Source organism: Gallinula chloropus, assembly GCF_964237585.1.
Source record: "Gallinula chloropus genome assembly, chromosome: 16".
Classification (NCBI taxonomy): domain Eukaryota; kingdom Metazoa; phylum Chordata; class Aves; order Gruiformes; family Rallidae; genus Gallinula; species Gallinula chloropus.
In genome coordinates, this window is record NC_140101.1 from 15782080 (window position 1) to 15851381 (window position 69302).

Here is a 69302-nt window from a genome sequence, read left to right on the forward strand (position 1 = left end):
ACAAAAGCAAGTGGAGAGTCTGGCACCTGGGGAGGAACAACCAATTGTATCAGTACAGGCTGGGGGATGACCTGCTGGAGAAGAGCTCTGTGGAGAAGGACCTGGGGGTCCTGGTGGGTGACAGGGTGGCCATGAGCCAGCAGTGTGCCCTGGGGGCTGAGAGAGCCAATGGGATCCTGGGGGGCATCAGGAGGAGTGTGGCCAGCAGGTCACAGGAGGTGATCCTCCCCCTCTGCTCTGCCCTGGTCAGGCCCCACCTGGAGTGTTGTGTCCAGTTCTGGGCTCCTTGGTTTAAAAAGGACAGGGATCTCCTGGAGAGAGTCCAGAGAAGGGCCACGAAGATGATTAGGGACCTGGAGCATCTTCCCTGTGAGGAAAGGCTGAGTAAGCTGTGACTCTTCAGCCTTGAGAAGAGAAGACTAAGGGGAGACCTAATTAAAGTCTATAATTATCTGAAGCAGGGGATGCAGGGGGAAATGGGCAGCCCCTTTTCAGTGGTCTGTGGGGACAGGACAAGGGGCAATGGCTGCAAGTTGGAGCACAGGGAGTTCCACATCAACATGGGGAAGAACTTTTCCCCAGTGAGGGTGAGGGAGCCCTGGGACAGGCTGCCCAGGGGATGTTGAGTCTCCTTCTCTGGAGAGATTCCAGCCCCGTCTGGATGCCTATCTGAGTGATACGTCCTAGGGAGCTGCTTTGGCAGGGGGGTTGGACCCGATGATCTCTCGAGGTCCCTTCCAACCCCTACAATTCTATGATCCTATGATTCTATGAATTCTCTGAAACACTTAAATCCTAACAGGCTTTGGGGGAGGCATGCTGTGCCTGAGATCTCCTTGGATGTAAAATAGTTGGAAAATGCTAAATTTCCCCACATAAAAATGTGCTGTGGCTTTCCTCCTGCTTTGCTGGACAAAGAAGCACCTATTGCACCCCAGTCCCTACAGCTAAATTTGGTGGGCACTCCCCTCTCTCTGATTAAAGTCTTGCTGTGAGTTGTAGAGTTTCCTGGCAGGAACAATAGGGACATGAATGCAACTGATATCTTTTTTTTCTTCCCCATCTGCCTTCCTTTCTACCTGACTGTCATTCAGGTCAACTGGAATATTCCTCAAGTCACGTGCAGCAGGGTTCTGTCAGGAAACCACTTCTGTTTGTTCCAGCAGACGAGCAGCTTGGACACTGCCATGGCCACTGCTTCCAGGGACACACAGTCTGTCTCACAGAACCTAGTGCTGGGTCAGCCGGTAGGTCATCCTGGCAATCACCTTATGTGCCATTGAAAACAGCTCTTAATGTCTTCACACACTTATTGTAACTCTTCTTTTCCTTTCCCAGCATCATCCTAACGCCTGACAGGCTCCCATTGTTGGAAACAATGGTTTTGGATGGTCTACCTAACTTAAAAGATACATATGCCTCCTTGTACTCCTCAACTATGGAAGACTTAGAGGTGGATTTCGATTCAGGACTGGAGGAAGATGAACTGCAGCAGGAGGCTGCTCCTGAGGATTCCACGATCTTTGTGGCTTTTAAAGGAAATATAGGTGACAGAGACTTGAAGCAGAAACTAGATATCATATTGGAGAATGTGCCTGGCCTTTTACACATGGGTAATGTACCTTGCTGTTGTTACCTGCCCTAAAAATAGTTATTTGTGTAGTCAGGGTGCTTGCACAAAGAAATAGATTATATCATGTTTGAGTTACTTAGTTTGTAGTAGGATTTGGTGGTGTTACTCATGGTGGATTTGGGAGCTGTTTTTCTCAGAGACAAGTTTCTGCAGTTCTGTTGCTTAAAACTGATTTCATTAGTGAGTTCATTTGTTCCTGTTCAGTTCCCATGTTTTACTTAGGTTTTTTCCTCTTTCATTTCCCTCTGTTACACGTTGCTCTGTTATATGAAAGTGAAACTGGTCTTGTCCACACAGGAGATGGTTTTTACTACCAAACCCATCCAAAGTATGTGCCTGCAGTTCATCTGAGAATAGGTTTGCTCTCACATAACTGTCAGTCCAAGATGTTGCTGCCCCTTGGCTGCTACACTGACTTGCATTGCCTGATGTGTTTTTTTCTGATGGGGGGTGTGGAGTGCTCTCATGTACCCTGGTGTGTCCACACAGGGGCAACATTCCCTTATTACTTAAGTCAGGTTAATTGCTTTGTGCCTTGCCATTGGTGCTGCAGAAACAGATCAAAAAGGCAGTGCAGCAACAGGAGAGCCTTGGAGAGCGGGACCACAGCGCTGCTGGCCTCACTTGGCATGATGTCATACAGCTGCAGTCTCAGAGCCATGTAATTGCCTGTGTGCTGCTCTTCTCCCTCCTACTGCTGGTGGTGAACCAGACTTTCCCTCAGAACTCTGGCTCTCTGTCCCAGCATGCTGCTCCTCTGCCCCCTGGCCTTCTGAAGTCACACTGTGCAGTGGAGAATCCACTGCTCCTCTTCAGGCAGGCAGCCTTTGTGTTCAAACAGAGCTCATTTTCTACCTTGGGTTTTGAATGTTCACTGCACCACTTGTTTTGTCAATAACATAAAACAGCTTTTCAGAAAAGTAACCTGTGACTTCTGGATAACCCAACTGATGTCTTTGTCCCTTTGTTCTTTTCTGCCCATCTTGTCCAGTTGCAGGCAGGTGGGTCTGGTTCTTGGGGTCCTTGCTGTTATCTCAGGGAGATAAAAGAGCTGGGATAAGACAAAACTGCTCTGAAGAGATACCACTGTTTTCAGCTGTGGTTTTAGACCATTGGAAATAGACATAAGCTCACAGATAACTTCTGGTGTAAAAGGATGTGTGTTCATTCCACAGAGGAGCTGTGTAGTGTTTCAAACAGAAGCGAATTCAGTCTGTATCTGTCTGGAGTTGCCTTTGTTGTACAGCAGCATCTGCCTGCTGGGTTTGTTAAGTATCAATGGCAGGATGAGTAAACATCATCCCAACCTCAGCTGAGAGAGCAGAAAGCAAATTTCTGGAGTCAGTGTCAAATTAATTTGAAAATCATCAATGGGACAAGAGAGAGAAACAGGCTGTTGGGAACGTGGAGCCAGTAACCAACCTTGGTTTAGACTCTGCAGGTCCAGTGTTTGAAAAATGAGACACTGGAGCTCTGGTATCTGGAAATACTGGGACTGGTAATGTGATTTGTATGTGTGAAATACTGGGACATGAGTAGCAGCCAATACAGGGCTGTTCAGGCCTCCACAGAGGGGGTTTTACAGCTACTGTCATGTCTCCAACCAAAAATGTTCAGGTAGAAGGAGGATGAATTGCATAGCACTGGTACTGCAGCAGGAGAAGAGACTCAGGGAGTTAGTTAAGGACAAGAGGTTCCTAAATAGGAAGGAGTTATTTGCACTCTGAAATGACATGTTCTTCAGAATCAGTCAGCAGACTTCCAGTAAATCTGACATTAGGTGGAAGAACTGAAACTTGGGCTGATGTTCACTGTTTCCAGAGGGACCTCCTTTACAGAGAGCTAGAAGCTGGAAGCTTATCAACCTGTGTTAGGAATATGTTTTTAATAACCCTCCAGTGCATTTTGGAGCAGTAGCCTAGTTGGGTACTGTTTCAGATGAAGATTTCCAACTTTACTTTTAAACCCACTGATTTGCATAGAAATACTTGTATGTAGAGCAGGTTTTCAGAATTTTGCATGACTTTAATAGGCTTTTTTTTGCAGTGGATTGAACACACCTCTTCAGAAAAACTAAATAATGTGGAGAAATTAATGAAATACTGCTAGGGCTCTGAAACTAACAAACAAGAGAGATGGTTTCACAAGCCTCTGTGGAGCAAATGTTTCCAGAATGAGGGTTTCATTCATTCCTGTAGTCATTTTTCTCACACATCCATCTGGTTCACTAACAGATTCACCTCATTTGCTTTACTGGAGGTTTTCATATCTTTCCAAAGTAGTTTATCCACAGAGTCCTCAATTTTTGTGACTGTTACCAAGTGGTTGGGTTGGCAGTCGCATGGGTTATCACATGGGTAGGGTTTATATTGCTATTTTGGTTTAAAACACCTGAAGTGGTCTGGCAGTGTTGGTCACTCCCTGCCCCAGGGAGGTTTGCTGTACCTGGGAGACACGCTGATCATTTCCAAAGCCAACTCATCATTTCATTGCTCCCAGTTTGGCTTTTTTACCAAGTTCCTCTCTGATACCTGTTTAAAAAACACCTTTGCACTTAACTCTGACCGTTTTCCTTCTAAGAATCCAACAAGTTAAAGCTGCAGAAGATAGAGCCCTGGAACAGCGTCCGTGTGACCTTCAACATACCCCGGGAGGCTGCGGAGCGGCTGCGGATCCTGGCTCAGAACAATAACCAGCAGCTTCGAGACCTGGGCATTCTCTCAGTTCAGATTGAAGGTACTGCACACCTCACTTGCTTCTGGAAGCATTACTTAAGGATTTAAGTATATTCAGTAAGTGCCTTTGAGTAAAAAACTGCTGGTTTAGTGATGTGGAGAATGATTTCAGTGGAAAGTTAGCTCAGGACTTTGATTCTTTTCACATTTTTTTTGATAAAAAGCGATAGCTGGAAATCCTCTGAGCATCAGGAAACCCACTGAGAAATGGTTTTTTGAGCATTACTCACCCTGATTTGTTTCCCCCAAATTGTTCCACACAAACAAGTTTTTAGTAGGTTTCACAATGCAAATGTGAAAATACCCATTTTCACATTTCACACCAATGAAAATGCCCATTCTGGACAGTTGTCAGGGTGGAACCAAGGGGCACTTAATGCTTGTCATGGTGTTTGTTTTTCTTCAAGTTGAAATCCAGAAGGTGAGGGTAGTACAACGTGTAACAGTGCTTGTAGCTGCACACTGTGGGTTAAAGCTGGTTCTTCCTCCACAGCTTTTCCATGTCCTTTTGGAAATGTCTGCATTCTGCTTTTCTGTGCCTCCATCAGTTCACCCCCTTGTGTGTTGCTTCCAGGGGAAGGTGCTATCAATTTAGCTTTAGCCCAGAACAGAAGCCAGGATGTGCGAATCAACGGGCCCCTGGGAGCCGGCAACTCCGTGCGGATGGACACCGGGTTTCCCATGCAGGGGGGACAAGGTGAGTTCCTCTGGGGCTGCTTTGGTTACCTCTGGACTCACAGAAACCTGCTGCCAAGCTAATGGTAACGTTTGGCTGATTACAGCCCCTCTTGTGTGCAGCATTCTAATTGCCATTTAACGAACGTGAGCCGTGTTCCCCATGACATAAACCAAACAGCTTGCGGAGTTTTGTGCCACAGGCACTGGGGTGATCTGGCTGGGGCAGATTGTTTGTTTTTTGGGGATCTCTGAAGGCTTTGGTGGTTTGGGCTTTTATTTGGCTGGTTTGGGTTTGCTTTATTTTCATAGAAGCACCTTCTGTCCTGAGTTGGAAGAGACCTGAAAGGCTCATCGAGTCCAACTCTGGGGGGTTTTAACATAAAGACTTAAAGCAGATGAGTCTGGCTTAGGGCATTCTCCTCAGTGTGCACAAAGTATCACAGCTTTCTCTTCAGCTGCCTTTATGGGAATGAGCACAAGACTTTATTCAGTGTACAATAATAAACCATTTTAGATTAAATCCATTAGAACTGTGGGAAGCACAGGGCATTGTTATTGTTACTCTGTTTTCTGAGAAACTTTTGAGATCTGATCATAGAGAAGTAATTTTCCTGGAGAGGTGTAGTTTTATTACACCACATTGTAGAGCATCATACCTGCACCATAAGTGATTTTTAATGACAAAAATCATCAGGTTTTATGGAGAATTAAAGCTACTGTGTAATTTATTGTAATAGTTGAATCACAAAGCAAAAACATTTGAGTAAATAGGATTTAAAGCAAGATGCATGTGTCTCTGGGGAGGAGGAGTGGGAATAACAGCATTTTCACTGCTGTGGAAACCTGATTAAGCTTTGTGCTTAACAGGGGATGTAAAACCATTGAAAAAGGGTTTACTTTCAAAGTGGCTGCTCTGATCTTCACTCAGGTTAAGAATATAAATGTAAAGAGTATAAACAGTGCAACAATATACCCCGGGGTCAACAATGTATAAACCATTTCACCAGTCAGAGCAGTGGACATGAAGCATGGACATCTTCCCCTCTGGCTAGAAAGTAGCTGAGCTGGTGTGTCAGATGTTGCAGAAACCTTTGTGCATGTGTAACTTGGATAAAATCTCCTCACTTGGGGATTTCAGGGGCAGGTCAGGCTCCACTAATTCTCTATAGTCAGTAGTGTTTGCTGCTGTAGCCTTTGGTGCTGGAAAGGCTTCCCCATGACCTTACCATGTTTGCTCTGTACCAAAGGGCTGAGCTTCCAGGCAGAGCCATGTGTCCTCAGGGTGTTTCAGACAAACAATTCTTAAAGTCTAAAGAAATGTTTTATTAAAAATACAATTTTGTTTTAAAAAAAATACTTAAAATTCTTCTCTCTGTAAAAACTGCAGGACTTGATAATTCTTCACTTCTCTTTTTTAAGGTTTAATAAGAGTGAGTAATGCTGCAGCTGTCATGATGTCCCAGAGTGGAAACGTCCCCTCCTCGATGGTGGCAAGTGGTGCTAGTGCTGAGCTGCAGCCAAGGACGCCTCGGCCTTCCTCACAGCCAGGTGGTAAAACCCAGTTACCTGTGCCAGATCTCCTTGAATTTTTATTCCTCAGCACACAGGCTTGAGCATGTGCACATCAGAGTACTTGAGAGTGGTATTTGCTTTGCCCTTCATGGGAGTTTCTGGTTTTGTGGAACCCTCCCTGCCCCCATTAACGTGCTATAAACCTTTTCAAATGACTTGGGGGCCTGGTAGGTCCCAGCTTGCTTGGTATTTTGTTCACATGCAGCAGTGTTTTGCAGTAGAGTTGATGTGACTGAGCTTTGTTCATAGACAGAGGTAAGAGAAGGGTTGGTTGGATGAGGCAGATGTCTCTGGGAGGAAGGTGATGCACTGTAGTGCAGAGGTGCTTTGCAGGAGGGGCAGGTGAACTGGAAGTTTAAGGGATTGGGGGTCTGGGAGGTGTGAATGTTCATGGGTTACTCTGCACAGTTCTGCCAGTACAAATTACTTGGATTTTGGGACTGCAGCAAAAGAGGGGGAGTTATTGCTTGTCCCTCCATAAAATGGTGTCAGAACTTGCCAACTTCTGTCTCTGCAGTGTCTGTTCTTACAGACAGCATTTTTCATAAGTGGTTTAAATATTCTGTAAGTATTAGTTTATGATGCTACCTTAATTCCTCATTATGCCACTTTTTTTTAACTGGCAGGGATGAGACCTCCAGCAGGTGGGTTACACATCCAAACTGGGGATTGAGAGGCTGGAGGGCTGTGCAGAGAGCTCTGGGTGCTCGGTGTGATGGTGATGGGAAGGGGAACAGGAGTGAGCAGTGTGCCCTGGGGACACCCAGCACAGCAAGACGGGCTGGGGGGTGCTTGTCCCACTCTCCACCACCCTGGTGTGGCCCCACCTTGAGTCCTGAGGGAGGTTTGGGCCCCTCAGGACATGAAGGACGTTGGGCTATTGGAGTGCATCCAGAGGAGGGGCACTGAGGTGGGGGGGTCCTTGAGGACAAGACTTCCAAGGGCGGCTGGGGTCACTGCTGCTTCAGCTCAGAGGAGAGAGGGTGAGGGTGCTCAGGAGGGGAGGCAGAGGAGAGGTGCTGAGCTCCCCTCACTGGTCACCAGTGACAGGACACGAGGAAACAAGTGAGGCTGTGCCAGGGGGGAAGTTCAGGAGGGACATTAGGGAAAGGTTCTTTGCTGAGAAGGGTGGTCTTCCCTGGAACAGGCTCCCAGGGACGTGGTGACAGCAAGGAGCAGGGACCTGGACTCGATGAGCCTCATGGGTCCCTTCCAACTTGAGATACTCTATGATTCTATGATTTGGAGTGTATAGAAGGCTGACATTAGTGTGTAGCAGCAAGCACTGTGAAACCATCTTGCTTTATTGTAGAGGTTGCAAGTTGCTAAGACCTGGCTCCTCAGGATTCCCAGACATTTTGAAAACATGTAGAGCATTACCTGTGCTGTCTGTTGGAGAAGTTGGAACACTAGAGCATTAATTTTTATGCTGAGTAAGCAAATGCAAGCAAGTGATGTACCCTCTCTTTTTGGGGGTGAGGTTTATCTACAGTAGGTTATTTTTTTTTTTTTTACTTTTCTTTGCTATTTTAATAGATACAATGGACCCACTTTTATCTGGGCTAAATATCCAGCAGCAAAATCATCCATCTGGATCTTTAGCTCCCCAGCTCCATTCAATGCAGTCAGTTCCTGTAAACAGGCAGATGAACTCAGCCAACTTTCAGCAGCTACAGCAGCAGACACAGTTGCAGACGCGTCCTCCCCAGCCACATCAGCAGCCACAGCAGGGTATTCGACCTTCATTTACTTCACCAGCACAGGTTCCAGTTCCCCCTGGCTGGAACCAGCTTCCTTCTGGAGCACTTCAGCCTCCTCCAACCCAGGGAGCATTGGGTACATTGACAGTAAACCAGGGTTGGAAAAAGGCCCCATTGCCTGGACAAATGCAGCAGCAACTTCAAGCAAGACCATCTCTAGCAACAGTACAAACTCCTACTCATCCTCCACCTCCATATCCTTTTGGAAGCCAGCAAGCTTCCCAAACTCACTCAAACTTTCCCCAAATGAGCAATCCTGGCCAGTTTACTGCTCCTCAAATGAAAAGCCTTCAGGGAGGGCCCTCTCGGGTTCCTACACCACTACAGCAACCCCACCTGACCAACAAGTCTCCTGCTTCCTCTCCCTCCTCCTTCCAGCAGGGATCTCCTGCATCATCTCCAACAGTTAACCCGCCGCAGCAGCAGATGGGACCAAGGCCTCCCCAGAGTAGCACGCTTCCCCAGGGATTTCAGCAGCCTGTCAGTTCTCCTAGTCGTAACCCTCTGGTGCAGCAGGGGAATGTTCCCCCCAACTTCATGGTGATGCAGCAGCAAAACCAAGGTCCACAAGGTTTACACCCTGGTTTAGGAGGTAAGAAGTACTGAGACCTTCTTTTATTTTGAAAAGAAATGAAACATAAAGTGGGTAGAGCTAATGTCGCTGATAGTTTGGGTGAGATCCATTAAAAGACAGAATAAAGGCCTAGATTGGGTATAAAGTGGGTTATGGTGTCAGCATCGCTTCATTTCTCCTACCTCTGTGTCCTGCAGTGTCACAGTGACCACCTCAGGGTAGACTCTGGGCCACTGCAGAAAGAAATGGCTGTAAGCAGTGGCTGGTGGTGTCTGCCAGGTGTCCTCCTCACAGTTCTGTTGCCTTTAAGCAAGTTCAGGATGTCCAGATGCCTTTGGGGGGGTGAATTGGGTGGGTTTGTGTTTGTTTTTATTTTTTTTCCCCCCTTTTTTTAGGAGGTGATTTTTTGGAACAAGAGTGAAAGTGTAATAAGACCAGCTGAACGTTTCCTTTCTCTCTTCAGCTCCCTCTGTCGCTATTTTAAGTTTCCTACTACAGAAGTGAGGCATTATTTTGCATCTTCCTTCCTAAGCTGTGGATGTCTCTTCTTGGCTGTGTCTTGTTTCTTCCCACATTAAAGAGGAAAGAGCTATTATTGCCATTCCCTCTAAAATTAACAGGCTGAGGGATGTTTTACTCCACCTTTCGCTGTGTTGTCTTTAGTTTCCTGCTCCAGCCTCCACACTGGCATCTTTTCCTCACCTCTCCTAGAACTATTCTCGAGCAGTGGAGAAATTTCCTTTGTGATTTCCAAGATCTCTGTTGTGTCCTTGGTGTTTTTCCCCCTTGAGCCCTTCTGTGCCAAACTTGTAGCACTTCTCTCTGCTCACTCGTTTGTTCTTCTTTCTCTTGAACGGCTGCTCTCAGGTACCCCTACACAAGCTCTTGCTATTCTCTTTCAGTACAAAACATGAACCATATTCCTTGTCCACCTGCACACACACTTGTATATATCCTAGATTCTTGCATGGGCATGTTGTACTCCTGAGGTCTGTCCTGGGGCTGTCAGGAGTGCCCCTTTCTCTCTGCAGATCTGGACAAGCTTCTCGCTTTCACCGTGTGCACAGTGGGTTTCACATGAATTCTGATGAGTTGTCTCAGTTTCAGACTGCTCTTAGGATCTGCTGGTGCTCTATATGGGTCTGTCTCACCTTGTTTCTATCTGGAAGCAGTTAGTTATTATTTATTATAGTCACATCTCCCTGGAGTTTTGCCTCACCAGCTGTATGTCCCATCAGGAGTCCCAGGTAGCGCAGGTCCTCTGGGTAGCGTAGCCATGACCTCTGCATTCCCCTTCCTTTCAAAGTAAACACACTACAAACAAACCCTCACTTTCTGGAGGTGACACCCCCAGTGAGCTATGGGAATATCTTACAGGGACTCGCTGTAAGCCTGTTGCTGCCCTGGGCAGGCAGGATTCTGGTGGTGTCAGCACCGCTGTGTGGCTTCTGCTTGCTGAGATCTTTGCCTGGCTTCTGTGCATGCTCATTCCTTGCTGCCATTTCTGTGTTAATCAAGTTGTAATTGTGGCTCTTTTGATGTTTAAGCCATCCTGCATTTAAAGGTTTGGTGTAAATGAATGTATTCAAACACTTTCCATTTCACCCAGTTAATTTAGCAAATCAGACTATATGCTGGAGTTGGAATTAACCTTCTTTTGTTCCTCTGTTCAAGCATCCCTACGTGCAAAGCTTTCCTGAAAGAACTAAAACTAGAGTCCAGCAGTGTGATGTTCCAGAAGTAGATGTTGTGTATTTGCAGATGTGTCTTACTATTTAACTTGATTATCCTGAAATATTAATTACAAACCTAAGACCAGATTAATTAAGCAATACAATTAAGTGTGCACGAAAGCTGTAGCTGTAAAAGGAACCAAAGTCAAATTCTGGCTGTGTATCATGGGTGAGAAAAGCAAGGGGGGACAGGGCTGCTCCCATCATCTGTTTGACAGTGGGTTAAAACCAGGTGGGTTCTGTTAAATCCTTTGATGCTGTTGGTAGGTAGAGGGGAGGTTTTGCTCTCCATCCCAGGGCAGTGATGTGCTGATGTGTCCAGGAGCAGGCGCTGTGCCAGGTAGAGACCCGAGAGAGTGGCTTGCTCTTGCAGCAGGCCTTGTGGCCTCGGGACACGCTGTCTCATGAGGCTGCTCAGCCTGCTTTGGGTTGAGAAGCTGTTTTGAGTGTGTGCACACAGCAGCAGTGCAGAGGAGTGCTGAGAGCAGCGTGCCAGCTGCGTGCAGTGGGTGATGCTGAGGAGCACATCAGTGCAACAGGGATACAAGTGGAGTCAGTGAAGGGCCTGGATAGAGTCAGGATGCAGGAGAGAACACAGCAAACCATGTTACTGCCATGTCTGAAAAGTCAAACACAGACTTTTCACCTTCTCTGTGGGTAGGTTTTGCACTTAAATTACAGTCTGAACAGAGTTGTAGTGGCTCCTGAGGCAGAATTACCACACAGACCTGCAGACATCTTCAGTGGGTTTCACATGCTGGCAAAACCCACAGGCTAAGCCTGTGAGGCGGCAGTGCCCACTCAAAGGTTGTCTTCCTCTCACACACCAGGTACAGGTTTTCTCTCTTTCTTTTCTTTTTTCCCCCTTCCCTTCCTGTTTTTCATACTTTTCTAATAAGAATCTTCTTGTGTTCAGGAATGCCCAAGCGCCTCCCGCCGGGGTTCCCCGCTGGCCAGGCTAACCAGAGCTTCATGCAAGGGCAGGTGCCTTCCACAGCCCCGGGAACACCCGTGAACAGCGGAGCCTCACAGCTGCAAGCCAGCCAGAACGTGCAGCACACAGGTCTGTTTGCAGTGGGGTGTTCCTCAGTCTTTCCTTTTATCTCTTGTGTGTGTAGCAGATGACACCTTTGTTGTGTAATACAGCCAGCCAGCTGTGACACTGGTGTCACAGGAGGGGTTAGGTGGTGGGGGCTGCGAGGCTGTTCTGGGTGTATTGCTAAATGAGGAGAAGAAAAGCTGGAGGCTGCTTGTGTTTTTCAAGCAACCCAACTGTTACCAATCAGGACTGTGGTACTGGGATCCAGAAGTCTCTGTTAAGAGCTTGAGGGGCATTTGGAGGTGTGGGGCAATAAAGATGCTACACAGAAGGAACTTCTTGTCCAGGAAAAAAGAAGTGTCATTATTTTAGAAGCTGGACAACAAAATAATCATCTCTGCTCTGAAAATATTGTTAGTTCCTTTGAAATCTTTGGCCATCTACTTACAGACAGTCCTGTGGAAATGGAATCTTTAGTTCACAGATGTCTCAATTTAACAGTCTATTATTAGTCTTTAGTCCAGATCACCCACACCTGATAATGTCCTTTCATCCACAGTCCATGCTATTTATTTACTAACACACTATAAAATGACCTTAAGGTTTGGAGCTTGTTTTGGTTAGGAATTATTCTGTTGATATTACAGGAGATTTTCAAACTCACCTGTGGATAACAGCTGCAATTATACGTCTGTTATGTCTTCTGCAGCAGGGTGCACAAGAAGTACCAGTCTAAGTGTTTATTTTGAGAAGTCTGATGTTGTGTTTTGAGACCTGACATGGATGTGTAGCATCAAACATTGCATCACAGGACTGCAGATATGCCAGATATTCCAGTTCATTGGAAAAGGCAGGAAAAAACAATTTGGAGAACATACTCAACATGACAAGTTGTGATAACTCCTGTACCACTCTGTTAGTTTCTTTTCTTTTTGATATTTTTTTTCTCTCTTAAGGTGGCCAAGGTTCTGGACCTCCTCAAAGTCAGATGCAAGCACCACACGGCCCACCAAATATGATGCAGACCAATCTAATGGGACTTCATGGGAATATGAACAACCAGCAGGCTGGTGCTAGTGGGGTGCCACAAGTTAACATGGGCAACATACAGGGACAACCTCAGCAAGGACCACAGTCTCAGCTTATGGGAATGCATCAGCAGATCGTATCCTCTCAAGGACAGATGGTAAACATTCAGACTCAGGGATCGCTGAACCCTCAAAACCAGATGATCCTTTCTCGAACTCAGCTCATGCCACAAGGCCAAATGATGGTGACACCACAAAACCAAAATCTCGGTCCTTCTCCCCAAAGGATGACCCCACCCAAACAGATGATTCCCCAGCAAGGACAACAGATGGTGTCTACACACAATCAGATGATGGGACCTCAGGGCCAGGTCTTGTTACAGCAGAACTCGATGATGGAGCAGATGATGACCACTCAGATGCAAGGAAATAAACAGCCTTTTAGTACTCAGAACCAGTCCAATGTTATGACGGGGCCAGCTCAACTGATGAGAGGACCAACCCCAAACATGCAAGGAAACATGGTGCAGTTCACTGGGCCGATGATGGCACAGCAAGGCCCTGTGAATGGAAATCCTTCTCAGGTTATGGGAATGCAAGGGCAAGTTTTAAGACCCACTGGACCTGGTCCTCACCTATCTCAGCAACTTGGGGATACTGCGACTACCACGAATAACGATGTGAACTTGACACAGATGTTACCAGATGTTCCCGTGCAGCAGCCAAACATGGTGCCTTCTCACATGCAGGCAATGCAAGGAAACAACAGTGCTTCAGGGAGTCATTTCTCTGGCCACGGGCTGCCTTTCAATACGGGGTTTAGTGGAACACCCAACGGGAATCAGATTTCCTGTGGGCAGAATCCTGTTTTCCCTGTCAATAAAGATGTTACGCTCACAAGTCCGCTCTTGGTTAACCTGCTGCAGAGCGATATATCAGCGGGACACTTCGGTGTGAACAACAAACAAAACAATCAGAATGCCAACAAGCCCAAGAAGAAGAAACCTCCAAGGAAGAAGAAAAATAATCAACAACTAGAACAAACCACGTAGGTTTAATATTCTGTTGTTTTAATAAGGGGCACGGGGAAGCTCCACAGGCAACTTATCGGTGTGGTTTCAGCAAGTGTGGGGTTAGAAAGGGCCCGTGTCATTTCATACTCTAGCAGTGTCTCTCAGGAGTTAAATGTTAACCCACTGGTGGGGCTGCCACTGGAAACTTCATTTAAAATTAAAAAGACCAAACCTGCAAACATCCTGGCTCGCTTATAAACCCAATTACAGCAGCACCAGTCCTTGCACATCCTGGGTAAAGGCAGTGTAGAATGTGGTGGATGATGCTGCAGCCCTTGGAAGAGGAGGCTGCCTCTTTTAAGGAGTCTTGACAGCCACAATTGAAGGCTGGGAAGTACTTTCAGAAGAATTAGAAGCCTCCATGTAATGTGCAGTAGAGATTTGGTGTGGGGATGGGGTACTGCTTGTTTCCTGAATTAGATGTTAACCTGACATGTTTCTGCCTGGAATTAAGCTGGACTTCTCTCTTAGTTGAAGCCGCAGCTTCAGTTTTAGAAGGAAGAATCTGAAACTCTGTGGATATGAGGATTATGAGCCTAAGCAGTGCTGGTCTTCCAGGCCTAGGAGAGATTAGGAAGGAAAATAACCCCACAGCTCCAGAGAGGGAAGAGCCAAATGGCTGATAGCGAGAGACACCGAAGGTACCTGTGCAGTGGGAATAAGAGATTGCTGAATCTCTTCGTTCCTCTTTGACCAGCGCAAGCTTCATCAGCCAACTGTCCTTTCAGCTCTTGCAGGCTGCTGATCCCAGTGCAGGGTGTAGGCTGCTGCAGCTGTGCCATCATCCAGCTAAAACAGTGAAGGCAGATGGGCTGTGTGTGATCACTGCAGCGCTGCAGGGGAGCCAGGGGCGGCTGGACAGGAATCCGCCTGCTGGAACCTCAGGGGTTGTTTCTGGTTTGCTCTAGGGAAAATGGGAAAACTTTGTACAGGGGTATCCAGATCCCAAAGCTGAATTCTTAAACAGATGGAAAGGTATCAGTGGCACATTTAGTGACTGGAGTGGCTCTGGTTCCAGCAGCCCCCTCTGAGTAATCCTGAGTCTTTAACCTGAGGGTTACGCTGCCTTTTCCAGAGTCACGTGTCCCGTTCGGTGCAGAGCGTGGATGGATGGATGGATGGATGGATGGATGGATGGATGGATGGATGGATGGATGGATGGCAGGCAGGCATGCAGTCCTAAGCAGCTGTGTAGTCCTTTCATGTCTTCCCTTGGTTGCATAGCCCCAACCCATGTATTCTGCACAATGTCAAGATTCCTTCTGGAGTTAATTTTCTCGTGGACTTTTTAGTTCTGGACTGAAACAACTTGCATCATCTATAGCAAGTGACCTTTTGTGACAGCTGTTAATTGGCCTAACTAGTACTAAAGTAAAATGCAGGAGCTGTTATGTGTGTTTTACAGGTGCAGAAATGCTGCATAGCAGAGGTAGATCAAAGCTCATTAGCAGGCCTTGGGAAAAGTCTTTCACCATCCACCATATAACTGTATATAGTCCTGGTCTGGCCTGCCAGCTCAGTGCTGCTAGAAGGCTGGGGAAGGGGTTGGATGGCAGATCCTATGAGGAGCAGCTGTGGGTGTTCAGCCTGGAGAAGAGGAGGCTGAGGGGAGACCTTCTCCCCACTTCTACTGCCCTGCCAGGAGGGTGCAGAGAGGTGGGCGATGGTCTCTTCAGCCAGGGGACAGGAGATGGGACAAGGGGCAATGGGCTCAAGCTGCCCCAGGGCAGGGGCAGAGCAGATGGGAGGGAAAAGTTCTTCCCTGGCAGAGTTGTGGGGCTGTGGCACAGGCTGTCCATGGAGGGGGCTGAGTCCCCACCCCTGGGTGTGTTTAACAGAGGGGAGATGAGGTGCTCAGGGATCTGGGTCAGCACAGGACAGGAACAGTTGGACTCGATGGTCTTAAAGGTCTTTTCCAACCTGGTGATTCTGAGATGCTGTGAAAACAGGGCTGGGATTTCTGATTAAATCTGAAGGGATGCACAGCTGTGGACACCCAGTTAAGGTAACTAGGGTAGGACCAGGTGGCCAGCGTACAGCTGGGCTGCAGCTTCAGGCTGACTTGGAAACTGTAACTGAGCTGCCAGCTCCCCTCTTGCAGCACCCAGCTTGTTAGGCTCTCAGCTGCTGCAGTGTGTAAATCAGGGCTCCATGCTGGGGGTGAGTGTGGGCTCCCCAAGCAGCAGGGCAGTGTGGTGGGAAGGTGAGCATTCCAGCTCTCTCAGTGCTGGGTGGAAGGCAGGTAGGTGAGGGCACGTTGGTGGCTTCGTTTTGCCTTTCCAGAAGTTTGAAGTGCAGGTAGTCTGGTGAGGGTGGGCTGTACCAGCGAGCTGCAGAAGGAGGTGTCAGTGCCCTGGTCTGAAGAGCAATAGTAGCATTAGGGAGGGACGTGGCTCCTCCTGCTTTCGCTGCGTTCCATCTGGCAGTCTCCAATCCCTAGGGAGCAGGTATTCCCTGTGCCATGCACACTCAGAGCTACCCAGGTGCCTTTCCCACTGCAGCAGTGTCTGTCTGTGTAGCAGGAGTGTTGGTGCCCAGCAGCAGGCTGTACAGGACAGGTAGGCACCGTGGGTACGTGGCAGTGGGGTGGAACACGTGAGCCTTCACTTAGAGTCCAGCGGAGGCTACGGGGATGCTGAAGGGACTGGAGCATCTCCCCTGTGAGGAAAGGCTGAGGGAGCTGGGGCTGTTCAGCCTGGAGAAAAGAAGACTAAGGGGGGGACCTTATTAGTGTTTATAAATATCTTAAGTATGGGACGCAGGGGGAAATGGGCAGCCCCTTTTCAGTGTCTGTGGGGACAGGACAAGGGGCAATGGCTGCAAGTTGGAGCACAGGAAGCTCCGCACCAACATGGGGAAGAACTTTTCCCCAGTGAGGGTGAGGGAGCCCTGGGACAGGCTGCCCAGGGGGTGTGGAGTCTCCTTCTCTGGAGAGATTCCAGCCCTGTCTGGACACCGACCTGTGTGCCCTGTCCTAGGGACCCTGCTTTGGCAGGGGGTTGGACCCCATGAGCTCTCAAGGTCTCTTCCAACCCTTATGATTCTATGATTGGCTGGCCATTAGCCATCTGCATCCTTCATGGAAGTTGGCTTCCCACCACCCCAAGTGGAAGACAAAAGAGCCTTGTATTCCATGGGAGGAAAGATCTGGTGCTATGTGTTTAAAAAAAAACCCCAAAATAAAATGCTTCAATTAAAAATGGATTCCAGTGAAATAAGAGGAACCACTAGTGTAGTGAGCTGCCTTGCCATGGGAGTGACAAAAACTTCAGAGGAGCAGACAAGTTGGCACTCTCTCCTGAAAAGAAAATCCATTAATCATTCAAGAAAAGCCTTGTTAGGGTTTTGTTTTCCTTGGTCTTACTCTACATCTCCCAGCTTCAGTGCAGCTTGGGAATATCAATAAATGGATATATGAAGCTCTCCTCTGAGCTTGCACAGCCCCACGAGACTATTTGCTTGTTAAAAAAAGTTTTCACAATAAAAGAAGCCTCAAATACAGCTTTTGTACTGAGCTGTGGCAGCTCGAAGGAATTCCTCACCCTTAAATAAGGAAATAAGGCTTTTAGTCACATTTTGGGGTGTAACAAGGGAAATCCCAGTTTGTACTTGTCCCTTAAATTTCCAGTGAGTGTTCTCTTGCTGTTGCTGCCTGCAGTATGCTGTCCTGGCACCTGATAGGGATTAGTGTTTTGTTTCTTAATGAGCTGTATATTAATCACCATATCTTTGCAGGAGCATTAACAAGGAAACGTTTCCATCCTTGGAAATGTTTTTGGCATTACTCTCCAGCAAAAGGAGGGTGCCTGAAGGCTCTCTGTGTTCCCTTCCTGCCTGGTTTGCTCTGGGCTTCCCCAGCATCGTTAGGCAAGCTCAGCATTTTCCTGTCCTGGTCCTGCTGATTCTCTTCAATCTGATTTGGATCGCTTCCTTTTGTGTCAGAAGCCAGTAGGATGCTTTTCATCTCAGCTGCTTCTCTCTCACTCTCCCCCCAGCAATTTTAAAATTCCAAGCAGCAAACCTTGTGTGGAAACACCCTAAAAAATAGTCATTTTTTTAAACTTAGAAATAATTTCTGAGATGTAACAATATAGTAAGAGAAGTGCCATTAGTATTATGGTTTGTAGACTGAGCCATATCAGAATGTAAATAGGGTAAGTGAGCTATTGAAGGAGTTTATTCAGCTGAGTCTAAAATAGTTCTAAGGGTTTGCTTAATGGAGCAACCCAGCATTGGAATGAAAACCAAGACATTGTGGCAAAGTAGGTTGTTTAAAAGGGATTGCATCTGTTTTCTGAACCTGAAGGCTGTAGGTAATGGGATGTGAATGAGGGGAAAAGATGCCAGGTGAAGTGAGATCGTGGAGAGAATAGAACATGTTAGTTAATTTCATTAAAGACTGTCAATTTAACTTTCCCCTGTGCCCAGACCATAATTCTCATGTGTGCTGGGCAGGGCAGAAACAGCACAGTCCGGAACATCGCGCTGGCGTCCAGGCTTGCAGCTCCCTGTGCCATGTGGTGCTGAGCAGCACCAGGCACACAGGTGCTTTCCTCAGCCAGACTCAGAGAGCATCTAACCACAGGCCTGGAGGTGATGGTCTCCCTGCACCCATGGGAGGTGAGACTCACTGAGCATCAGAAGACCAGCACCTCTCTATAAAGCAGCATCTCCTGCAGAGCGCTGGGCTCTGCTGGCCTCTGCACTGTGAGTTCATTTCTGCACACCCTCCTTCAGTGGCTGCTTTTGCTCTTGTCCTCTGGAGCTCGCTCTGCTCCCATGAGGGATTTGCTGGGAGAAGGTTGTGCCTGGGAAGGCAGCTGGCAGAGCCAGGGCTTTCCTTGCAGTGATCCGTACTGTCCCTGACGTGCAGGTGTGGGGTTTTACCCCCAGAGCAATAGGAGAGAAGAACAAATAGGGAATATTTGTCCCTCTCACAGAAGGTCCTTGTCTTGCTGGTTACCTGTCTTCAGAAGTTTGAGGGTTGCTAAACATGCCCAGGGAATTCCAGCCACAACCAGAATTCAAGTTGAAGCGTTCCCAGCAGTAGCAGAGTTCCTGTGGTGGCTGCTGCTCTTTGCTTGGCTCTGGGGCACTGGGTGCAGGGTTGCCTGATAAACCCATCTGCCAGGAGATCAGTTCTGCACCCAGAGTGTTTCCTGGGTTAAACCTGCTGGTGCTGCGATGCTCTGGCTCAGCTTTTATCTGGTCTTTCACCACAGCAGCTTTAATCTCCCACCACTATAGGGAAATCAGAAACAGCACAATTACCAGCACAAGATTGGTGTGTCAGTCCCAGGCTGCTGCTCCTCAAGGCCACTTTGCTGCCAGAACATTTGGATCACTGGTGGCTGCTCACACTGTGCCTCTGGGGCACGTGGATGCACTGTCCACCAAAGCTGTTGGTGGAGACATGGTGAGCCTGCAACCAAAAACTGGTGGTGGGCTGGATTAGACACAGGGGTTAACTCCAAATCCTTCCCCTGGCCATTACTGAGTGGCAGTGCTTGGAACAGATCTGTGTTCACCCTGTTTCTCACCTTTCTTCTCCCTTGTTTTATGCTTTCCCCAGTTTTGACCTGGGAATTTTAAGGGACTTTCAAGTCCCACACCGCTGTTTGAACCTTGGTGGCTAATAGGGTGTTAGGACAGGCTGGGGTCTCTCCACTCAGCTGTGCAGGTGCCAGAAACTGTTCCTCTCAAGTAAAAGGAATTTAGAGAGATCTCTCTGCCTTGCAATGTATCAAGTTCTTACTTTGCTGAAAATTTCTTCTGCCCTTGGCATTTCTGCATGATCCTTCCCCTCGTTGTTGGCAGTGGGTGTATTTTGTTGTCTTTAATTTTAACTCTGAGCTTTTATTACGTAGATCTGTCTACAGCCTTCATATAATCATAAAGCTGATAAGCAGTTAAGGTCTTTTACACTTCATCCCTCTTTATCTTATATCCTCTGACCATATATACCAATAGCTATAGAAACTTGGGGGGGTCCAAGTCTGTGAAAGCTGGCTTGAGTCATGGAACTATTGGGCATTGAATCTGAGCAGTTTTAAATTGCCCTAGAGAGTCATCTGGAGCATCAGGTACCTCTGGAGCAGGATTTGGGGGTACTGGTGCATGAAAAACTCACTATGACCCAGCACTGTGCACTGGCACCCCAGCCAGCCCCCTGTGTCCAGGGCTGCACCCCCAGCAGGGCTGGGAAGGGGGGATCCTGCCCCTCTGCTCTGGGACACAGACCCCCCGGCAGCGCTGCCTCCAGCTCGGGGGGCCCCAGGACAAGGGGGACACGGAGCTGTGGGAGCCAGTCCCCAGCAGCCATGGAGATGATGGGAGGGCTGGAGCCCCTCTGCTCTGGAGCCAGGCTGGGAGAGCTGGGCTGGCTCAGCCCAGAGGAGAGAAGGCTGCTCCTGGGGAGAGCTCCCAGCCCCTTCCCGGCCCTCGAGGGGCTCCAGGAGAGCTGGAGAGGGGCTGGTGCCCAGGGCAGGGAGGGACAGGCCCAGGGGAACTGCCTTCAGCTGCAGGAGGGGGATGGAGAGGGGCTGGGAGGCAGAAATCCTTCCTGGGGAGGGGGGAGGCCCTGGCACAGGGTGCCCAGAGAAGCTGGGGCTGCCCTGGGATCCCTGGCAGGGTTCAGGGCCAGGTTGGATGGGGCTTGGGGCAGGGGTGTGTCCCTGCCCATGGCAATGGGGCACTGGGGAGCTCTGAGAGTCCTTCCCACACAAACCAGTCTGGGGTGCTGTGTTGAGGTCTGTGCTCTGGAAGGTCACTTACAGTGTTTGATAGGTCCCTGCATTTTTGCTGTGATGCTGTCTGAGGTCTCTGGTACCCTGAGCTGGTCCCTCCAGGGTTCCATACTGAAAGAAATGGTGCTGCCATTGCAATAAATTTCTGTGCATCTCGCTGTGATAGTCACCTGTATGGATGTCACAGCACTGCTAGGGGGAAGCCTGCTTAATTTTAATGTCTCTGTGTCATTTGGGATATGCATTGCTTGCTCCTGGTCATAAAACTCTGATTCAAGGTAGACACCAAGGAAATGAATGTTTAAAGTCCATAGAGCATCAGGCAGCCTGTCTGGTGTTCAGCAGTAGGGAAGGCAGAGGACAGGCTGCTGGCAGAGCTGGGCCCTGTGCTCCAGGCTGCCATGGTGTCACAGAGGTGCTGGTAAGTAACTGGCAGGTCTCTGAAAAGCAACTGGGGAGTAATTCCTTGAGTACTTGGTTATGGAAGCAGAGGTCAAACATGGATGTGAGGGGTGGATCTTCATTGCAACTATTTCTCTTTCAGTTCCTCAGAACCACGTCCAGCAGGCCTGGAGGAGAGTGATCAGTCCTCAATGTCTGGAGAACAAGGAATGAACTTAGATAATTCAGGCCCTAAACTCTCTGATTTTGCAAGCAGGCCACCAGGTAGGAGGAATTCTCTGTGTATTCTCAGTGCAGTAACTATAGTGGAGCCTTCACCTGATCTTTGTGACCATTCCATTTTAAACTCAAGCAGGGCAGGTTTAGATGAGACATGAGGAAGAAGTTCTTCACTGTGAGGGTGGTGAGACACTGGCCCAGGGTGCCCAGTGAGGTGGTGGAGGCCCCATCCCTGGAGACATTCAAGGTCAGGGTGGATGAAGCTCTGAGCAACCTGATCTAGTGAAGATGTCCCTGCTCACTGCAGGGTGGGACTGGATGGCCTTTGATGGTCCCTTCCAACTGAATGCAGTCTGTGATTCTGCCATTTGTGTGTCACACATTTGAGCCCAAAGCTTTGTTTTCTCCTAGTAATTAACTGGTAATCTTGTTAAAGTGTTTTCTTCAAATTAGCTCAAAATGGAGAGGTGGCCACGTTCTCCTGCATCATCCTGCAGGTATCATCCTGATTATTGTAGAGTCCTTCAGCAAGAGCATAATGCATTAAACCTTTTTGATTTCTAGTTGCAGCACAGACTTCACAAATTAGCATTAACCAGTAGCTGATTCTTCAAAATTAACAAAAGGAGGTTGCAGTTGGGATTATCCTTTGCATTCAGGGGGGGTTAAAGCCAAAGTCCAGGATGGAATTTATATGGTAGGCCCCAGGGGGGATTCTTAGCACTGCTTTTGGCCACGTAACACGTGGCAGATCCTACTTGGTACATGAGAACACCTCAGACCTGTAGCAGGTATGCTTGTCCATGTCCCACAGGGCCTGTCAAACAAGATCTTAAGCTTATTTTAGGGAGTATTAATTAGTGAAAGTCCAGCTCTGCATATGTAAGTAAAAGCACACCTATGGCAGTTACCAGGACTTTTCAGGTGAAGTGAATCTGGAGTAAGAGCTGGTGGCTGACATGATACACAAATAGTTCTCCAGTTCACTGTCACCTCAGTCTCTCATACATTGAGTGAAAACATCTTTAGAAGTAAACTGTGTGTCTGTACCTGTGAAGCCTGTGCAGGCTCCTGGCTGTCATAGGATCACAGAATCCCAGACTGGTCTGGGTGGAAGGGACCCCAAGGATCACAGAGCTCCAACCCCCCTGCCACAGGCAGGGCCACCAACCTCCAGGCCTGGAGCTACACAGGGTTGCCCAGGGCCCCATCCAACCTGGCCTTGAACACCCCGAGGGATGGGGCACCCACCCCCTCTCTGGGCAGCCTGTTCTAGCCCCTCACCACTCTCTCTGCAAAGAACTTCCCCCTAATATCTAATCTAAACCTTCCCTCCTTTAGCTTCAATCCATTCCCACCTTGTCCATTCATTCCCCCTTGTTCAATCCATTCCCCCTGTCCTTCTGTCTGACCCTGTCTGGTACAGACATTCTGCTTTCTTGGATCTTTGGTTTTAACAAGCACATCATCTTGTCCTAGGTTATCCCTCTCAGCCAGTGGAACAAAGACCACTTCAGCAGATGCCACCTCAGCTCATGCCGCACACGCAGCAGCCGCAGCAGCAGCAGCCACAGCCACCGCCCCAACAAGCCCAGGCACCACCCCAGACACCACAGCAGCAGCAACAGCAGATGATGATGATGCTCATGATGCAGCAGGATCCCAAATCAGTCAGGCTCCCTGTGCCACAAGGAGTTCACCCACCTCGAGGGCCTCTGAACCCGGACGCTCAACGAATGCCCATGCAGCAGAGCGGTACCATGCCCGTAATGGTTAACCTGCAAGGCCCTGGGTCAGTGCCTCCATCTCCTGATAAACAAAGAATTTCCTTGCCAGGCAATCCTCCTCTGGGAAATAATGCAAGGAAAATGGTTTATCAAGACAATGCACAGAATCCTTCCAGCTCTCCCCTCGGAGAGGTTTCATCGTTACCTGCCCTCCCAGAAGGAGGTGGAGCTGAAGGCCCCCCAGCATCAGGAGCTCAGAATAATTTGACATCTCACTTAGTAGTTTCACAGAACCAATTAATGATGACAGGACCCAAACCTGGACCATCCCCACTTTCAGCTGCCCAAGGTGCCAGTCCCCAGCAGCAGTCCAATTCTCTGCCTAGCGCTCTTACACACCACTTCCCCAATGTCGCCACCCCCTCACAAACTTCAAGGCCTAAAACCCCAAACAGGGCAAGCCCGAGGCCCTACTATCCTCAAACTCCTAACAACCGTCCACCTAGTACAGAACCATCAGAAATCAGCTTGTCTCCAGAGAGGCTCAATGCTTCTATAGCTGGGCTGTTCCCTCCCCAGATTAATATTCCTTTGCCTCCCAGACCTAATCTCAATCGAGGATTTGATCAGCAGGGTCTTAACCCCACTACTTTGAAGGCCATTGGACAAGCCCCATCCAATCTCACCATTAACAACCAGTCTAGTTTTGCTGCTCCACAGGCACACAAGTTGGAAGGTGGCATCATTAATTCAGGAAAACAAACCAACACTGGAGGAACCAAGAGAGCGAGTCCAAGCAATAGTCGAAGGTCAAGTCCTGGATCCAGTAGGAAAACTACACCAAGCCCTGGCAGACAGACTTCAAAAGCAGCTAAACTGACACTGACAGCTCAGCAGAATCCACCTCTCTTGCAGAACATGGAATTACAAAGGAATATGCTGGCTGGGCCCTCTTCTTTGCCAACACCTGTAACTACAAGTTTTCAAAATAACAACGTGCTCAGTAATCAGAGTCCTGCAGTCTCTGTACCTGCTGTGACCAGTGTTCCTGAAGACAATAAGGAGAGCCTTAGTGTGCCTCAAGATAATGAATGTCCAGGTGCACAAGGTGTCCAAGGTAACAAGGTCCAGCCCACTATTGAACTGAAAGGTATCCCTACTCCAGAAATGAAAATGTTGGTTCCAGAGGAACAGTCAAAAAAGGAGGGGCAAGCCTTAGACACCAGTAAGCTTCCAGTCGTGGAGGAAAGTAAAACCATGGTATCTCCAGCTATGAGGGAGGCACCAACTTCTTTAAGTCAACTCCTGGATAATTCTGGAGCCCCTAACGTAACCATTAAGCCCCCTGGGCTGCCTGGTCTTGAAATGGCACCGATAGTCACCGCTGGTGAGGAGCTAAAGAAGGTAGCTGTCATTCCTCCACTGCAAGATTCACCCTCCAGCAAAGAGCCATCTAATTCACTGAGCTTGCCTCAAAACAACGAGCCCTGTCCAAATCCAGGGCCCCAGGAGCTGGGAGAGGCGAACCCAAACGTGTCACAGAGTGCTCCTTCAGTAATGCAGAGGCCTGTCAGCTCTTCTTCTATTTCAGGTCCTCTGCCCCCCAACCAGATAACAGTTTTTGTAACTTCAAACCCTATCACCTCTTCTGCTAGCACCTCGGCTCCGCTGCCATCGCACCTGCAGCCCGCCCTGGTGTCGACTGTTGTCACGATGCCCAACGTAGGGAGCAAAGTCATGGTTTCTGAGGGACAGTCAGCGGCCCAGCCGAGCACCCGCCCGCAGTTTATTACCCCCGTTTTCATCAACTCCTCATCAATCATTCAGGTTATGAAGGGCTCTCAGTCAAGCACGATGCCAGCAGCCCCCATGACTTCCACCTCCAGCCTGATGCCTCAGTCGGTTGCGGTGGTTGGTCCTTTGCACATACCACAGAATATAAAGTTCTCCTCGGGGCCCACTCCCAGCACATCCTCCAGCAGTCCCGTTTCCAGTATTCCCACCAGCAGATCTCTGGTTCTGAATCCCTTGGCACCTCCTGTTCAGCTGCCTTCTCCTGCTGCAACTCCTTCAAACGCTCCTTCGCATCCTCCTGCTCAGCAAGTCAAAGACTTCAGCATGGAGGAGACGCCTTCTCAAGGTGCTGGGTCGAGTGACCAGTGCTCTGTCACCACAGCACAGTCCGGTCCTGTTGTTTCACCTCTTCTCACCAGCAGTCCAGGATCTGGGAACAGGCGCAGTCCTGTGTCATCTAGTAAGGGAAAGGGGAAAGTGGACAAGATTGGCCAACTCTTGCTGACCAAAGCCTGCAAAAAAGTCACTGGCTCCCTTGAGAAAGGGGAGGAGCAGTATGCTTTGGATGGGGAAGCTGAAGGTCAGGCACTAGAGACAGCAGTCCCAAATAGCTTGGGCGCAGAGCAATCACCAGCAGAACTGGACAGTAAAACCGTGACCCCTCCAGCACCCGGTCTTACCAAACAGAGCACTTCTGGGCCTGGCAGCTCCAGCGTCAGCACCGCGGCCGCTGCCCCTGCCTCGGCGTCCCCCGGGGTCCCAGCAAGCACTCCTCCTGCCAGCGTGCCGCCGGGTGCAGCCCCAGCCGCCGCCCCGGACCTGGCGCCCGCAGCACCCAGCACTAACGGCGGCAGCAGCAGCACCGGCACTTTGCCAGCGGAGCAGCCGGGCCTTGCTGCGGCGGAGGAAAAAGCAGGAGCCCATCAGGAACCTCTCCAGAGCACAGGTAAGTGCTGCCCTGTGTCAGAGGAAGAAGGGAGATGGCTTTTGAAGGCTTCCAGGCGCCTCTTTCCATGCCCATAATACATTTCGGTGCCATCCCCCAGGCTGGCAGCTGCTGTTCCGTTGCCGATACCCCAGCGGCACATGGGTCTGCGCTGCGCCGGGATTCACCCTTCACGGGCTCTACTTCAGTTCCCATTTGCTGCTTCGTATTTGTCATGGACATAGAATCATAGAATGGAATCCCAGCCTGGTCTGGGTTGGAAGGGACCCCAAGGGTCACAGAGCTCCAACCCCCTGCCACAGGCAGGGCCACCAACCTCCAGGCCTGGAGCTACACAGGGTTGCCCAGGGCCCCATCCAGCCTGGCCTTGGACACCCCCAGGGATGGGGCACCCACCCCCTCTCTGGGCAGCCTGTTCCAGCCCCTCACCACTCTCTCTGTAAAAAACTTCCCCCTAATATCTAATCTAAACCTTCCTTCCTTTAGTTTTAATCCATCTCCCTTGTCCTGCCAGTCTCTGCCCTTTAACAAACCCATTCCCCTCCTGTTCCTCTGCTCCCTTCAGGGACGGGAAGGCTGCAATGAGGTCCCCCCACAGCCTTCTCTTCTCCAGGCTGAACCAGCCCAGCTCCCTCAGCCTCTCTCCATAGGGGAGCTGCTCCAGCCCCCTGATCATCCCCGTGGCTCCTCTGATCCCTCTCCAACAGTCCCACATCTTTCTTGTACTGGGGGCCCCAGCTCTGGACACAGGTCTCCAGCTGGGGCCTCATGAGGGCAGAGTAGAGAGGGACAATCCCCTCCCTGTCCATGGGATGTTGTAACAGAGGAGTGACTTACCTGACTGCTAGAAGTGGGGAGATGAAGTGACTATATCAGCAATGGCAAAAGGAATACCTGGGGGGCTTTTATATGGGTTGATATGCTGGTGTCCTGCTTCAGTCTTGCCAGAGACTTATTAATTTCATAATTTAATTCACAGACTTACTGATATTTTGAGTTTATCCTAATAATGCCAGTTTCCTCTCTGAGTAAGGTCACCCTTCCAGGGAAACAGCTGGAAACCTTCAACAGAAAGAATCCAACAACCCAGCTCCAAAGTCCAGCGAATTTCAGAGAAATACCTGACAAAGTAATTACAATCCCTCAGCCCAAACCACAAAATGCCTTCATATCCAAGCTCTTTTCTCCTTTATTACTTGAATTTTAACATCTGACAGGCTTTATTTATGACTCTGCTGCTATTCCTGGGTGCCATTCTTTATCTGTTGAAAATGGTGTGGAAATAAACCATCACACCTGAAGTAAGGGGCCTGAGTAGCCATGGCACTTCACATCATGAAGACAGACTCTCAAGATCAAATCACAGAAGATAAAAACCCCAGAAGCCAGTGGAGCTGAGAACTTCCACTTGAGCAGGACTTCCCTGGGGCCGTTAGCTGCACACCACTAGAAAGTGGAAATACTTCCTTTGAGCTTCACAGAAGGAATCTGGCTTGTTAGGAGGAAAATGGAAGGGGATGTTCTTTATTTGAGCAGGAATGTTTCACTTTGTGTCTCCACATTCACTGTGTCGTGTAACAAAAGACCAGATAGCATGAGCCCCACAAGAATTAGTTCTCCATCTTATTTTTTGACTTGGCAACCTAAGAAACATGAAGTCACATCATCTGGTTGCCAGAGGACTTCGAGGGAGCCTCTGGATCGTATGTTGCACTCTTGCAATCCAATGGAAAGAGTGAGGGCATGGATTGCTTTGTTAATAATTTGTTGATAATAAAAGATGCTCTTTCCCCCCAGAACTTGTGCTGAAGGAAGCATTAAACTGAGAGAGACTACACGCTCTAGTTTCTAGGACTTAATTGCTCAGTTTGGTAAAAAACTTCCCTTTAGGAATGTGTTTATGATACTTAATCCCATCACATACTCTAGTTGGAGAAAACTTGCTTGGGATAATTTTGCCCAGGTTGGTTTTTAAAACTGGGGAGGTGTGGTGGGGCTGTGGAGAGGCAGAGGGGAGGTAAAAGGTGCAGGAAGCTGGGAGGTAAAAGCACCCCATGGCAGGGAGGAAGATTCCTGTGACTCCCTTGGATAATAATGGTTTTTCCCTCTGCTTTTGTTCCAGCATCCTCTCAACATTTAACACAGAAAAAAAGCTCAGTTGCAACATCAGACAGTACTGTTCAAAGAACAGGTAAATCCTCCTGTGGGGAAAAGTGGAGTAGAGGTGACCTGACCCCTTTGTAAGGGACAAAGCCTTTATGTTACTGCATTGGTAATGGTTGCTGGTCGGTTGGGGGGGGGGTGTTAATTGTGTTTTGGGGGTTGCTTTTCTTTGTGCTTTAGAAGTCTCTGAAGGATTTCTGGAGATGCAGTGTGGGGTCAAGTAAAACAAATGAAAAAACCACCAAGGCAGTTTTTAGGTGAGCTGGAGGGACTGGATCAGTAACGATCCCTTCTGTTTGAGCTGCGAAGTTCTAAGAGCAAATAGGGGTTTCTCTTTTACATGGGACCCTTCTGGAGTAGGTTTTTCACAAAGCCATGCTGGGAGTGGAAGGTGTAGGCTTGCAATCCTTCCTTCTGTTCAGCTGCTAGTGAGTCCCTGTTTCAAGGATGGAGCCCTGGCAGATGACTCTGTTGTTGCCATCTACACCGTGGTGTTTCACCATCAATTCATTGGGGTTTTAAAAGAGCAATTTCCAAGATGAGGAAGGAAAACAGGCAGAGGTGGGCTTGCTCATAGGAAGGGCCGCTCTCCATCCTTTGGCCATCCCAATGTGACCAGCAGTAGAGTCTGCAGGAAATAAACCCTGTGCTGCATTGCTTTCTGTGCACTTCACTCAGACACTGATGCTCGCGTCGATCCGCATCCCACTCCTTGGCCCAGTGCTGATGTGGCAGCGTTGGGGAGTTCCTGCTGCAGGAGGCACTCACGTTACCCATTTTTACTCTTGGATATTCTCCCTGTTCAAATTTTGGGCAGGAAGAGGTTTAACTCTTTCCTCCTGTTGCTTAAGCTATTTTTCTTTTGTTCCCAAGGCACCTGGTTTCCCAGATGATGCTAGAGGTGTTTACAGAGCCCACTGTTCCGGCAGTGCAACCTGTGAGGGGTATTTTCTGTAAGGGGACAGCTGCTACCCCTTCACAGAATCACAGAATCCCAGACTGGTCTGGGTTGGAAGGGACCCCAAGGGTCACAGAGCTCCAACCCCCCTGCCACAGGCAGGGACACCAACCTCCAGGCCTGGAGCTACACAAGGTTGCCCAGGGCCCCATACAACCTGGCCTTGAACACTCCCAGGGATGGGGCACCCACCCCCTCTCTGGGCAGCCTGTTCCAGCCCCTCACCACTCTCTCTGCAAAGGACTTCCCCAATATCTCATCTCACCCTTCCCTCCTCCAGCTTCACCCCATCCCCCTTGTCCTGCCAGTCTCTGCCCTTTAACAAGCTGATTCCCCTCCTGTTCCTCTGTTCCCTTCAGGGACTGGGAGGCTGCAATGATGTCCCCCCACAGCCTTCTCTTCTCCAGGCTGAACCAGCCCAGCTCCCTCAGCCTCTCTCCATAGGGGAGCTGCTCTGATCATGTCCATGGCTCCTCTGAACCCTTCTCTGGCTCCTTTTCACCCCAGTTCCTTTTGCACACTCGAGCTGAGTTTGGGTGCCAGGCTGATCTTAGAGCTCTGCCACCAACAGATTCAGGGTGCTGGGGGTGAGGTGGGGGAGGCGATAGGCAGCGTTGGGGTACGGTGTTTCATGGCCACTCAGTGGTTCCTCATGAGAGGTGCTGTGTGGAGATACTCCCTCAGCAAGTGGCCTGGGGCACAGGGGCAGAATGGAAGGGAAAAGGATCAGAGATCTTGCATCTTGAAAGAGATGTTTGCTCAAAGGGAAACCTGCTCAGGTATGAAATCACTGTGGGAGAGAGAGAAGGTGTCAGACTTCTCTTCACATCATCTCCTGGGAGCATTGGGGCTTCTTTTTTTTTCCAGGCTCAGAAGTGTAATTGGGCTGCAGAAAATTGTCTCCCTTGGCATCAGGAGATGTTGTGGGAGGGGTGGTTGGGTTACAGCAAAATCTTGTGTGCTTAATAGAGGAAGATTAGTATTCTTAAGGTGTAAAACTGGTAAAAATAAGATGTTTTAGAAGAAATAAACTCAAATGGAAGTTAGAAAGGGAGAGCACTGTAGCCCTGGTCAGGAAGTCTCTCTGCAGTTTACTGTGGGGTTCCCTTTAATGTTTCTGGCTGGGCTGGTGCAGGGGATAATGGAGATGAGCACTTGGCTGATGGGTGTTCTGGTGGGTGTGTTAGCCTGCTTTGCCTCCAGAGAAGCGATAGGTGAGAGAAGGTGTTTCCTCAGCCCTAATGTAGTCACAGGACAGACCAGGCATGACATGAAAGCTGAGATAGGTGTGCCTTGTCAGTGGGTTTGTGCCTCTACAGCCGTCTTCATAATTGTCTTTTTCTTTTGTAGAACTTGAAACAAATGCTGCAGTAGTGGCTGGTCAAAGGTAAGGAGACAGTTTGTGTGGCTTCAGAGTAGATACAGCTTTCACAGGAGGAAGGCCCTTTCTCTTTGCTTCAATTGCACAACTTCTGCTACTGCTTTTCACTTTCTTGTCCGTCCCCTTTCCTCCTGCTATGAAACTGGGCGGCGTGAACGTTCCAAAACGTTGCAGAACGTAAGGTAACTTTCCCAAGCCCAGCGTCCTGCCCTGGGCAGTGTTCCTCCTTATCCCTGCAGGCCTGAGCAGTTCACATCCTGGAGGGGTCTTGTTGGTTCCACTGTTTGCTATTTCCTGAAAATAAGTCAAACCAGCCCCCCCCCTGCCCCCAGAGCCTGCAGCTTAGCTGTTTTCTGAAAATAAGTCTTTCTGCAGTTTTTGTCTTCTGGCTCCATGACTGCTTTCTCCAGATCTCCTCAGTGTTTGCTTGTTCACACTTTGACACAGCCTCATAGGAGAGCCAGGTAGAACCTCCTCACGTCCTGATTCAGTCAGTGTCACTGAAAGATCGAATTTCAAATGCTTGTGCTCTGTCAGAAGAAAATACAGTTTCCAAGATCTGTTTCTGTTAGACTGGAAACCCAACCAGGCTCGGAAACTCCTTCTAGGCAGCTGTAATGACAGAGCTTCCTCAGGCTTTTGGATAACTGTGCTGGCCCGACTGGCCGGGCTGTGGTGCTGCCCTCGTCGGCGGGGTGACCCCGGAGCCAGGCAGGAGGTGCAGCTCCCTCAGTGGTTCATCAGGAATAAGGCAGCTTTCTCAGCTCAGGAATGACTCGGAATTGAATGTTTAACTGGATTTACCTCTCTGGGGATTGGGATCTCTCCAGGTGTATCAAAAGGCAAACTTGAGATTTCCTGACAAGTATTGTTTGGAGGTAGAATTTTTCTAGGAAAGCTGAAGGAGAACCACTTGGCTGATGAGCAGATTCTCCAGAGGAAGGGTCCTTGCATGGCCATTCCCCAAACTCATCAAATTACCACAAGTGCGTTTCTGTTTGGATTTTTCTGGACTGATGCTTTCCTGAGCAAGACCCGAAAAGAAGGCGAGTTCCCAGGCAGACTGAACCCAGGGATGGCTGATAACCACAGCGGTCAGCGCCGCGCTCCGGCCGCTAAACGCCCTACGGTACAAACCTTAGAGGAACCTTGCAACTGGGGAAGCACTAGAAATACCTATCGATTCCCTCCTCTAAAAGGAGAGGAGTGCTGTGTGGCTTCCTGCGAGACAATCCGAACTGTGGATGAGCCCCTAGAGTCTGTACAGTGACCTGTGATAACTGACCCGCGGCGGATGGCGCCTGTTTGCTCACCTCTGGGTATCCTCTGGTTGTTTCAGCTGCCCAGGTTACTTCACAGGGGGACCAGTCTGTGACCAGTGTGTGGGGATTTAGTTTATAGATTGCCCAGAATTCCTACGGGGAGACGGGTTTCAGTCTGTATTCTGTACCTGAGACAGCCCACGGGCTTCCGTGTTCTCTTCTGCTGTGTGTTTCCTTGCTTGAGGATGTTTGTCTCTCCTTTCATGGGCAAACCATGTTTTATTTCAAATATCTTGTACTTAAAACTACAAGTATATATACCTGTACTATCACAAGTATTTGTAGTAGTTTTCCCTCTCAAAGCAGGACTCTCTGGAGCAGTGGAACCTCCATATGGCCTGGTCTGCTCTGTGTGCTTTCAGGGCAGCGCTCTGGCTAAGGCAGCCTGTCTTGAAATCTTGCAGATACCACCCAGAGGGCATGTCAGGAGTTTTTCTCCTTTTCCATTATCAGCAGGATAATGCCTTTGTTTAATTACTTACCTCTGAATTCACAGGGAATAAGTGTAGCTTAATCTTCAGAAACCACTCAGTCATTGGGAAGTGTCTGGCAGTAATGGCTTAAGGAGAAAACACCCAAACTTCAGGATGGGTTTGAGTGATAAAATAAAAGAGGAGTTTAATTACAAGATGTAGCACACCATTTATTGTCTCAGTGACAAGAAGCACCGATTTCCACACTACCAAAAATTATTTTTTAATAGCAGAAAAAGCTTTCTGTTACAAAAAATACATACAAATAAAGGATAAAAAGATTTTGGCTTCAAGCTTTAAAGCTTGAAGAAAAATTTAAACAAACCTTAAGCTTTTGAATACATGACAGAATAATCTGGATGGATGGAGTGAGTCTTCCCAGTGTAAAGAGAAGCCGGTGCACTCACTGAAGGGCTCATCATTCCTCCTGGTGTTCACCTGCCATTTCAACTCTCTGTTCCCATCTGGTAGCACTCTCTAATGGAACTTGTTTGCTCTTCCTAGACTTCAGTAGTGGTGGCACCTGTGGAAAGCAGAGCAGACAATTTATTATGCATCTCATTTCTTGGTTCTTCTAATGTTGGAAATATTCTCTTTGAGGACTTCTCGATTCTGTATCCTCTGATAACTGTTAATAGAAGCAGACTATACTCTGGCTTGCTCAGGTCATTCTTCATCTGATAGAACTTCTGGTGTCTCTAGCATTTCATTCTTCAGTGCTAATAGTCCGGAACTGGTACCTCTGTCGGTCCATCCTCCAGCTTGTCTGAGTTGCATAGAAAAACCTAATTCTTCTTACACTTCATCAGAACTATTTTGTCCCACTTTATTAGTAATGAGACAAAAGAGAATTGTGAAAAGTCTAAAACTCCAAATAGAAGAAATTCAAGAACAGAGGATTCTGCCGCTTCACAGGACACTGTAGAGAACGGACAGCGCAAGAGGTCCTCCAGACCAGCATCTGCATCCAGCACTGCCAAAGGTAAACCACACAGCTCTCATTTCTCTGGAGAGGGCAGGAGGGGAAGTGCTTCCCCACTAACAGCCCTTCCCATAGCTGGCTCTAGCAGTGGTGTACAGCTCACCATGCCCTCGATGGTGTAGAGACAGGGGGGTGTCCAGGTGCTCACCCACCTCTGCACCCGCAGAGAATCTCCTACCAGTTTCCCACTGTTAAGCCTGTGGCAGTTGTTCTCTGCAGCACTCCTCAGTGTAGCACCTGGCAGGCTTGCCTAGCTGGAGTCCAGTCCCCTTGGCAGAGATCACTGCTGTTAAAGGACTGGAGTAACAAAGGGACTTGTTTGGGGGTCTTTTCCCTTTCCTTATCCCCCTCCTGAAGCCTAAAAGGCAGGAGACAAATGCTAAGTCTCCCCAAGTGCATGGCTGGCCCTTGTGGAGGCAGTTGCTGTGGTTCAGGCACGCTCAGAACACTGCCTGGCTGGCAGCATCAGGGTGCTGTGTGCCTGGTGCCTCAGCTGCTCTTTCCAAGGACAAATCCCAAAGCTCCAGAGGTTAACCCACAGCCTTAGCAGTGCCTGACGTGCGGGTTACAGCCCCTGACAGACTGTTGTTGCATGGGGCTGTGCTGCTGAAGCTGCCTCAGCTCCTTATGTCTTAAGGGTCAGAAAAGTTCTGGTGGACAAAAGTTGTATGGGAGGGTAGAGAGACCCTCAAGGGGCAACATTCAACCAGTATTTTAAAGATAACAAACAGAACAAAGAGGTTTTCATATAAAATGATGATAAAAGAAAGTCAAGTTGAATTCAGCAACCATTTTCCATACTGCAGATGCTAAAGTTTGGGCAGAATCTTTGTACTTTAAGAGTTTCAGAGAAGACCTCCAGCTATATGTACTTGTGCAGTGGCTCTCCAGGGCTGCTGGGAGGGACCTGTTACGTTCTGCACTTCTGTGGCTGCTGAATTTAATCACATTTACTCCATGTGGCAGGACTGTGCAGGAGAATCTAAGCCTGTGTTGTAAAAATCAGTTGTCTGTCATGATTGTGAAGAAAAGTTTGCAACCTGTGAAGCCAATGTAAAAGTGGGTTTGGTGATGCCTTCCTGAGTTTGAGGGGCTCTGAAATGTGTGACCTGCCCCACGTGCTGGAATGGATAAACCTAAAGATGACAACCAGTAGCACATCAAACTCTGAAACTGTGGGAACGTGAAAATACAGCAAATTCCATTCATGCCAGAGCTCACTGGAGGGCTTTGTACTGACTCTGTAATTCCTTTGCCTCTGGAAGGAAAGCTGTTGGTTTTAAAGGTGCATCTGAGACTGCCACATATCCCAGGGGTTTCCTTGGAGACACGAGCCCAGCTCAGCCTGTGGAGCCCTGGGCTTTCTGTCCCTGCAGCGGCTGCCCGCTTCCAGCCCGCGGGACAGAGCCTGGCAGGGCGGGCTGGAGGGTGAGGGAGGCAGCTGAGGAAGGGTAACGGGTTTGCTGCTTGTGCCCACACCACTCTGTGGTTTGTTACTGAATCCAAGCTGCAGAAAGCACCTTGGGTTTGTGTGCTCCTGGCTCTTCCCAGACATCTAGAGAGACATTTCTGTGTCCCTATTAAAGGGAGCGCGGGGCTGGGGGAAGCTGCCCATGGGGTTGGAGACTGAACGTGGTCACTGTAAGAACAACAGGTGGGGAAAACTTCAATACAAGAGGGAGAGAGACCAGACTTCAGCTGGCTGGTGCAGGAATTCCCCTGCCAAGCACCAGGCTGGAGGCTGCCTGTGAAGAGGACACACAGGTGTGCAGCATGGTTGGTGTGCGGCGCTGGGGGAGAGGCAGGCGAGGGAGATGCTGGTGATGCTCACGGGTTGCCAGGGACTGGGATGGGTACTGGGCACTGGGAGAGGCACTGGACGCTGCTGACTGAGCTGCCACTGCCCAAGCTGCTGAGAAGTGCCGTTGCTGCTTGGAGGGAGTTCCCCAGAGCTGAGGTCATGCCTGTTTCACCCCCAAACACTGGTGCTGCGCTGGTATTTGCACTTTCTGGAGGCCCTTTCCAGCAAGGGGGTTCATCACCTACAGTAGCCTTGAGGGTTAAATACCAGAATGCTGATTTTATTCCTTTTTTGGTTTTAATAACTGTGGCATTATTGAACAGCCACCGTGGGGCTGTCAAACAGCCACTGTGGGGCTGTGGAACAACCAGCATGGAGTTGTACCGTTGCTTTTCTAGTTTTAGATGTCTTGGAACCTTTTCCCTTCTGAGTCCCAGTCCAGGCTGCTCTGGCAGTCCCAGTCCAGGTGGCTCTGGCAGTCCCAGTCCAGGCTGCTCTGGCAGTCCCAGCACGTGCTGCACAGAGCCAGAGACACACCTCCAGCACGTGCGGTCACGTTTTTAGCAGCGGCTGAAGGGTGTGAATCCCCTTGGTCCTTCCTCCCCCTTGTCCTGTTGTGGTGTGGAACAGGAGCTTGGTGCCCTGGGAAGTGCACTGACCGTGTCCTCTGCTCTCGCTGTGGCTCTGCCAGGTGCCTCCGGTGGCTCCGCGGCCGCGCCGTGTCTCCTGCCCTTCCCCACGCACCGGTGTTCTCTGGATCATGGGGTACACAGAGGAGTCTTGTTCCCTAATGAGCTGACTTTCCAAGGGCTCAGGCAGCTGGGCTCTTGCATTGCAGGCTCTGAAATACCTTCCTGAGTTGTTTGGGTTGTTAATAACACCATCCCCGTGGTGCTTGGGGCCGGCTGACGTGGTGGTTTCAGGGGGGTTCTCCCTGTCAGGGCTGAGCGAGCTGTGGGGAGCTGCAGGACAGTTAAACAGGGATAAGTCCTGGGTTTAAGGCTGTTCTGGTAGGACTGTGGAAGTTTTAAAGTCCCTGCTCTCAGGAGCAGTGTCTCAGAGACGTCCTGTGGCAGCTGTGGGGTAAAGGGTCCCTTTGGGTGACGGCTGGCGGAGGGTCAGTCCCAGCTCTGTGGGAATCCTGGTCCCCAGAGGTTTCCACTCTGGTGTGAGCTTGGAAAACTGGAAGGGCAATCTGTGCACCTCTGGGGAATGGCTTACCGACCTCCTATCCATGCTCTTTTTCTTCTCTTGATTTCAGAGACGAGTGGCAGTGCAATGCAGTCAAAAAGAAGAAAATCCAAGTAAATTACTGCATGGAAACATGAAACTTGTAAATGAGTGTGAATTTACCAATAGCCATTTTGAGCTGTGATTTTTCTTTTTTAAATAAATTCCTGTACAGTAAGTCATTTTAATATTCTCCTGTTCCCAAGAAATGATTTTTTTTTTTTCTAAAAAACAGATAAATAGATATAAAAACTGGGTTCTTCTGAACCCACCCCCCACCCCTGGATTTACAAAGCCAAGTCTGGGGTTAGCACATTAGGGTAACGTGTTTGTATGGAAGAGAAGGGGAGGGGAAAGACAATTGTAAATTTACTTGTTTCCACGTTTCATAAACAACTTAGAATACAGGGTTGTCATTTTTAGGTATTGAAATAACGTATTGTGCTGTTGTTTTAAGTACTGTATGTGAATAGCAGTAAGAGGGTTGAGAAACCCCATCTTCTTTGGAATTGTAAATAATTTTATTATATAGTAGATGCAATGTATTTGTTGTAGAGATGGACCAGTGAAACCAACAAAATATAATTAAATTGAAGGGTTTGTATAATGTGGAATCCCTCATGCTCTAAATAAATGTTATTGTCCTATAATTTGGGTGGTATTATTATTAGCAGCAAGGACAGCATCCTCCTCACCAGGAAGATCGGAGGGATTATGTGGAGCTGGAGGCCCACAAGCTCCTTATATGGAGCTTTAGAGGGGAATTTGTTGAACCACAAGCGAATGGACTGATGCAGCTGTTGCTGCAGAGCTGGGGGAACGGCCACCCGGCCCCCCCAACACCCCCTGGCTGCAGGGAGACCCAGAGCCAGCGCTCCCTCCTCACAGAGAGAGGAACGGGCCGTGGGGACGGTGTGAGGCCGTGGGGAACGCCCGGTGCGCGTGTAGCCGGCGGCCGCGCGGCCACCGCCACTGCCTCCGCTCTGCTCTGCCATGGGAAGTAGGTCAGGCTCTTTGCTCCGGGCAGCCTCGCCGCCCCTGAGCTCAGCCGCCCCTCTGCACGTGCCTTGTGCGCCAAGAGGGGCTTCCAGCTCTGTTCCCTCTTCTGACAGCCTGTGGAGAGTGTGGCTGGGGAAGCTGAGGAGTATGAACTGTCACCTCTCATCGTGACAGCAGATACCTATTTGTGCCACTCACCCCCAGTGAGGGGAGTGTCCCGGGTCCTCGCTGGCACTGTGGGTGCTCTGTGCACCCTCCGTGGCAGAGGGCAGGTGTTGGTGTAGGAGTGGTGCCTCCCCTGGCACCCCAGGAGACCCTGTTCTCTGGGACCCTCCCTGGGGAACTCACACTTTGTTTACCAGAGGGTGTAGCATGAAGTTGGTTTCCAGCAGAAGTATCTCCTCCCTCAGGATCACAGCTCCATCCTACAGGCTGATCCGTGCACAGATGCAAGCATGAGTGCTGTCAGCCCCACGCCCACCGCTCCCACCCTCCACCCAGCACTTCACAGCCCTCGAGTTGGCCAGTCCACAGAACTGGCTTTATTCCCCATGGCAGTCAGTGCTGAGGCCCAGGCAGGGTTGTCCCAGCCCTGTCAGAAGTCTCTGGTGGGGTGGGAGAAGTGTCACCAGTGGGTGTCCTACCCACTGAGCCTGGGCCAGGGTGCAGGTAACCTGGTGGTCACCCTGCCCTTGCTGCTGCTGGTCGGGTCAGTTGGGAAGGTCTGGAGAATGAGGAGCTGCGTGAAGCCCACTGAACCAGAAGGCCAACTTCACAGGCAAGGGCTGTGTCCCGTGGGCAAGGGGAGGAGAGGGGATGGCCACAGGTTTACAGAAACCACCACGCTGGGGGACACTGTGTGCAGGGACAGGGACCTTGGGAAAGGACACGTGCAAGGTCCTACGCTGGGAAGGAGCCAAGGACCCTTGTACTGGTGCCCATGGGCTGGGGTGCAGCTCTGTGTCAGAGCCATCAAGAAGAGCAAGCCAAGCCTGGCTTAGTCCCATGAGGGCTGTGCTAGCACAAGGGCAGCCGGTGGGTGAGGGAAGGGACCGTTCCCCTCCGCCTGGGCACTCCTGAGGCAACATCTTGGAATGTTCTCACCTGGTTTCCACCACCCACACAAAAGATGTTGGTAACATGGAGGGGACACGGCGCCACCACGGGGGCCAGGGCTGGGAACGCCTGGCTGAAGAGGTGATACTGGAGCCAGGCTCTTGTGCAGGTGGGTGCTAGGAGGAGAGGGCACTGCTGGAGTAACAGGCTGGAAAGATCTAAAGGTCTTCCATGGGCACAGCTGGGCCCAGGACCCGGGCTCAGTGGGGTGATGGGTGCTCGCTCTGTCTCTCTGAAGGTTGCCAGGGCTCAGCAGGACGAAGCCCTGTACAAGGTGCTCTGGATTTGTATGTACCCAGCTGTGAGCAGGAGGTTGGCTTGGGATCCTGAGTTCCACCCCAGCCCCAGTGACCCGGTGCTTTGGCTCCTGCTGCTGAATTTGGGGTTCCCACCAGACAGTTTATCAAAGCTTGTGCTTTGATATATTTTTATTTCCAGTACCTAACCCAGCAGCTCCCTGGAGAGCTTCTCCCAGCAGCTGGGGGGTCACAGGGGGAGCACCCTTGGCCTTCACTTAGCAAAGCAGCTCACTCCTGGCTGTGTCCGCACTCATTTGGGGTATCTCCAAGGTCCTCAACCTCACTGGGAAACCTGCTCCTGTGGTCAGCTCCCCTTGCAGCCCAAAAGCATTTTTGGATATTTAAGTGAATTTTTCTCATCGTTTTTATTTCACTTTGTGCCCCTCACCCTGCCCTGGGGGAGTCTGGCCCTGTCTTCTGTTCTCCCCCCACCAAGTCCCTGCACATGGATGGAAACCCCTGAGCTTCTCCTCCAGGCTGAGCTGTCCCAGCTCCCTCAGCCTCTGCTCCCCAGCTGGATGCTCCAAGCTCTTGACACCCTGAGAGGCGTCTCTGCTGCTCAGACACAGGGTGGGTGGCAGGGAGGTGCTGGGCTGTTGTGTGTGTGCTTGGAGCAGCAGCTGGTGCCATGGAGATGAGCTGCAGCGGGACTCAGCGCTCTCAGGACAGGTGGCATCTGCTTTAGCCCTTCCAGCCACCCGCTGCCTTTGGGGGTTTGGGGAGGGGAAATTAAATCCCCTCAAGCAGCTCAGCCAGTGCCATTCCCTCTCCCACCTGCTCTACAAAGGGGCTTTGTCCTCCTGTTGGTCCTGGCATCACCCTTTCAAAGCTGCTTTGAAAACCTGAAGCATTGTGGGGACAGGTTCCTGTGCAGGATTCAGAGGAAACACACGTAGCCCAAAGCTTAAATATATAATTTTTTTATTGATTTCTTGTGGTTTTTCTTTATATTAGATTTTTTTTTTCAGTCAAAAGACAGCGTTACACCCTACCAACCACCCCAGGCTACACACACACCACGTAACGGACTGGGGGCAGTGGTGTCTGTTGACACACAGCGAATGTTCCAACGATGTCCGAGGAGAAGCAGGACACCCTTCCCTGCTACAACCTGCTGCCACCCACTGACCAGGTAACACACAAACAGTCCTACAGCAGCAGAGATGTAAAACCACCCCAACCCCATGGGGGGGTCTTCCTATGCCCCTGCTCCTGGCATGGGGGGGGTGTCTGGCTGTGGTCAGGGACCCAGCAGGGCACGGCTGCTGGGGAGCTGCTGCGTGGGCACCTGGCGCCCGTCCCCTGTGACACCCCACTGGGCTGAACACGGGGCTGCTCTGCCCAGACAGGGACCATAACGTTCTCCAACACATCTTAGAGAAGGCTTAAGGCAACCTTTTCCCCCCATTAGTGCTTCCATCTTGCTTCTGAAAGGAAACTCAAGGTGTTGGGCTGTCCTGGCCAAGTGCTGGTGCTCGCTCTGCCGCTACTGGTTTGCTCTCCACACCCAAACCAGGGAGGGACTGGGGTTTAGGCTGAGCTTTTCAAAGCTGCCTAAGAGATTGAGCATCCCAAATGCTAAATGCTTTTCAGCTAAAAAAAAAAACAAACAACAAAACAACAAGCTAAATGCTTTTAGGGTGTTCATTCCATTGGGCTCCTCTGGAAATCCCAGCGTCTGCTCCCAAAACACCCTGGAAAACCAGCAAGCCCAGGACCTGGCTCCCCACTCATCTCTTGCATAGGACGTGTTTCTGAAGGGTGTGGATTTATTCAAGTTCTGCAGTTGTGTTAAAAACAGATGACAAACCATGAGGAAGGGCGAAAGGCACATGTAGAGTCAGTGCAGCGTGGAGACAGGCACAAAGCCTGGGGTGGATGGGCACAAACCCAGCGGCGCGGTGCCCAGCGGCGCCACGGGTGTGTTGTGATACCAGAGGAAATATCACTGGTTTATGCCTCGTGCTGCTCCCTCATCCCCAGATTTCCCAAAGCTTATTTGTGTCGGTACAAAGCTGAGGACAAGATGTGGGCAGAGCTGCTCCTGGCTATGTGGAAGAGTGGAGAAGCTTTGGGCTCCCCTGCGCGACCCAGTTCTAAGCTACACTCACAAGCTGCAGTGCTGGTTTCTCCCTCCATTTGCAAGGAAATAAACTCTTCCCTCCCACCCCAAGTGATAAAATCAGAGCCAAGCAGAAGGTGGAGGGATGCTCATGGTTGGCTGTGGCAGAGCCAAAGCCCCAGGCAGCGTTCTCGTGCTCCAGGACACGTGGTGGCATCGCTTCAACAGCTCTGCACTTCCTCGGGGTGTGGGGCTGCAAAAGCACCCCCAGTCAGCCCAGGGGGTAGTAGCCCAGAGTGGGTGTTGGGGAGGGACACCTGTGCATCCCCTCTCTGTGCAAAAAGGATTTTAAAAAGGAGTACATGTAATAGGCTATTAAATGGAGCTGCTTATCCTTGTGACCCTTCCGAGGAGAGAGCTGTGGGTTCAGTTCTGACACAGATCTGACATGGATCTGACACAGTTCTGACACAGTTCTGACATGGATCTGACACAGATCTGACATGGATCTCTCTTAAGAGGCAGAAAGAGAGGATGTTTGCTGATGCATCAATGAATGGCATGAAAGGGGAGGCCATGGGAGACCTGCCCAAGCCATGCCTGGTTGCCCAGAGCCTGTGACTGATGACCACTCCACCACAGGCATCCTGGAGTCCAGCAGAGGAGAAAGCAGCATCCCAGACAGGTCTGAGGACACCTCCCACTGAAAGAGGGACTGGCCAGCTGTGCAGAGCCTCGTCCATCACGTCATCCAGTTCCTGCAGCCACAATCACACGACCCATGACCGTTGGTCTGGTCACCCTAACAGGACGAGGATGGAGCCCTTGAGGGTGCTGGGAAGTTGTTCCTGACCTGGACGTTGTGTTGAGCAGAGCTGAGAGAAATGGGTGGAGATGGAAGGCTCTGCCTTGAAGAAGACAAGCCCTGAGGTGATCAACCCTGTGTCCCTGGCTGGTCTGAGGGTCCCCTCTGGGATGGAGAGGCTGTGAGTGTGTGGAGACCTGTGGAAGGGTGGCTGTTGACTACCCCTGGTGCCAAGGGAGTCAGCGTGGCACCGGCTGGACATGGGTGGCCTCTTGTTTTAAAGCCAGGGGCTGCCATCACCCATCCCTGCACAGGGAGGGGGCTCAGTGCTGCTGGCAGGCAGCAGGATGCTGAGAACCATCTTTGACTTGAGGTGTCCAATCCCCTCTTCCAGGCTGGTTTCTCTCCATTTGCTGGTTTCATCTTTGGGCACTCTAACCCTAACCCTAACCCTAACCCTAACCCTAACATCACTCTGCGATGGCAGAGCTCCCATTCTGGCCTACAGTCTCCCCAGGGTATCTTTTCTTTTTTCCCAGTTCAGACCAGTACAACCAGCCATCCAGAGCTTTGGCCTTTTTCCACAGTGGGGCTGGATGGAAAAGGCATCAGTAAGATGTAAGTGTAAAGTCATCTATCGATCAGAAGGATGCCTGAAGGAAGAGTGGGGATCCCCACAGTGATCTCTGGGGTGAGCCACGTGTTCAAGTCACCCACGATGAAAAACGATGTCACCCATGGAAAGAGCCGTTTCCCTTCCTGATCCAGCTTCTACAGCAGTGCTTTGGAACAGCCCTCTGAGTCCAAGTGCTGGAGCATCAGGGGAGAAGGGCTTTTGCCCCACCTCTCCTGGCAGCTCCCTCCAGCCTTGCAGCGCAGGTGGGAACCAAAATTTGGTGGAAGGGCTGAGGTGGCTGCAAGAGAGGTGCCCGGCGTGCCCCGTGCACCAAGCAGCGCCCATGGGAGCTGCCCTGGGAGGTGGGTCACACTGGGGTGCATCGCTTTCAACACATCCTGGTGTCTCCTGGCTTCCCCTTGAGCAGTGGCACTTCTCCCAGGCTCATCCTGACAGCTGGGGACCCTCTCCACTCGCTTTGGGGGGGTTCACCCACCCCTGGGGTTGGAGGAGGCGGCTCTGCCCCATGCGAGAAGGCAACCGCGATGTGACTCTCTGGTGCCTCGCTCAGAGACCCCCAGCACCACAGGGGCTTGGGGGGATGGGAAGGAGCTTTCCACCTCAGGGTTCTGCTGCCTCCACAAGCTCCAGGCAGCGCTGCCAGCGTGGCCCCAGCCTGCCTGCAGTGTCCCCCAAGCCTGCCCATCCGTGCCCGCTCCTTGCTGCCAGGGCCAGAGGCAGCTGGTGGGGGGGAGCCACAGTGCCCTGCAGAGCTGGTGGCTGCTGAGACAGAACTTGCCCAGGTTTCTCCAGTGTGGAATGTTTCCTCTTTTCCTTTAAGCTTTCATTGGAAGAACTGGAGCACTTTCCTCCCACAGATCAGCATGTCCCCACACGAGTGCTCTGATGGCTTCCACCATCCCCGCTGCCTTCTGGTCCCAAGGACACGGTGGGGCCAGGTCAGTGGTGGCTGACACAGGATCCACGACTCCACTTCCCAAATCCTCGCCAACTCACTGCTTAAAATCCACAGCTGGCTGATCCCCCACAGAGGAACCAGGTCGTTCCAGCAGCTGTAAGGGGAATTTTTGGGTCACATGCAGACAAAGAAGGGCTGCTGCTCAGAGATTGGTGTCACACAGGTGGCCACAGCTCCCTTTCCATGTGGGCACTATGTCTGAGCATCAAACCCTGCCGCTCCCCAGCACACGGCAGCCAAAGGTGTCACAGACTCACGAGGCTGGAAAAGACCTTTGAAGATCATCAAGTCCAACCATGTGTCAGCCACATCCCCGCAGCATCCCTCAGGACATGCAGCCAAAGGTCTCACAGACAGAAACAAACCCCACATCTGAACAGAGAAGCTAGGAACCCCCCCACACACCCCCCTTTCCAAAGACCCCAGCATATCTGCTTGTCCCTGAGGCCGTGCTGCAGTTTCCCACTATGCAGGTAAAGAGCAGAAACCACAACTCAGGAGACAGGGGCCCAAGAGCCTCCCTGGGAGCCAAGGCCATGGTTCCTTCACCATCCCTTCAGGAGCATTGCACAGCTAGTCCCAAACTGAAAACACTGGGTGCAAAATAAACCCAAAACCAACAACAAAGCCCCTAGAAAACTACACCCCACACCCCCCAAACAACCTACGGAACACCCACATCACGTAGTGATACACGTGCACACGTGTGCACACACACACACACACACACACACACACAGGAGGAGTTCTCAGTTTTTTTAAGCACCTTTCATTTGTTTTAAGAGTGGAGGAGACTCACAACCTCCGTGTGAAGGGGTTTTTCTCACTCAAGAGCAGGCAGGAGATTTGGTGTGTGGCCGGTCTGGTGCTCAGCGCGGGGCAGCAGAGGAGCGGTGCGGGGCTGCCGCAGAGCGCAGGGTGGGCACGCCAGTGCCCTGGTGTGGGACGGGCTGGTCACGCTGGTGGCTCCAGGTCACTCTGCAGGGTTAATGGGTGATTAGTGGATGTTAATACACGAGCAGTGGGCAGAGAGCAGCGGGGAGGGGGGGGGGCTCGGTGCAAGCTGTGGTGAGTGCGCTTCCTCCACCGCGGGATGCTGGGACTCTGCAGCAGCCTCTTCGTTATTAATGACCTCTACATTATTAATAATTTATTAATCCTTTACAAACATACTCTTGGTATAAAGTGTGGTAGCAGTTCTGCCTCACGTCCCGTGCTGGCTGGGCACAGCGTGATGAGCGACGTCTCCGACTGGCACGGAAAAGAGGAAGGAAAAGCGAACAGTTTCTATCTGCTTCTGGAAACAAGGACGGAGTAACAGCACCAACCTGGGAGCTGGGAGCCTGAGCCCCACCCCGGTTTCTATCTGCTTCTGGAAACAAGGACGGAGTAACAGCATCAGCCTGGGAGCTGGGAGCCTGAGCCCCTCCCCGGAGCACGGCCGAGGCTCCGGCCTCGCGGCGGATCAGCGGGATGCGGAGGACTTGGACGAGAGCGGGGAGCACGGGAAGGGCTGGTGGGAAGGACTGGCAGGATCTGTGCTGGGGACACCACTCCCAGACAGCCTCCCCAGTCTCCAGCCTGTCCTCCCCTGGGAGCTGCCACGGGGGTGAGGGTGTCACAGCCAGGCTCTGATCCCGGAGAGATGCGGGTGGACAGGCAGCATCTCGGATGCGCAGGGGGAGCATCCGCAGTGGAGAACGGGCTGGGGAGCAGGACATCTTCTGGCATGTCCACGTCCTCAAAGGCTGCTACTGGGTGGCCACGTCATCCAGGAGCATGGGAAGGAACATGGGGATGGCAGCACCTCGTTGGACATCCACAGGTACAGCCTCTGCTTGTCCTCACAAGCTCCTGCGCCAGCATCACCCAGTTCACACCAGCCATCGCTGTGGGCAGGGTCAAAGGCATGTCATGTCAGCCCAGGAAGCCAGGGGATGTAAACTTTCCCCTCCAGGCAAGGACCTGTCAGTGTCTTCACCACCAAGGCACCAGAGATGAGCCAGGGTGGTCTCCAGCATGGTCAGTGAGGGATGGTGATCGCAGCAGGATCCAAGGAGTGGATGATGCCAACGGCCAGGGGCAACGTCGGGTGCCCCAGCACGCTCCTCCCCTGCTGATAACCCACTGGCTTTGAAAGCTCTGGGGCCACCAGACCCACCAGAAAGGCTGAGAAAGCAGCAGACCAGACCAGTGGCAGCAGAATACAGCCCGGCACCTCGGCACCGCTCGCCCTGGCAGGGACCGGCTGCCACAGCCGGAGGGGCAGGAGGCATCGCATCACTCGTGTGATGAGGGTGCCCGGTCTCAGAAGCAGTTGAAACAAGAAACTGGCCTTGAAGAATTGAGAGGGGAAGGCTGAAAAGAGAGACTGGAAATTGGGGGGGTGGGGTTTTTTTTTTTTGTTCTTTCTGTGCCTTTGGGACCACCGTGTCATTGGAGCAAAAGAAAAACGCTGCAGATGAGCACCAACACCGAGCTCCCCCACTGTCCAGGCTCCCAGGCACAGATCTGGGGGCTGGGTGCTTCCAAGAGGTCTCATTTTGTATTTAATCTCATTTAAAAAAATGAATAAATCTCAGCTGTCTGAGGCTGGGCTTACCACAAGTCCTCCCACCCAGGCCCCAGGCCAATATTAAGCCATGTAACACAGTGTATGAAAGAAATGCTTGGGAAATCAGCATTATTTTGGGGGGTTGTGGGGGTGTTTCTTATTTCAGAGGGTAGGAATTGAGTTGGTGAGCTGAGCACGTGACGGCCAGGCTTTCTCCAGGGCAGGGGGTGCCTAAAGGGAGGGAGCTGGGAGGGGATCAGCAAATTTCTCCTGGGTTTGGAGCCCCCTCAGCAGGTGCTGGAACCAGTGGGAAGTCCAGCCCGTGTCCTCTGAAAGGCAGAATGAGCCCATCAAGGGGAAGGGAGGGATGTGCATTGAAAATCAGTGTTGCCCCACAAAGCAGTTTGGCCCTTCGCAGAACAGGATACAATTTTTAGTGGGGGAAGACGACGTTCTCATTACAGCTCCACTGCAACGGCCTCTTCTCCAGCCCCATCCTGTCCCTCTGCACCAGCTCCCAGGTCCATCTGTGCTCTCACTTCAGTCTCTTCCCTCCGGCCTCCTTTGTCACATCCCATCACCACCAGTGTCGACGTGCTTTAGCCACCTTGGGTCCTGGCCTCCACTCCCCTCCCAGGGCTAACTGGGCAGCCAGCGCTCCGGGGCTCCAGCGCTGCCTCTTCCAAGCACACAGAGACAGAAATACACAGGGAGATACATGGGGGGGAGAGGGGGCAGCTGGGGCAGGGGGCTTGCTCGGACGTGGCAGCGCAGCAGGAACACCAGCCACGGTGATGCTACCGCCAGCGCCGGCTGGGCACCCCGTCCTGGCGCGGCGGCCGCGGGCTCCGGTGTGGCGCTGGGCCGGTGCTTTGTTTCCTGAGATTGCTTTTGAAGGTTGTCTTTAAAAAAAAACACCACGAGGCACCAGGAGCCACCCCGCCACGGAGGCTTCCACCAGCTCTTCCCCACCACAAGCCCTTTGGGGCCGGCAGTGGGGTTTTTGTCTGATCAGGGTAAAAATGCAACTCAGAAGTCAGGGAGGGAAGGGGTATTTGCTGGTTTTGGGGGGCAGGGGAGGGGAGGAAGCATTATTTAGTGTCCTTGATGAGATTTGATGTTTCCTACCAATCCCAAATCTCGTTGCTTCACTGCTCTTCTCACTTCCTGCTCTGCTTGCGCCGTCCCGGCCTGGCTGTCCGTGGAGTCATGACATCATGGAGAAAGGCACTGATGTCACAGGCTCATCACAACCAACAGGCTTTGCCGTGGATTTCAGAAACGGGGGATCTCACCAGGAATACTACTGATTTCCCACGTGAAGGCTGGCATGGCTGCGAGGTCAGAGGGGGCCCACACAGCCCCCCCAATGCCAGCAGCACCAGGGGGGGCTGCTGGCCCGGCCAGCGCCGGGGGGGGGTGAAGGGTGAGGCGAGCAGCGGACGGTGAGGGGGGGGAGGAAGACGAGGAGTGGGGGGCCGGGCATGCAGGGGGGTAAAAGGGGGGGTGTGGAGTGAAACCACAGCCCGGCATCACTGGTGTTCGTAGGGCTGGGACGGCTGGTGTTGGGGTGGGGAGCGAAGTCTCCCACCGCCGGGGGAGGCGGCGGGGGGCGGGTGGTGGGTGGTGGGTGGGAGTGGCGGGGCGGGTGTCCCGGCGAGGTCAGTAGTTGCAGTGGCGCTGGCAGGGCTGGTGGACAAAGGTCCCGATGTGCTGCTTGGCGCGGCGCAGCGGGCGCTGGCAGGCCCGGTTCTGCCGCTGCAGCGCCTTCTGGCTGAGCCGGTGCTTCTCCGCCAGCTGCTTGGCCCGCTGCACCCGCCGCACCTGCCCGACCTTCTCCAAGATGGCGGCCTTCACCGCGAGGGACCTGCTGTGGTGCGGCACGTGCCGCTCCAGCTGGGGCTCCGGCACCTCCCTGCGGAGAAAAGGGGCCGTCAGCGGCTGCTGGCACCCAGCCCTCACCCAGCCGGCAAGGAGGGTCTCCAATCCCACCCCCAGCCACACCGTGCCCTGGGATGGCCCCGGTTCCCCCAGCACAACTCCCTGCCAAGGGGCGGGAGGCCCTGGCACAGGTGGGCTCCAGGGCACCGGGATAAACTCAGACCCCTTGGGGAACGGGCCATCCCCACAGCCCCCACAGGGTTAAGGCCCAGAGCCACAGAGGGAAGCCAAACGTTGCCCCATTTCCATCTTGCCCGCACCCTGTCAGGTCCCCTGGCCTGTTTCCAGCTCCCTTCAGCCCCCTCTCAGCACCCTCCGGTGTTGAGGTGCCTCAGAAGCTCTTGAGATTGAGCTGTGGCCCTCGGGGACACGTTGCAAAGAGAGGTGTCCCCTCGCCTGGGTGGAGGTTCCCCCCCAAATTGTTTGCTGTGGGTAAATAACCACTGCAGCACGGGACAGGCACCTCCTCCTCCCCTGCCCTGGTGAGGGGATTCCAGGGGAGTTCTGGTTGGTACCAGGGTGTGGTGGGGACCCTACAGGACAGTGGGACTGGGGCTTGGCTGGCAGCACTGGGGCTCAGCATGCACATGGCCAGGGCTTTCCCAGGGTGGAGGGCAGCAAGGGGAGAGGGCAGAGCTCATGGGGGTGCAGCAAGGCTGTGCCTGGGAAAGGGGGTGCTCCAGCCCACAGCTCCTGGGGGAGGAGTGGGCACTGGGGACATGTGGGGCACTTCTGTTTAACCTTCCCCTCGCTAAGCTGGACTCTGGGGCATCCACAGCCAGTAGTGCCCTGCTCTCCTGTGTCTTTGGGACGCTGCTGTGCTGGGCCAGGAGGGTGACTGAGAGGCTGCATCCCCCCTGCCTGGGGCAGCCAGGGGTCTTGGGGAGACCACTGTGCCCAAAGGCCACCTTGTCCCATTGGTTTTGCTTTTCTTGAGCTGTACCTTGGCCAACCCCCATGTTTAAGCCCAGCCTGGCAACCCCTCCTGGTCAGGCAGTGGGGCAACAGGCAGCATCAGCACAGGGGGCTCTGCTTGGGGCAGGGAGGGGGGGTGCATCCCTCTCCACCCACAGCCCAGCAGCAATCTGACAGTCCTGCACCCATGGCCATCTCAACATGGTGTTCAGATCCCCCTGGAAGAGTATTTTGGGGTACGGAGGCTGCCATCCTTGCACTGTGCCAGCCTGTGGTGGGACAGGGGACACTGAAGCCCCAGTCCACTGGTGGGCAGCGTGGGTAAAATGCTCCCAGGCATAGGTGGTGAGCTTGCACCCTGGTCCCCTGGCATATGTCAGGGCCAACAGCCCCCCCCTCAGCAAGCACCCCCAAGCCACACTCACCCAGTAGCATCATCCTCGGGGCCCTCCCCATCCACCTCGAGGGTGCTGGTGACGTAGACAGACATGCTGGGGTGCTCGATGAGCAGGTCCTCCATGGGGCTGCTCCCCATGCCGCCGGGGCCAGGCCCCTCTGCAGTAAAACAGGGGGGAGGGGTGACAAACCAACTCTCGTCCATCAAGCAGGGACCCGCCGGAGCTGGGGAAGCAGCCGGCGGTGGTGGGGGAGCAGGGGGTGCCGGGCGGGATCGTGCTGAGTGCCCAGTACCACCAGCACCCACTCGCCGGGCTGTACTGGGGCGGGCACGGCTGCCTGGGGATTGGCAGGGGGGGTGCAGAGCCATGCGGGGCGCAGCGGGGAGGGGGGGGGACACACACACATACCATGTACAGTGGGGAGGGGAGGGGGGAGAGAAAGGGGCATCGTTAGTGCAAGAGACACCCCACCACCATCACCGCCCCTAGAGACAGACCTCGTGGGGATGGGGACGCCGGCAGCGCCACACACCGCGCCCCAGCCAGCGCCCTTGTGCCGGGGTGGGTGCTGGTGCCGCCAGGCTGGCTTTGCTACGCCAGCAAGCAGCCCAAATAGTTCTGGCCAAGGCAGTTTAACCCCACGGGGAGCAACCAGCAGGGTTTGCCACAGCAATTGTTGGGTTTTCCCTTCTCAAAGTGAAGGAGGAGCTGCAGCCAGCAGCAGCTGCTGCCTGTTCTTAGGGCACTGGGCTGAGCCTGAGCGGTGCCGAACCATCCCAGGGAAAGGCTGGGCTGCCCACGCTCACAGACATCACCCAGCACGTTGCAAACATGGAAACCAAGCACACACAGGGGGAAAAACCAGGTCACACCTTATTTTCTGGAAGGCACCAGGGGAATAAATCCTTCAGCAGCTGTTTTCTCTGCACCTCCAGGTTCAGTCCACTGGGGCCAAGTTTTGGGTGGTTGATCCAGGAGTTGCACACATCCCCCCCCCCAGCCCTCCAACACCCTAGCCCTTCCTCCCTTTCCCTCCTCACCTCTGCCTGGCAAAAACTCTTGGGCTGGTGCTTTTCTGGGCTGCCTGTGCTGGGCCCAAGGACCAGTTGTGTTAGGGAAGGGCCTGCACCTAATGCTGGGCTCCCCAGGACAGCCAGAGCAGCTCCCGGGCTCTTTGGGGTGATTCGATGAAGCCAGGCAGAGGGGGCTGCAGGGCAGTATCAGCAGGGGCACATGGGTGAGGGCACAGGCCAGCTCAGAGGTGACTCTGTTCTCACAGTGGGGACAGAGAGCACATGAAGTATGGGGCTGGCATTTGGCACCCGGCGCGTCCCCGGCCCCCCGCGCAGACGAAGCCCCAGCCTGGGGCTTAGGGCAGGCCACAATTAGCCTTGTGAACATGAGAATGTCTTTCTTCAGGTCAGTAGATATCAAACTATTAATAGTTGTTGACATGCCAGGCTGGAGATTATTTGTCAGCCTGGAGGGAGCCACTGAGCCCGGCCGGAGCGTTCTGGGTCCTCCCGCAGCAGGGGGGCTGCAGACACTGCACCCTGCCCCAGCTGCCCACCGCTGCCCAGCCCCAGCTTTTGCCACGGTGGCTTTTAATGTCACAAGGAATATTTAGGGGTCCCCAAATTCCAGGGCGACTTGTGGCCAGGAAACACTCTTTGCTCCCTCCCTGGGCGCTGAGCAGAGCAATGAGGTGAGAGGGGCATCTGAAACAGCCCTGGCTGAGCTGGTTATTTTGGGTGTGTTTTGCAACACAGGGGTCACAGACCTGGCGGGGAGGGAGCGAGTTCAGAGGCTCGTTAGGCTGCCCCTGGCTGGGAGCGAGCCAGGCTGAGAGGTGCTCTGCCAGCTGCCGGGGCACAGGGGTGAAGGGTGGGGGCTGCACCCAGGGAGTTCAGTTTTTCAAGTGCTTTGCATAACTGCAGCCTCAGGAACGGGGCTGAAATCCATCGGGCCCTGGCTGGCCAGGGAATGCTATGGGAAAAGGCCAGTGGGGATGAGCAGGGCAGTGGCAGGTCCCAGGCAGATGCTGCTGGAAGCTGGCTCTGCCCTGAGAGCCTGGCCACCTGATTGGAACCTTTTGTACCAAAGTCATCCCTGGGTCCCACCAGGCTGGCTGCAGTGGGACCAGGGCACTCCCCTCTGTCCAGGGAAGCTCCTGGCTCCTTGTGCTTTGGGCACGCTGCAGCTGCTGCCAGCCAGCCCTGACACATGGCAGTCCCACGCCCGCTGCTCCAGGGACCTACTTGTGACCAACCCTGGCCTGTGTCACTGCTGTGACCCCTCACCCAGTGCAGTCAGCAGAGACCTCAGAGGACAGGGAATCTTCCACACCATCCACGCCCCTACCACCCATCCACCTCCCAGAGTGCTCCCAGCAGGCACAGGGCTGATCTCTGTGCACCGTCCCACATTCAGACCCCCCCTTGCCCACGTTCAGACCCCCCCCCCTTGTCCATGCTCAGACCCCCCCTTGCCCACGCTCAGACCCCCTCGTTGGCTCACAGCATGGGGAACAAAAGCCCTAACGAATAACTAGCATCAGGAAAATGAGCTCTGCTCAGTGCATGGGGGACAGGCAGGGAGTTACCTGCTCAGAGAACAGATGCCTGCAAGAGGGAGGATGAAACCTCCCTCCTAAACCTTCAGGATACATTTATAGTCCCCTGGGCTGAGGCACCATGACTAACCCAAGGCTTCAAAAGCCACCGTGCAGCTCCTGCACATACTGGCTTGTTTGTTTAGGTTCACTGCTCCATTTGCAAGCAAAAGGTCATAAAATTATCATTGCAATTGGTTGAGTCATCAACCCTACAATAGCAACTGCCAAAGTCTTAATGGAGCCGGAGAAGCTCTCAGCACAGAAGGAATTTGACCCGTCTGGCTGGTGTCAAACGGGGCTCTGGATGGTTGTTGTGGTCCCTCGGGACAGGGAACCCTTGAGGGATCTCTAGGTCTCCAAGGATGTTTGTGGCAAACATCCCTGGTGTGAGTGCTGTTGGCATGGGCACTGGGAGAGCTCTGGGAAAACGAGCTCCTGGGAGTTGAGATTGGCTCCCTGATGGACTCCACTGACCCACACGTGGCCAGATGGCCGGTGGCATGTCCTGCTGCTGCCTGCCCTCACCAGGGGAAAGTCCCAGTCCCACCAGTGCCTGGGGGCTGGGGTTTCCTCCACGGGACCTGGCTCCTGATTTGCCTTCAGCGGGGTGCAGCTGAGCCCAGCTCCTCCAGGCCAAGTGCTGCCCGTGGCACAGCTTAGCTCACAGCTCCAGGGCAGGCAGCCCAGGAGGGGTGGTGTCCCCCACCCACCCAGCCATGGGTGGGCAGGTTCACACCAAAGCCCTGGGTGAGCTCCCCAGGCCGGTGCCATGCCAGGGTCCCATCCTGGTGCAGAGGCACCTGGGGGCTCCCAGGCAACAGCCACCCAGCCAGGACACCACTGCTGCCACCGCTGCTGCCACCACTGCCGCTGCCACCACCTCTGCCACCACCGCTGCTGCCACCGCTGCTGCCACTCCCATGCAGGCAGAAAGGTGGAAACAGCCACAGGGAGAGGGAAGGGGAAAAGGAGGAGCAGGTTGGGGGCTGCTGTGGTGCCCACAGGGCTGGGCACAGTGGGCAGGGTGGGAGAACCAGGGAGAGAAGGGATGAAGGACAGAGCTGGTCACATGTGGTGGAAGCCCCTCTGCTGTCATCTCAAGGGGTCTGCCCAGCTCCAGAGAAACAAGGTGTAGCAGAGGCTGTGGGAAACAAGTCCCCACTGCTTTTCTCACCTGCAAGATCAATTATGAGCCAGCCATCCTCCTCCTCCTCCTCCTCAACAAAGGGTTTGGGCTCTTCCAGGCCCTCTGGTGTATTGCTGTCGCTGAAGAAGAGGCTGGTGAGACGCTGAAACATGGTGGGGAGCAGTCCAGCAGGATGAACAGTGAGGGAGAGCTACTGTTGAGCACTGGCTTCCAGGCACAGCGATGGGAACGATGGGCAGGGAGGGGTAAAACCAGCACTCAAAGTCTTAGTGGTAGTGAAGATGCTTTGCTGCTTGCAAAACCAGAGCTGAGTTAAACGGTGCCTAGTGCAGTTCTGAGGTTCTTCACGTGGCTTCAGTGCAAAGGCCTGCAGAAGGGAAAGAAAAAGGACCAGTGCATTTAGAGGTGGCCCTCCTGCATCCCAGAGGCTCAGGCAGGCCAGAGGGGACAGCCAAAAGGTGACTCTGGCACTGATCAGTGCTGTGGGCTGCCCCAGCTGCTGGCGTCTCCAAGGGCATCACACAGCGTGTCTGAAAGCGGCAGGGCAGGGGCTGGGTGCCCAACCCTGCACCCCCCACCTGCACCATGGCCCACACCACATTCCCCTCTCCCAGTGTGTCTTGGGAGGCCGATCCACTGGTGGGGCAGAGCCAAACACTGTCCCAAGGCCAGGGTGGAACCTGCCTCCCCAGCACCAAGAGGGTACTGAGCGTGGCTGGAAGGGCAGGCAAAGGGTCCTGTCTGAAGACTGATGGCACAACCCATCCCTAGAACCCACCACCACCCCACTGACGGCCACACCAGCACGGCTGCCCTGCCCTGCCCTCCGAGGAGCATCCCCAGAAGCCCTGGCTGGTGTTTTGCCTGCGCCCTGCCTGTGCCAATACCTGCCTGAGGTTGGTTTAAGTCCGACTGTGAACGCTGCTGTGTGTAGCTGCAGAGGTGCTGTCCTGCCTTTCACTGCCACTTGCCAGCCCCAAACGATGACACCATCACCTGTCATCACTGCTCCTTTACAAGGACCTTACAAGGAGCCACACTTGGCTGTGGGTTGTGTCTTGGCCCCGAGCACTCGAGCATCAGCGCGCAGGGGCGAGAGGCAGCGGGCGTGCTGCCCCCCAGCCGCAGGGCACGGCCGTATCCCAGCCCTGGGTGAGTCTCTGCTCCCTCCACGCTCATCCCTGTCTGACCCCCAGGAAAACGCTTTCCCCAGCTCAGGGGCAGGTTAGGACTCATTCTAAGGACTGCAGAGCTCTCAGAGGTGCAAGCAGACGGTAGCTACAAGGTGCAGAGGGTATTCCTGTGGAGAACAGGCTTTGCTCCGGTGATGTGGGGGGTGAGGGGACAGCTGTGTGCTGCCCTGCTTGGCACACTGCCCTGGGTGCCCTTCAGGGGCAAAGCCCCGATTCATGGCTCTGTTGGCCAAGGTGGTGTAGAGCCAGCAAGTGGTTCTGGACCCTGGTGACACCCCATCTGCACTGGGCAACATGGGATGGGACAAGTGCCGGGAGGGATGATGTGTCAGAGCCTTGGTCCATACACATGCCAGGCCTCCAACAGCTCAAGTTCTAGCTCAGGCCACCTACCCTGATGAAGTGGCCTCTCCAGCCTCAGCGTTGCTGGGAAGGGCTGGTCTGAGCACTTCCTACAGTTCTGGGGCTAGGGCACACTTGTATTTAATCGCTGTGGGACCACCATGTCTTTCCCATCTTGGTGCCCCAGGAAGAAAAACATCTGGTCCCCAAGGCAGAGGATGACAAACCAAGGGGACCCTTTGCCTTTCCCCATGGGAGGCATCTCCTGGGCTTCAGGTGGTCCAACTCTGCCACCCCAAGATGCAAGAGGGAGTGCTGGAGCATGAAGCAGCCCCACAACACCCAGCTGTCCCCCCCCAACACAGCCAGGGCTGCAGCATGCCCGTACCTGTCCCCTTGCACAGGTCTTCAGGTGACTGCAGCATCCCAAGGATGCAAAGCAGACCACACAGCCACAACTGTGCCCAGCATTCAGGGGTCTGTCCCCCCACCCCACGCACTCCCACACCCAGTGGGATGGCAGCCCCCACCACCGTGGTTCATCACTCCTGTGCGCACCCTGTGCCAGATCCATCTGGAGAGAGGCTGGAAACAAGCTGGGTGAGGGCTGGGACTGAACCTTCCAAGTGGAACCTTCTGGCTGAGTCCCACAGAGCCACTCACCACGATGAGTGGGGGCTCAGCAAGGATTCACCAGGGTGTCCTAAGGGGGTCCCTGACTCCCCCTGGAAGCACTGCGCAGAGGGGGTTGGGGCACGGAGACACGACAGTCATTCTTCTGACCACAGCAAGAGCTGCAGGCTCAGCTACCACAGCTCCCACATCCCAGCCCCCATCACTGCCATGTCTGTAGCACAGCCACTGCTCTCCCATTACCCCCCAGAGCGTTCACAGCTCAATTATCCAGACACCCGCCTTCCCAGAGCAGGAAAGCACAGTCAGATGGTAGGGAACACCACAGAGAGGGGCTGATATCCAGCAGGGCAATGAACGGAAACTGGCCCATTGGGATCTCCTGTGTGCTCCACGCTGAGTGTGGGGAGGTGTGGGGGGTCCCTTCCATGGTCCCCCAGGCCAGGCTGACAAAGGAGCACCTGGAACAGCCCCAAGGGCTGCAGCACATGGCCACAGCATCATTACACACCAATTCTCCCTGCCTGCAATCCAAAATCTGGCAGCTGCCTGCAACACATGCCTATTTATTAAATGTATTTTAAAATATCCCCATACATAACAAACAATACTGTGTTATTATTGTTTAATGAGTTTGCCTAACTGCAGCAGAAACCCTGCTGCCCACAGGTACCTGCCGGGGCCATCTCAGGGCTTCCCACTCTTTGTTCTTCTCCAGGCAGGAGGGGAGAGTGGCAGGAAGGACCCCTGGCCTGCGGCAGGCACAGGGTCTCCATCCCCCATGGCTGCCATAGCTTAGCCCAGCACAGGGCCAGGAGTGGGCTCACGTGCTCTTGGAGCTGGGGCAGCTCTGCCAGCGGCATTCCCAGGCAGGCAGGAGTGCTGAGCCAAGGCTGACCCCAGTGTCACCGTGCAGCTCCTGGGGACAGCAGGGTCCCTGTGCCACACCCTGAGCCTGCCCCGCAGGGGAGGACATGGGGAACACTCCCTGCCTGCCTCAGTCAGCGGCCTACACACAGATCCCATCCTTACCCCACAGCTGTGCCTGCCACACAGCAGCAGAGAGCTGGGGGCAAGAGCTGCCACACCAGGGCCTGGGGAAGGTCACCCAGAAAAGCACCCAAGCAGCAGGACGAGCTCTGAGCCAGGCTGAGACTTTCCCTGCTGCATCAGCAAAGCTCAGCCTCAAGTGTGCTGCTGCACCACAGGCCGGCCTGGCACACACAGCCCTGCTGAAGCTCCTCACCTGGGCAGCACCAGAGCACTCCCTCTGCTCTGTGGGCTCGGCTCAGAGAGCCCCTGACAAGGAGTTTGTCCTCCAGCTAGTGCAAAGCCAAATGAGGAATTCCAGAGTCAATCCAAGAGCAGACAAACCTCTCTTTATTTTGCTAAAACTTGCCAGCAGCAAAGCCAGCCTGCTCCCCGGAACAGTGCTCAGTGCCCTGGCACCTGCCTGCTCACAGACTTGCCCCCAAAACATCACAGGGTGCCTCAACGGGAGAGCGAGGAGCTGAAATGCCTGGACCCCATGGGTGCCCACTCTAACCCCAACAAAACTTTCCTGTCCTGCAGGCACAAGACACAGCAGGTGCTCTAAGCTTCACCTGCTCCCTCTCCCAAATTAGCTTCATTTTCCGTCTCTCTGTAATCGGAGGCCCTGAGACAGCCATGATCCCATCAGAACAACCCCACGGCAACGTGCTGCCAGGGGCTGTCCTGCTCCAGAGCAAACCTACGGTGCAGCAGGAGGGCTGGGGCAAAGGGCAGGGGGGACTGGCATGGCAAGGGGGCAGGGGGGGCTGGCAGGGCAGGGGGGCAGGTGGGGCTGGCAGGCAGCTGCAATAGCTCCAGGGGCATAATTTAATTCCCCAAAGAATTAAAGAAGGCACCACCTATCCCCCTCTCCGTGCCAGGGGGCATGGAGCGGCCCTGAACCCCCAACCAGTGCAAGGGGGTACCTGCTGTACGGGTTGGGGAGAGCTTGTGGGTAAGGTCCTTGGATAAAGCAAGCCTGCCTCAGCCCTCAGGCCCCTGCTCTTGGGATGTGGCCACCTCACGCAGGACCACGGGGAGGTGGGCTTGCTGCTACCCCCTGCGGAGAACGGTCACAGGCTGCTGGCAGCAGAGACAGGCCCCGGCGCCATGCTGCCATCTTCATGGAGGGGCTGCCCGGGGCTGCGTGGCCTTGGCTGTCTGTCCTGGCTGGAGCAGGAGCTGGACAGAGGGACACGTAGACCTCATGTGAAGGGAACAAAGGCTTCCCCAGAGTCGGAGCAGCCCTGCCAGGCCCGGTCACAGCGGCGCTCGGGGCAGCTCCTGACAGCGCAGCTGGCAAAGCTCTGGGATTAAACCTGCGGGGTGGAGGCAGGAGCCAGATCCTGGCAGGGAGGAATGAAATGAGCTTTAATCCCCACCCTCGCTTTATCCTGTCTGCTCCAAAATCCTCAGCAACGTGGGGTTAAGGAGGCAGGATTGGGTTCTTTACAGATGAGATGCACCCTCGTGAGACCCCCCCGGCAGCGCTGCCTCCAGCTCGGGGGTCCCCAGGACAAAGGGGACATGGAGCTGTGGGAGCCAGTCCCCAGCAGCCATGGAGATGATGGGAGGGCTGGAGCCCCTCTGCTCTGGAGCCAGGCTGGGAGAGCTGGGCTGGCTCAGCCCAGAGGAGAGAAGGCTGCTCCTGGGGAGAGCTCCCAGCCCCTTCCCGGCCCTCGAGGGGCTCCAGGAGAGCTGGAGAGGGGCTGGTGCCCAGGGCAGGGAGGGCCAGGCCCAGGGGAATGGCCTTCAGCTGAAGGAGGGGGATGGAGAGGGGCTGGGAGGCAGAAATCCTAAGGGCTCTAAGGGCCCTTCCCACCTACACCAGTCTGTGAATTTCCATCCAACCTAGAAGGGAGAAGCTCCTAGCCAATGTGACCAATGTGGTCCTTGAGCCACTCCAGACCCTCCCTGTGAGACACCCCAGCTCCTCTGGCTGCTTCCTCATCCAGCTGTTTCTAAGAGCACCCAGACAGCGAGATGACCACACAGCACCTGAGTCCCTGCACTTTCTGCTCAGCCCTTCTCTGGCTGGGACAGCCCTCAGCAGATCAAGCTCCAAAGCTTCTCCAGGTTTGGGAAGGCCTCTGCTTTCCCTGCAGCAAACGTTTGCCCCATTGACACCAAGGGAACCGGGGCTGGCAGCCTCAGGGAAACTGTGCCACAGAAGGGACCCAAATGTGTCCCTGCAAGGGGATTGAAGTCACTGCCACAGAAGCAGTCTGGACCAAGAGGTGGCTTCTCTGCCTCTCCAGGAACCTGGGCTGGTCAGAGATCCAGTGCCTTCCTCCAGCCTACCCACAGCTGCCAGATGTCCTGCAGCCATGGGGGAGGTACAGCAGTGCTGGGGCACAGAGGGGCTGCCTGTGCTACCCCAGAAACCACACGCCCACCCACACCACAGTGACCATCCCCTGCCAGAACCCAGGTCACCACCACAGGAGAGCTGCCACCCTTCCCAGGCTCCCACCCACCCCTTCCCTTGGCACATCAACCCCCTCCCCAGCCACCAGCACAAGGGGACAGTCCACTCACTGGGGGACAGACGAGTTTCTTAATGACTGAAGTTTATCAGAATCCTTCCAGAAACATCCAACAGCCCTTTAAAACTACCCAGGGCGCATTAAGTACTCAAACTTAAAGCAGGAGTAAGGAAACCATTCCACATGGAGCATTTCCCCCCACACACACCCTTCAGAAACCGTGACACAATAATTAGTCTTCTGAGTCACTGTCACTGCAAATAACCCCAGGAGCTAAGAATAGGCAAAGGATGGGCAGCAGAGCCCTGGGGTGCGCCAGAAGCTCGCCGGGGCGGGAGCTGCAGCTTCGCAGGGCTGGCAGCTCCCAAAAGTCACAGGCTGCAAGAACAACAGCAGCAACTCTGCTTGGAAATGGCAACAGGCTCCCTGAAACTTTCCATAAATACTCGTTGGCGGGAGGGATGCTGCTGACAAGCGGCAGGATCGGGCCCTTCCCTGGCAGAGCTAAGAATACCCCGCGCAGTCATCCCGGCGGGCGTTGGAGGGATAAATCAGGTGCCTTCCTCCAACCCACTTGGGAAATGTTATTTTCAACTCGTTTCTCCCTAAATTAGACAAACGTTTCACAAGTTGCTCACGCCACACGGACCAAAATCCTGAACGTGGAAACACAAAGCGCAGGAGAAGGGGGCTGGCAGCTGGGCAGCTTGGGGGGGGAGACCTGCTCAGCACCCCAAAACTGACCACTTGAGCATTCCTGTGCTGGCCTCTCTCTCTCACCACCCAGGAAGGGACCAGAGCAGCTCTCCCAGGACAGTTTGGGAGGGCTGGATTTGGGTATTTGGCCACTCGACAGCTCCAGCTGACCCCTTTGTGTCACCGTCAGCCTCATTTGTGGGCTTCCCAGGGGAGCACCAGCCACACAGACAGACAGAGTCCAGCAAACCAGAGGCTGATTCACAGCCAGAGCCTCTTCCGAGCAGGGAAGGGCGCAAGAGTAATTAGAAAAATCCTGCAAAACCTCTTTACCATGAGATTCATTAGTAACAGCAGCCCAAACCAGTGCCTGGAAGCGCTTTCCTCAGCAAGCCCAGGAGCCCAGCACAGACAGGAGCCCCCGTGGGCTCCTCCAGGGCTTGGGGGGTCACAGAAAGGGGGGTGATTTTCCTGGAGCTGGTGTCCCCATTCCACACCAGCTCCCTTGTGGGGAAGATCCTTGCCCAAGGACAAAGCCAACTGTCTGCTATTTGATGTCATCACTCGGAGCCCTGGGAAGCCTGTGGGCGCCTGGGAGGGTCTGAGCAAGCAGGAAACTCTTAGATTTGCCATGAGCTGCCCTGTGAAACATCCCAAGTTTCCTCTCTGGGATGTGCTGGGTGAGACACCCCCAGGGAGCGTGCGCGGGGAGAGGGGAGCGGCCCCAGCGTTACACCCTCAATGGCAGGAGCCTGAATACCGACTGACAAGTTGGACTTTGACCCCTCAGGAGCCCCAAACTCCCCATCAGCTCCATCCTGCACCTGCCCAGGCCACAGGAGCGCTGGGTGAGACCTGCCTGTGCAGGGCTGGCCATACAATTAGCACTGAAAAGCTCTTAGATAAGAGTTCACGTCTCAGGTTTTTCCAGTCTTGCCACAAGCAGGTGATATCGGTTTATTCTCAAGGGAAAAAGCTGCCATTATGTTTTTCCCTTTGTGTTCAGCCAGATAAGCACCAGCTCCATGCACCAGACTCCTAATGGAGACAGCAGGAAGCTTTTGTCTTTTCATGGCGGGGAGGAAAAGCATAAAAGCAGAGAAAAGATTTCAGAGGGGGGAAAAGTAAATGTTGTGGGTGCTTTGCAGCCTGAGCCCAGTGGGAAAGAGGGCAGAGCACAGCGCTGTGCCAGAGCCCAGCACCTGTTTCCAGGGATGGTTTCCTACTCCAGCAAAGCTCTGGCCAAATTACTGACAGCACTTGGCACCAGCCCAGCTCAGCCCACCCACAGCAGCGGGTGCTGGGGGTCCCAAGGGTGCACTGCAGGCTCGGGACCCCAGGGAGCTGCTGCCACTGCTGGGACTAAGCGGGGCTGTAACTCCCCACATGCATGAGACAGAACTGTATGGATAGAGTATGAAAGCCAGAGTGACAACGTCCTTTTAAACACGTTAAAGACCTTTGTATGTACACAATAACATCAACGCCTTAACATGTTTCTGCAGCTTCCAGGCTTGCAGCTGAGGGGCCCCCTGGGAGGGGAGCAGGTTTGGTGCCCAGAGCCATCGGGGCTCAGCCAGGTGAGAGGTACGAGCTCCGAGGAGAGCTGACCCTTAGGACTCAGGACCTTGCCGAGCTGTCCCCGGGCAGGTAGGTGTGCCCGGGACTGTAATGCGTGGTACCCGACGTACCGCTGGGCTCTGCATCCCGGGATGCCACGGCAGCGGCACTGCCCGCACCCTTCCCCTGCCACGCTCCCTTCACCCCGCGGCTCCTTCCCGGGCACCCCAGGTAAACCCAATAAAAACCTCTTCGCACACGCCCAAGTCTCATTAAGGCGGCTCATTACAGCGCAGAGCGGGGTTCAGGGCACCCCGGAGGCAGCGGGACGGAGGCAGCCCGTTTTCCAGGCGCTCTTCCCGCATCCCGCACCCCCCCCGTCCCTCCGCAAACCGCCCCAGATCCGCACGCAGCCTGCTCGGAGAGAGCCCCAGCGGGGCCGCCGTGCCCGGGCTGGGGGTGCGGGGAGCGCCCAGGCTGCCGGTAACACCCCCCCCCCCCGTACCCCCAGAGCCCCCCCGGGCATCCCGGCACACGGCCGCCGGGTCACGGCAGGACAGCGCGCCCGGAACGCGGGGGGGGGGGATGTGGGGGGGCAGCCTTATGACGTCTCAATGTCATATGCAAATGAGTCCTACGTCACTGCGGCGCAGCCAATGGGAGCGGAGATCAACCTCGAATCTTAATCCGGTGATGAAGAAACAAACAACAGGCGCCGGGGGGGGGGGAACACAGGACCCGCTGCCCTCCCCCCCTCCCAGCCCCTTCCCGCGGGACGGCGCCGGGCCGTGAGACCCCGCAGCCCGAGCTGCCGCTACACCCCCCGCCCCGCACCCCGCACCCCCCCCTCCCCCCGCCCCACGGGCCCGGCCGGCGGGAGACTCACCTCGTCCGTGACGTGACGCGCCGCGGCGGGAGGAGCGGCGGGAGACGCTGAGGCGGTGCCGGTGCCGACCGCGCGGTTCTGCCGAGCGCCCGCCGCTCCCCCGCACAAATCGGGACCTTCCGACAGCTGATCGTGACGTCACAAAGCGGCCCGCCCGCCGGCGGCTCAGCGGCCCAATGGGAGGCGGCGCCGGGAGGGCGGGGCCGGGGGGCGGAGCGCGGGCACCGCCCGAGCGAGCGCGGGGTCCCGCGTGGGGGGGGCTGCGGGACCGGGACGGCGCCGCCGGGGGCGGGGAGGGGGTGTGGGGTGCTCGGGCCGGAGCCTTCGGCACCGCTGCCCCGCTCGGCATCGGGCACCGGCGGGGCGGCTCCGGCCCGAGCGGGGGCTCCGGCTGCGGGTGGGGTCGTGCGGGGACGCGAGTGCCCGAGGCCGGGCCGGAGGCCCGCGGGATGCAGCGGAAGCCCAGCGGGGGCGGGCGGAGGCCGGGGCTCCCCGAGGTCAGCCCCGGCCCGGAGGAGTGGGGGAAAGGAGCGAGCTGAAGAAGGGCGGCTCGGGCCCGGCCGCTACCGGGGCACCCAGCCCCGCTGCCAGCCGGGGACAGGACGGGTGCGGGCGGGGAGACCGGCTGCCAACGGAGAGGGAGGGGGGCTGCGGCGCCCCGGGGCGGCCACGGCCTCAGCCCGGCTCCCGACTCCTTCTCCCGGTCGCGCTGTGATGATGGGTCATGAGTGAGGGGCTGGAGATGAGTGAGGGGCTGAAAACCCCCGGCGGTGGCACCCAGCCCGTCCCCCACCTCCCGCACAAGCCGGGGCATGGAACAGCGGCTGGAACCTGCCGTAGCCGGGACATCCCGGGAGCGTTGCAGCCCCGGAGATGCTCAGCAGCACCCGGTCTGCCTTTGTCCCCAGCACGGCCAGGCTGGCCGTTGGGACCAGGGTTTGGTTTGACATCATGCCAAGCTTGTCACACGGCAGGAAATTGTCCTTATAAAGACAGAACATTTATGAAAACAGTCATTAATGGAGCAGTTTGAGTGTCTGAGTCACGCATGGTACAGTTAGGACTCATCTGGCATCACAGGTGAGAATTCCCCATGGCAAATTCACAAGGGGCAGAATTTAATTGGGTCTTATTCAACCCACGGTCACAAATTAAATAACATTTAGTATTCTGTAATTGAAGGATCCAAACCATTCCAGGAGCAGAGCTGCCACACAGCAGAGCCCTTACCCCGCTCTGCCAGGAGGGGAGCGGAAGCCCATGAAGCTCAAAACGTTTCTAAGCACAAACCCCACTTGTTTGGGGTGTTGGCAGAGACATTTCCAGCTGGCAGGAGCCATCTGGGTGCCACAAGGGAGCTGAGGGTGCTCAGCACTGCTGGGCGTAGCGGTGGGAGCATCCCAGGAGACAGCCAGGAGTCAGGGTGTCACTCCAGCCTGGAGACAGCCAGGAGTCAGGGTGTCACTCCAGCCTGGCGCCAGCGCGGTCCCTGCTCATGCTGCCGGTGGGGGTTCATTTTGCTGCCTCTATTCGCACTCGTTTGGCACAGGGTGGTTACAACATGGCTCTTCCTGGCTGCGGCAGGAGCAAGGGATCAGCTGCTAATCCTGCAGCCTGCAGGAGTGTGCATGAAGAAATGCATCTTCTCCCGGGGTGTAGTGGCCCCTTGGCGCTGGCATGTCCCCAAAGCGCTGGTGCAGGGGGGTGACCCTTTCTCCCCACTGGGATGGGAAGAGCTTCGGGCTCTGCTGCACCCTGTCTGGGTCTTCCACTGCAAAAATACTGTGAGGCAGCCCCTGTCTGGGGCAGTTTGTAGCCCTAGTGATGCTTTGCTGGGGCAGTTTGTAGCCCTAGTGATGCTTTGCTGGGGAGCTCCCTGAAGCAGTCAGCTCCTGGAGCTGCTGGGCCTGGCCCTGGGTGCTGCACTCGGTGGGCCCAGGCTGACAGCAGTGCTGGTGTGGCAGTGGGGAACGACTTTAATGCTGCTGGTGCAGGGAACAGCACTCAGGAAGCTGTGGCTGCCCAGCCCTCCTGTGCCTACGAGCCCGTGGTGACCCAGCTGCCACCCTGGGCTGGGCTCAGGGTCACGCTGCCTTCTGGCTGTGCTATGGGGCAGCCAGGAGAGTCCATGGTGGGGGCTGGAGTGGCCCTCTTGTCCATCCTCAGGGAATGGAACCCAGAGCAACTCCTCTGTGGCACTCTGGGGTGGGATGCAGGGCATCCACCCTAAGGAAGGGGGTGGCTTTGGCTCCTGGATGTCCCTGGCCATCAGGCTGGGGTGGAAAGTCACGGGCATGGAGTTGACCTGCCAGGCTGGAGGTGGCTAAGGCTGGTGAGGGCGAGCAGGCAGCTGACCACACATGCCCTGCCCGCGGGCGAGGGAGGGTTAGCTGTAGCCTTGGCATGTCACAGCGTGAGTCTGCAGCAGCCAGTGCCTTGGGCTCTGCTGCTCAGCTGCGTAACCAGCGGCACTCGGTGTATTGGGGTGAGTGGTGAAGACAGGATGGGGATCACGTTGGCTGCTGCTTCATCCAAGAGGTTTTTGGGAAGCTGCCGGGTGCTGGCAAGGTGCAGAGCTGGCATGTAGCACACGTGCTCTGTTTCACCCTACAGATGGCATGCAGATCACCCGGGGCGCTCGTTAGTTACCTGTCCTTTGGTTTAAGAAAGGCACTGGGTCCAGGTACCCAGATCTTCTAAAGAGAGAAGTGATCAGGAGGTAACAGCACACTGGATCTTTGCACAGGTCATGAAGAACACATCTCCAGCATTTGGCATGGACCGAGGCAGGGTGTCCCAGGGTGACTCCAGCCCCAGCCGACTGCTCTGCTTTCCCAGCAGGTCCCCAGAGTCACCTCACCCCATCCCCAGCAGGTGCTGGTCCTGGTGGCCTTGGCATGAGTTTCTCCCCAATCCTGAGGAGCGCTGCCCCAGTCATTTCTCCTGGTGATGCTCAGGTCATGTGGGTAGCTGCTGAGCACCATGAAGCATTTCACAACCCCAGCCTTGAATGTCCTGGGGGTATGGGTCAGCTGAAGCCCTGGCAGCTCCTAGGTGCCTGCAGGCCATGATCCATTTGAGCCATGGAGCTTGTGGCCATCTGTGAGCAGGGTGCATGTCAGCAGGGGCTGGGAAGAGCAGTTAATGAAGCAGCACACGTGCAATGTGCAGAGACAGTCCTTAGACACACGCCCTGGGTGAAACAATAGAGGACAGGAAAACGAAATGAGCAGAAGCTGCTTTCCCCTTCCGCAGGAGGACAGCCTGTCCCAGCCACCCCCCTTCCACTGCGAGCCCTCGGGCACTGATCCTTGGGATAGATTTGCCTGGGAGCTCCTGCCTGGGGTTGGCTTTCAGTGCCCTAGATAAAGAAGAGGCCACATGCACTGTTTTGCATCCTCCCAAATCCTCACTGCCCTCCTCGTGATCAGCTCTGGCCCCTGTGGGGTGGCACCAGGGACAGGAGGTCTGCCCGAGGGTGTCAGCTCTGCCTCTGCTGGCTCCTCTCAAAATACACTTAAACTGGGCAGAACTACCAGAGGAACCTCAGGGGAGTCTTGCTGGGGTTTAGTGGGCAGAGGAAAGTCCATCAGGAATGGGTCCAGCGTGGTGTCTCCCAGCAACCTGCTCCCCCAGAGATGCCCAAGACCCATCTGGCCTGGGTGGGCTGTGTCCCAGGTCCACGGGCATCCACAGCAGTGTCTCCTCCCTCTCCCCTTCTCCTCTCTGCTGGCATCAAAAGGATGCTGGTAGGGGAACCCAGCCATGTCTCACCGGCTGGCGGCCAGGATCCCAGTATTCCCAGCATGAGGCTTTGCAGCCTCCTCTGCCCTTGCTACACTGCCAGCATCAGCTCCCAGCCCCTTGGCGGTGTGGAGACCCCTGCCCGCCCACCCAGCCCACACTGGAGAAGGGCTGTAAGGCTCCTCAGGCTCTGCAAGGAGCTGGGCACTCAGGGCACTGTGCTTATTTCCAGGCTGGGGACAGATCCTCCCTTGGGGGACATCTTCTGTGACCATGGGACAGGAAGTGTGATGTGCTCTGCAGCGGGCAGGAGCTGTGCTGCGCTGCTGGGGCTGGGGGAGAGGTGTGGATGCTGATCACATCTATGGGGCAACCACAGCCCTCCAGCCCCAAGAAACCTCTTTGTACCACCAACAGATGCCCACAGCCCATGTGGCACCCGAGGGTGCGGAGGATGGACAGCCTTCCCAGCTGCTCTGGGAGGACCAGGCAGCAGGCAGGCCACATTCCACGCTCCTGGCCCAGAGGAGCTGCCCATCCCCTGAGATGGGGATGGCCCATCACACAGGGAGCTGCAGCCCCACGCCTGGGATGTGCTGGAGGCTCTGAGCAAGGCTTTCCAGCAAGGCAACGAGCACGGAGGAGTTCTGCTGAGCAAATAACCGTGAGAGCTCTCTGAGAATGACCACAGCCAGGAGGTGACCTCACTTGAAAGAAATCTGGGTGTTATATTTACACTCCTCTGACAAAAAAGACCTATTTCCCAAAGCTGAACGTGGGACAGATGTTTTGCATTCGTTACAAAAACAGGGACTTGCTTCTATCTTTAGAATTCGGGTCACCAGCAGCTTTCTGCCAGGAGACACCAAAACATCTTCTGAAAACAGGGTTGCAAACCGGCTCCGGGCCAGGCAGCGCCGTGCCGGCGGGAAGCCTGCCCGGGGAGGCAGATCCTTTGGGGGAGTCAGCAGGGGAGGGGTTGGAAACCTTCCCCAGCAGCACCCGGCTGGGCGGGGTGTCCTGCGGAGAGCCCACGGCCATGCGTGACCCCAGCCCCGGAGCTCCCTGACTCAGGGCACCCTTTGACTGACACGTTCCTGTTTGCTCTGAGCTCCTCTCCTGGCTCTGGGACAGAAGGAAATAGCAGCTGGTGAGATGAGCCCAGTAATTTGACCCAGGGCGATTTTGGGGTGTGTGTCTCAGCGTGGAGTAACCTGGCTGGCGTGGGTGCAGGCGGAGGGACTGGCACGGGACCCGGCATGGCAGCGCCCCGTCCCCCCCTGCCATTCCCACCTCCCCGGCGGTGGGAGCAGGCAGCTGGCAAGGGGTGCAGGGAGGGCTGGCAGAAAAAGGGAGTGGGGATCCCAGCTGCTGCCCTGTGACAGCCACTAGCCGTGGGCCATCTCATCCTTAGTGATACCTCAAGTGTGGCTGATACACATCTCCCACCTTCCCCACGGTGCCGAGAGATGGAGCCTGGCCAGCCTGCCCCACACCCCTCTGCTGCTGGAGAGTGGCTGGGCCTTCCTCCTCCCTGGTCCTTCCTCCTCCCTGTCCGGTTGAGCCTTCACAGCCTCCCAGGCCCACCCTTCCCCATGGGGTTCCAGCAGCAGCAGTTGCCTCCCAGGCTCCCTTCGGCCTCACCTCCCAAAGGGCTCATGCCCTGAGCCGCAGGGATGGGGTGCTCCATGGGGATGGGGTGCTCCATGGGGATGGGGTGAGCTCCATGGGGATGGGGTGTGCTCCATGGGGATGGGGTGCTCCATGGGGATGGGGTGAGCTCCATGGGGATGGGGTGTGCTCCATGGGGATGGGGTGCTCCATGGGGATGGGGTGAGCTCCATGGGGATGGGGGGAGCTCCATGGGGGTGCTGTATTCTCATAGAGAGGAGTGTGTGCTCCCCAGGACAAGCGTCTGTTGGGGGTGGTGCCCCAGGAGGCACATCGTGGTGCAGAAGTAAGGAGTGAAGCCCAGCTCGTTGTTTGCTCTTCCTATGGTCTGGGCAAGAACCTTGGAGGCCCTGGGATGCTCCAGGACTACAGTCACCCAGACCTTTGACACTCCCTGAGTGGCTTCAGCAATGATATGGGCTTGCACCTTTTATAAATCAGGGCAGTTGGATTTTCCAGGGTTTGGATCACTGGTGAGGCTGCACCTCAAGTGCTGGGTCCAGTTCTGGGCTCCTCAGCATCAGAAGGACATGGAGGTCCTGGAGTGAGTCCAGAGAAGGGCAACCAGGCTGGGGAAGGGGCTGAAGGGCAAATCCTCTGAGGAGCAGCTGAGGGAGCTGGGGGTGTTGAGCCTGGAGAAGAGGAGGCTGAGGGGAGACCTTCTCCCCACCTCCCCTGCCCTGCCAGGAGGGTGCAGAGAGGTGGGCGATGGTCTCTTCAGCCAGGGGACAGGAGATGGGACAAGGGGCAATGGGCTCAAGCTGCCCCAGGGCAGGGTCAGAGCAGATGGGAGGGAAAAGTTCTTCCCTGAAGGAGTTGTGGGGCTGTGGCACAGGCTGCCCAGGGAGGGGGCTGAGTCCCCAGCCCTGGGTGTGTTTAACAGAGGGGAGATGAGGTGCTCAGGGATCTGGGTCAGCACAGGACAGGAACAGTTGGACTCGATGGGCTTAAAGGGCTTTTCCAACCTGGTGATTCTGGGACTCTGTGAAAAGGAGGATGAGCATTTGAATCAGTATTCAGGACCTCTTTAAGGTCAGGGTTAAATCCTGCCTAAGCTGAGCCTGGGCCAGTTAAGTTCAAGCCTGGACATGCCTCAGTCACTGGAGGTGCTGTGGCCAGCTGGGCCTGGGCAGGTCTCACCAGGATGCTGTGGGGCCCTGTGTGTGCCTGGGCTGGGGGAATCAAGCTACCTGCAAGCTGCCAGCTCTTGCACAAGTGGGTCTCTTGGCTCTTTTGACTCTATTTGTATTGTGCAAGATGAGGTCTTGGCTGTCAGTCCTGCTTGAGAGGAGCATGGAGCCCCAGGGATGCATCCAGGCAGGGGAGGCTCAGCCCCCATGGCAAAGCTGACAGTGGCCCCTCAGTTGCCCGGCCAGGCTGCCTGTGGCTCCATACAGACTGGCTCATTGCCTGCTGGGGCTGGAGCCCTGGAAGCACCCACACCTGAGCATGAGCCACAGCTGGGCTGAGGCACCCAGCAGCACCCACCATGGAGCACATAGTGTGGCAGCAGCGCGCTGGCCTTTACCCTGGAGCAGCTTCCCCTGCTCACAGTCCCATTTATTTGTGTCAGTTCATTTCCAGTCAGTTCCCAGGACCAGAGGTAGGATCTCCCTACACTCTGATTTGGGTCAGGACAACCATGAGCAAAGAAAATGAAACCTGGGGGTTCCATTTCAGGGGATGAGGAAACGATAGGGGAACAATTCACTCTTCCATGGGTGTCCAGCCTTGCTTGGCTTTGAGAGTGGTCAGAGCAGTACATCCCAGGCAGACCGGTTCTCCTGCACTTTGCTGGTGCCACCCAGACCAAGGACCCATCCCTTTCATCCCTGCACCCTCATACAGGGTCATACCACACCTTCCCCAGCAGCCAGTGTCCTCAGGGGGGGACTGCTGCTGACCACCCTCACGATGACACCATGACATGGTCTGGTTCTGACAAAGAAACAAAGCTGCTCCCTTGGGCTCCCATCCAAACTGCACAGTCAAAGCCTCATCATGGGCATCCTCATCCCAGAAGCTCCAAGCAAAGTGGGGAAAAGTGAACCCATCACAGCTCCAGAGGGGTTTCCTATCCTGCAGTTTGGTTTGTCCTGATGTGGAGTTCCTGCCCACACCACCCCACCCCCCCCAGCCCTTCTGAACCCCCCTGCCCATTTGGCACTTTGGCTCAGAGTCTCTCCCTGGAGGCTCCCTTGCTCTTGGGACCATGTTGAGCTCTTTATCTCCTTCTTGAAGCAAGACTGTAAAGCTGGGTAGGCAAAGGGAAGAAGAGGGAGCTGGGGAGCTGGTGGAGAGCCTGGAGCAAGTTCACTCATTCACATGTGGCATCTTTCCAAGGGAGGGACCTTCTGCACTGAGCCCCTGGGCTGCAGAAAGGCTGTGGTAGCACCAAGCACTGGGCAAAGGCTTGGAGCCTGGTGGTGCCGATACCAACAGGAGCAGAGTGATCTCAGGCCAAGAGCTCTCCCCTGCCTGCTGCTCACAGAGAGATGGGGCTCAGTGGGTGCTGTGGGGGGGCTGGCACCACAGCTACAATCCTCAGTTTGCACAGCACCAGCGCCAGCCCACAGGGACCCTGTGCAGGGCAGGAGGACTCTGCAGCCTCCCCGCTGCTGCCTCCAGCAGCACCAGAGCTTGGT

The 69302-nt window shown here is 54.1% G+C and overlaps 2 protein-coding genes across 3 annotated transcripts; one reads left to right on the plus strand and one right to left on the minus strand.

Moving 5' to 3' along the window:
- Positions 1–1369: 1369 nt before the first annotated feature.
- On the plus strand, positions 1370–36613 carry NCOA6 (nuclear receptor coactivator 6). The gene is made up of 13 exons (XM_084271602.1): positions 1370–1613; positions 4214–4369; positions 4943–5065; positions 6466–6594; positions 8155–8970; positions 11602–11748; positions 12681–13800; positions 21116–21237; positions 22672–25659; positions 27782–27850; positions 30131–30167; positions 32790–32938; positions 36001–36613. Exons 1-13 carry the CDS (start codon positions 1379–1381, stop codon positions 36045–36047), a joined length of 6138 nt encoding a protein of 2045 aa, XP_084127728.1. The 5' UTR covers positions 1370–1378; the 3' UTR covers positions 36048–36613.
- A 6978-nt stretch (positions 36614–43591) lies between these two features.
- On the minus strand, positions 43592–52751 carry TP53INP2 (tumor protein p53 inducible nuclear protein 2). Of its 2 annotated transcripts, none has more exons than XM_084271655.1 (3): positions 52442–52751; positions 48681–48810; positions 43592–47314 (listed from the first exon to the last, which is right to left on the minus strand). In XM_084271655.1, exons 1-3 carry the CDS (start codon positions 52563–52565, stop codon positions 47062–47064), a joined length of 507 nt encoding a protein of 168 aa, XP_084127781.1. In that variant the 5' UTR covers positions 52566–52751; the 3' UTR covers positions 43592–47061. The 2 variants fall into 2 exon arrangements, with proteins under 2 accessions (XP_084127781.1, XP_084127780.1); XM_084271654.1 differs by having other exon boundaries at positions 48681–48990.
- Between the last annotated feature and the right edge of the window lie 16551 nt (positions 52752–69302).

Bases quoted from the DNA above. Each gene is read 5' to 3' on its own strand.
- NCOA6 (XM_084271602.1), top strand. From the start codon at position 1,379: ATGGTTTTGGATGGTCTACCTAACTTAAAAGATACATATGCCTCCTTG. The intron at 11,749-12,680 runs GTCTGTTTGCAG...TTCTCTCTTAAG, and splicing joins CCAGAACGTGCAGCACACAG to GTGGCCAAGGTTCTGGACCT. The intron at 21,238-22,671 runs GTAGGAGGAATT...ATCTTGTCCTAG, and splicing joins TTTTGCAAGCAGGCCACCAG to GTTATCCCTCTCAGCCAGTG.
- TP53INP2 (XM_084271654.1), bottom strand. From the start codon at position 52,565: ATGTTTCAGCGTCTCACCAGCCTCTTCTTCAGCGACAGCAATACACCA. The intron at 48,991-52,441 runs GTGAGAAAAGCA...GCCAATCCCCAG, and splicing joins GCTCATAATTGATCTTGCAG to GCAGCCGTGCCCGCCCCAGT. The intron at 47,315-48,680 runs GTGAGTGTGGCT...TTTTCTCCGCAG, and splicing joins CCCGAGGATGATGCTACTGG to GGAGGTGCCGGAGCCCCAGC.